The sequence below is a fragment of the Grampus griseus genome, assembly GCF_964374135.1.
Source record: "Grampus griseus genome assembly, chromosome: 8".
In the NCBI taxonomy this organism is placed as follows: Eukaryota; Metazoa; Chordata; class Mammalia; order Artiodactyla; family Delphinidae; genus Grampus; species Grampus griseus.
In genome coordinates, this window is record NC_139002.1 from 57808666 (window position 1) to 57869613 (window position 60948).

Below are 60948 nucleotides of genomic sequence, written 5' to 3' on the forward strand. Positions count from 1 at the left end.
CCCTTAAAGAGTGGGGAGTTCCACTCCACCTCCTTGAGGGCAGCAGTGTGGTTTCCCACTCACATCCTGCACGCAGTCACCAAGCTCAGACCATTTTACCTCCTAGACGTCTCTCGAGCTCCTCCTCTGCTCATCCTCCTCCTAGCTATGGCCTTGCTTGGGCTTTCATCTTTCAGCAAGGTCACCACGACTTCCTCACTGTCCTGCCACCTTGTCTCTACCCTGCCGAGACCTCACTCCACTTGTAATAAGGGCAGGGCAGGCGCGACCAATAGCAGTCCCGCTCAACCATTGGTAGGCATCGCAGTGGGCCCCCACTCTCCCCTTCCTCTGTGTGAAAGGAGCCCAAATTTGTACTGAGGAAGATGGTTTTTTGAGACACTAGTCTGCCATCTTCTCGGTCTGCTGGCTTTCCAATTAAAGTCGTTATTCCTGCCCCAACAACTGGTCTCCCCATTTATTGGCCTGTCATGTGGTGAGCAGAGCGAGCTTGGGCTCCATAACACTGCCCAGAGTTAATGCAAGCCGTTTATCCTGGCACACAGGTGCTCAGTGATCTGCTCCCTCCTGTCTGCTCTCACTTCTCACACTTCACCCGCTCGTCAGAATTCACTACAGCACTTGCAGATGCCCAGCTAACCATTCTCTCCCATTCACCTATGCTGCCACCTCTACCCAGACCCTTCCCACCAAACCCACCACCAACCCTTGCTTGGCCCAGCTAACTCCTACTCATTCTTTTTTTTCTTATGAGATAGTTTACATGCAAGAAAGAGCAGCATTAGAACATTTGTTATTGAAGGACTGCTGCCCCTGTGTGCCCCTCCCTGTTTATTATTCTCTTGCGTTTCTTTATCATTTTACTACTACGCATGTATCTGATGGTGTACTGCTAAATGTTTAACAGGCTCACCAGAAGGAAAAAAATAGCTCTGATTTGTAGCATTTGCCAATTTCTCCCAAGTTGGCACAGCCAGCTCCACATACCACTGCATGTATCCAAAACAACATATTTACCTTTTCATATTTTTAAACTTTATATAAATGGTATCATTTATGCAAACGGTATGTGTTTGTGCATGTGTGTGTGTGTGTGTGTGTGTGTGACTTGTCTTCACAGAGGTTGTATCGCATTCTCTGCTGATCCTGAACATTTGGGCATGTGTGTCAACTCCGCAAGGTAATATCAGACAATTTTCTGATGTGGTGATTCTAATTTACAATGGCAAAATAGCGGTGTGTGAGTTCCTTTTTGATCCACATTCTCACCAATTCTTGTTGTCAAATTTTCAAATGGTTGCCAATATAGGTGTGAAATAGCATCCCACTGTGGATTTTAATTTGCATTTCTTGGTGGAGGTCTTTTCATTTTTATTTGCAATTATTTTTCCTTATTGTGAAACGCCTATTTACATCTTTTGTCCATTTTTCTATTGGGCTATTCTTTTTTTACAAATTGATTTGTGACTCTTTATGTTTCTTTGTTGATAATATAAAATACAAACCCCTTCCATCTTGGAGCTTGTCTTTTTACCATTTTTTTAAATGGGGTCAAATTTATCAATCTGTTCCTTTTTGGTTATCTTTTTGTGTCTAGTTTAAGAAATATTCCCTATACAAGGTCATAAAGACCTTCACCTACATATTCTTCCAAAAGTCCATTTTACTTTAAAACCTTTAATCCACCTAGAACTTATTTTTCTGTTTATGGTGCCAAGTAGGTATTGTTTTTTTCTTTTAGACATCCCACTACCCCAGAACCATTTATTCAACAGTCCATTGTTTCCCCACAAATCTGTAAGACTGCTGTGTTATATACAAATGTTACATATATGCATGGGTTTGTATCTGGATTATTGTTCCACTGGTCGATCCCTGGGCCAGCGCCACACTACAGCCCTTCCTCTCCTCCTCCTTCTTCCTCAGGAGTATCTTCTCTAAGTACTTAGCTTCTTACTCCTCTCAAATGGAAACGTATTCTTAAGAAAGGATCAGATATCAGTCATACAGGGAAAAGAGGGGTGCTACATTTTAAACCTCATCTCTAACTGTGGATGGAAAATCTTGATAGTTCCCTGATGGCACTTCAGATACTAATGACTGAGATATTTAAGAACTTCCCTGGGTCCTCTGAAGCCACACTATCACAGAGGAGGGCCTGCCTTAAAGTAGATCTTTCATATTACTTGAGGCAAAAGATCTATTTTAGGTATATTTAGGTATATCTGGAAGTGGTAAAACACAATTTTGGAGTTGGGCCAAAGGACAGAGAAATCAATTAAAAAGCTAAGAAGTAAAGTGTAGGTTTTGGGTGAGTTGACTGGTCAAAGTGACCCTACCTTTTATTTTTTTATACATCAGGTTATTAGTTATCCATTTTATACACATCAGTGTGTGCATGTCAATCCCAGTCTCCCAATTCATCACACCAACACCAACACCGCCCCGCCACTTTCCCCCCTTGGTGTCCATACGTTTGTTCTCTACATCTGTGTCTCTATTTCTGCCCTGCAAACTGGTTCACCATTTTTCTAGATTACACATATATGCGATATTTGTTTTTCTCTTTCTGACTTACTTCACTCTGTATGACAGTCTCTAGATCCATCCACGTCTCTACAAATGACCCAATTTCGTTCCTTTTTAGGGCTGAGTAATATTCCATTGTATATATGTACCATATCTTCTTTATCCATTCCAGAGTGACCATATCTTGATGTTGCTGTATTCACATGCCATTTGTGCGACCTGAAGCAAGTTTACTTAATGGCCCCAAGTCTAAGTTTCCTTGAATAAATGGGATTAACATGAACTCCACCACAGGGTTGGTGTGAAAATATTAAATAAAACTATACAAAAGCACGCATCACATAGAAGATGCTCCCTCAGCATTGAGGCAGTAGACTCAGAGCCAAATCCTATCTGTTAGCTACTAGTTTTATGACCTTAAAACAGTTATTTCTTAGCTACAATTGCCTAGTTATAAAGTGAAAATATGGAATTACTCTTTATATTTTTTTGCATTTCTGAGCTTTCTTATGTATTTAATTTGCATTTTTATTTAATTACTTAAATTGAATTTTTTCTTGTGTATTGGCCATTTGTTTTACTCTCTCTTTTTTTTTTTTTTTTTAGCCACACAGCTTGCAGGATCTTACTTCCCCAACCGGGGATCGAACCCAGGCCCCCCGCAGTGAAAGTGACGAATCCTAACCACTGGACTGCCAGAGAATTACCTGTTTTACTCTTATTGCCAGAAAAAAGTGTTGTTAAAAATTAAACTCAGAGGGTTGGGGGAAGGCCTTGCTTAGTCTGGGACTGGCTGAGGTGAATGGAGAGGAAGGAGGCGACTCTATCTGAGGGGCACCAGGTGTGCAAAGGCCATAGTAAAAGGGGAGGAGATGGCCTGTGTGGCCTGTGTGGCTGGAAGATTGGTTACTCACAGAGGTATTGAGCAAATAAGTGAATATACTAAGAATTATGAGAGTGAAGCTTCTCATTGTTGGAGAAAGGAGGTAAATATGTAAAAGGTGGAGCTGGATTGGAATTGGTGACATCAGTGTGAATGCATGATTTTTAATATATATATAGAATGATGGATGCAGAAAGAGAGGTGTGTATATGTACTATCTACTGATAGGGCCAAGAAGCAATAATACCCCACTAGTAAAGAGCATATTATTGCCCAGGTTTTGGTTTCTGAATACTATTCTCCACTAAAAGGAACCAGGGCTATTTAGACAAACAACTGATTCCAGGGCTGGGACTGGAAAGTATAAGTTGAGGCTTGAATATCTTGTTGTACCAGAGAATATGGAAGTGCTCAAAGAATGATGGAAACATGTCAAAAGGACACAGGATCCAGCTTGAAGGAGCTCCCATTGACCCAAATGGGACACTCTAAATAGCAAAATAAATAATAGTAATAACGGATTATAATCCATAGAATAAAAGATGAATCCATGAGTAATCTATAATAATATATCTGACGAATGAATGAGTGAATGAATGTATAAATGAGGGAGAAGGGAAAGTTCTTCCTTACAGTAGAATGCTGATTATAAATGTAAAAAGAATAATGGAATTAGAAAATCACCATTTGGCAATTATCATAGGAATAACTGATTCAGACAGAAATTATTAAAGAATGCTAAAACTAGTTCATACAAGATTGATGAGGAATAGGATATTTATATACTCTCAAAGTAGCTCCCCCCAAAATACTTATTAACTTTGCTGTGGAGAAACCTGGTAGATACCATTTTAACTGAGTTAACATTGGCTGACTAAAATAAAAAGGATGGACAAAAACAAGCATTGGCAAGGACATGGAGAAAGCAGAACACTTATACATTGCTGGTGGGAATGTAAAATGGTGCAGCCACTTTGGAAAATAGTTGGCAGTCTCTCAAAACATTAAACATAGAGTTACCATATGACCAAGCAGTTCCACTGTTAAGTATATACCCAATAGAACTAAAAATATATGTTCACAAAAAAACCTGTACACGAATGTTCACAGCAGCAGCATCCATAATAGCTAAAAAGTGAAAACAATCTAAATGTCTATCATCTGATGAATGGATTAAAAAACTGTAGTATATCCATACAATGGTGTATTAGGGTTCTCCAGGGAAACAGAGACAATAAGATGTGTGTGCGTATGTGTGTGTGTGTGTGTGTGTGTTGTGTGTGTGTGTGTGTGTAGAGATTTATTTTAAGGAATTGGCTCATGCAATTATGGAGACTTGAAGAGTCCAAAATCTGCAGGGTAGGCCTGTGGTATAGCAGGAGACCCAGGGAACAGTTGCAGTTTGAGTCCAAAGGCAATCCTTCGGTAGAATTTCTTCTTGCTTGGGGGAGGTCAGTCTTTCTCTATTAAGTCCTTCAACTGATTGGATGAGGTCTTACATTATAGAAGGTAATCTGCTTTACTCAAAGTCCACTGATTTAAATGTCAGTGTCATCCAAAAAACACAGAAACATCCAGAATGTCTGACCAAATATCTGGGCAACATGGCTCAGTCACACTGACAAATAAAATTTTTTTTTAATAAATTTATTTATATTTATTTTTGGCTGCATTGGGTCTTCGTTGCTGCACATGGGCTTTCCCTAGTTTCAGCGAGTGGGGGCTACTCTTGGTTGCGGTGCGCTGGCTTCTCATTGCAGTGTCTTCCCCTGCTGTGGAGCACGGGCTCTAGGCACGCGAGCTTCAGTAGTTGTGGCACACAGGCCCAGTAGTTGTGGCACATGGGCTTAGTTGCTCCACGGCATGTGGGATCCTCCCAGACCAGGGCTCGAACCCGTGTTCCCTGCATTGGCAGGCGGATTCTGAACCACTGAGCCACCAGGGAAGCCCGACAAATAAAATTAACCGTCACAAGTGGGCTATTACTTGACAACAAAAAAGAATGACGTACTGATGCATGCTACAACATGGATGAACCTTGAAAACTTTATGCTAAGTGAAAGAAGCCAGACACAAAAGGCCACATATAATATTCCATTTATATAAAACATCCAGAATAGGCAAATCCACAGACAGAGAGTCATCTGATTAGTGGTTGCCAGGGCTGGGGCATGGGGAGTGACTGTTGAAGTATATGGGGTTTCTTTCTGGGGTGATGAAATGTTCTGGCATTGGTGGTGATGGCTGCACGACCTTGTGAATATACTAAAAACCACCAAATTGCATACTTTAAAAGGGTGAATTTTATGGTTTGTGAATTATATCTCAAAAAACAAAACAAAACAAAACAAAAACAAAACAAAACAAAACAAAAAGTTAACATCACCAGTAATGAGACAAATCGACATTGTGCGGCTCCCAATACCATGCTCTTAGGATGGAGAATCACATCGGGAGTATTCTTGCCCAAATACATAACCTAAATCTAATCATGAGGAAACATCAGACAAACCCAAAGTGGCCTACATTTCAAAAATATCAGGGTTATAAAAGGAAATACTGAGGAAGTACTCCAGACAGAAGGCAAATAAATGCAACGTATGATCCTGCATTAGACCCTGGACCACAAAAGAAAGAGTGATTGTGAAGGACATTGTTGGGACAACCAGCACAACTTGAATGGGGCTGGCAAACTGGATGATAGTATAGTATCAATGCGGGTTTCCTTGTTTTGACAGATGTACTGTGGTTATGCAGGAGTGTCCTTGATTTCAGCAAATGCATACTGAAGTATTTAAAGGTAAGAGGACATAAAATTTGTGTATTACTCACAAGTGATTCAGAAAAACTATATACAGTATAAAAAATATATCTATATATATATAAAGAAAGAGGGAGAGAGAGGATGATAAAGCAAACATAAGAAGTTAACAACTGGGAGATCTGGGTGGGAATATACTGGAATCCTCTGAACTATTCTTACAGCTTTTCTGCAAGTTTGAAATTATTTCAAAATAAAAAGTAAATTAGAAAAATATATAAAATATATCCACAAAGAGACTTGTTCAAGAAAAATAAACCTTTGCTTTGCAACACTATTGTGAGGACTGTGCCTGGCACACAGTATATGCTCAATAGCTGCTGCCACTGCCAACTTCTCAGGACTGAGAAACAGAGGCACTTCTCACAAGAAGTCACAAGGGGGCATCTGAAAGCCAAGAAACAAGGTCTAGCACAGAGCTTCCCTGGGCCTGCAGTGCTGCAGATGGGGGTTGTCAACCCTTCCTTACCCAGAATGCATTCCTCAACCCAAAAGGAAAACAAAGCTTTGCCTGCTGCAAACTGGGGATTATTCCATTCACAGTAGATAAGGCTTTGGGGTACCTGAGAGCTAGCCTCTGCTCCTTCTGTTTGGGTCTGGACTTCAGGACAGCTGTCAAGGGTTACTGCATCTATCACAATCAGGATGTCAACTCTGGAGACCTGTGAAAAGGGGCTTGTAAATATGATGGCAATGGAGAAGAACGAGTCCTGGAATGGGAACTCAGAGACATACTGTGTGAACTTAGCTATATTCTTCCTCATCCTTTTTTGTTAGTCTGACTTCTTAGAGGTTCCACCTGGACCTCCTAGGATTCAATGTTTCTGAGCTCTGGAATATGTCCGTTTGGGTCTACCTGACCCTATCACAAATCACTCCTTGAATGAAACTGCTCTAGTCCCAGAGGTCTTGTGACCACATGGTATAGTGGAAGGAGCATGGGCCTTGGAGACAGACTGAGCAAGGTCCAAATCAAGGCTCTGGTACTTAATTCCTTGAGCCTCAGTTTTTAATTTAGTTGTGGAGAGCGGGGGCTACTCTTCATTGTGGCGCACAGGCTTCTCATTGCAGTGGCTTCTCTTGTTGTGGAGCACGGGCTCTAGGCACGCAGGCTTCAGTAGTTGTGGCACACGGGCTCAGCAGTGTGGCCCACGGGCTCTAGAGTGCAGGCTCAGTAGTTGTGGCGCATAGGCTTCGTTGCTCCGTAGCATGTGGGATCTTCCCAGACCAGGGCTCGAACCCGTGTCCCCTGCATTGGCAGGTGGATTCTTAACCACTGTGCCAACAGGAAAGTCCCTCTTTATCCTTTAGACAGGAATAATACCATTTCCTTTTTAAGAGTGTTATGAGGATTAAATATTTACATACAGTACCTAGAACAGAGTAGATACCCAGTAGATACTCAATGAATTATACTATTTTATTTTCAATTTGGTTTAGGCAAAAGCAACCAGAAAAAAAAATATGGGATTTAAAGTTAAGATAAACTGTGTTCAATTTCCTACTCTCTATGACCCTTGGCAAATCACTAGATCTCGTTGAGTCTCACCACTAGCCTTTTTTTATTTTTTTGGCTGCGCTGTGTGGCTTAGAGGATCTTAGTTCCCTGACCAGGGACTGAACCTGGGCCACAGCACCAAAGGCCCGGAATCCCAACACTAGGCCACCAGGGAACTCCCTACCACCAGCCTTTAAGAACTCTGTAAACCATAATGTTACCCCAGCTAGGAATTACCTTCTTCTTTTAAATAAATCCTGATCTTAGCCTACATGGCCCAGCACAAGGGTTGCTTTTCTCTAATAATGTAATTGATACGGTATTCATACTCTGGAAATGAATGACCATGCCGCACAGCACGCGGGATCTTAATTCCCCAACCAGGGATTGAACCCATGCCCCCTGCAGTGGAAGTGCAGAGTCTTGACCACTGTACCATGAGAGAAGTCCAAACTCTGGAAATTATTAAAAAGAATGAGGGATTGAGCTCTGCCCACCAGAGCAACAACCACTCTACCCACCACCAGTCCCTCCCACCAGGAAACTGGCACAAGCCTCTCAGATAGCCTCATCCACCAGAGGGCAGACAGCAGAAGCAAGAAGAACTACAATCCTGCAGCCTGTGGAACAAAAACCACATTCACAGAAAGACAGACAAGATGAAAAGGCAGAGGGCTATGTACCACATGAAGGAACAAGATAAAACGCCAGAAAAACAACTAAATGAAGTGGAGATAGGCAGCCTTCCAGAAAAAGAATTCAGAATAATGATAGTGAAGATGATCCAGGACCTCGGAAAAAGGATGCAGGCAAAGGTCGAGAAGATGCAAGAAATGTTTAACAAACACCTAGAAGAATTAAAGAACAAACAAACAGAGATGACCAATACAATAACTGAAATGAAAACTACACTAGAAGGAATCAATAGCAGAATAACTGAGGCAGAAGAACAGATAAGTGACCTGGAAGACAGAAGGGTGGAATTCACTGCTGTGGAACAGAATAAAGAAAACAGAATGAAAAGAAACGAAGACAGCCTAAGAGACCTATGGGACAACATTAAACGCAACAACATTCGCATTATAGGGGTCCCAGAAGGAAAAGAGAGAGAGAAAGGACCCGAGAAAATATTTGAAGAGATTATAGTCGAAAACTTCCCTAACATGGGAAAGGAAATAGCCACCCAAGTCCAGGAAGCGCAGCGAGTCCCATACAGCATAAACCCAAGGAAAAACATGCCAAGACTCGTAGTAATCAAACTGGCAAAAATTAAAGACAAAGAAAAATTATTGAAAGCAGCCAGGGAAAAACAACAAATAACATACAAGGGAACTCCCATAAGGTCAACAGCTGAGTCCTCAGCAGAAACTCTACAAGCCAGAAGGGAGTGGAATGATATACTTAAAGTGATGAAAGGGAAGAACCTACAACCACGATTACTCTACCCCACAAGGATCTCATTCAGATTCGATGGAGAAATCAAAAGCTTTACAGACAAGCAAAAGCTAAGAGAATTCAGCACCACCAAACCAGCTCTACAACAAATGCTAAAGGAACTTCTCTAAGTGGGAAACACAAGAGAAGAAAAGGACCCACAAAAACAAACCCAAATCAATTAAGAAAATGGTCATAGGAACATACATATCGATAATTACCTTAAACATGAATGGTTTAAATGCTCCAACCAAAAGACACAGGCTTGCTGAATGGATACAAAAATAAGACTCATATATATGCTGTCTACAAGAGACCCACTTCAGATCTAGGGACACATACAGACTGAAAGTGAGGAGATGGAAAAAGATATTCCACGCAAATGGAAATCAAAAGAAAGCTGGAGTAGCAATACTCACATCAGATAAGATAGACTTTAAAATAAAGAATATTACAAGAGACAAGGAAGGACACTACATAATGATCAAGGGATCAATCCAAAAAGAAGATATAACAATTATAAATATATATGAACCCAACATAGGAGCACCTCAATACATAAGGCAACTGCTAACAGCTATTAAAGAGGAAATTGACAGTAACACAATAATAGTGGGGATTTTAACACCACACTTACACCAACGGACAGATCATCCAAAAAGTAAAGCTTTAAATGACACAATAGACCAGATAGATTTAATTGATATTTATAGGACATTCCATCCAAAAACAGCAGATTACACTTTCTTCTCAAGTGCACACAGAACTTTCTCCAGGATAGATCACATCTTGGGTCACAAATGAAGACTCAGTAAATTTAAGAAAACTGAAATCATATCAAGCATCTTTTCTGACCACAAAGCTATGAGATTAGAAATGAATTACAGGGAAAAAAACGTAAAAAACACAAACACATGGAGGCTAAACAATATGTTACTAAATAACCAAGAGATCACTGAAGAAATCAAAGAGGAAATCAAAAAACACCTAAAGACAAATGACAATGAAACCACGATGATCCAAAGCCTGTGGGATGCAGCAAAAGTAGTTCTAAGAGGGAAGTTTATAGCTATACAAGCCTACCTCAAGAAATAAGAAAAATCTCAAATAAACAATCTAACCTTACACCTAAAGGAACTAGAGAAAGAAGAACAAACAAAACCCAAAGTTAGCACAAGGAAAGAAATCATAAAAATCAGAGCAGAAATAAATGCAACAGAAACAAAGAAAACAATAGCAAAGATCAATAAAGCTAAAAGCTGGTTCTTTGAGAACACAAACAAAATTGATAAACCATTAGCCTGACTCATGAAGAAAAAGAGGGAGAGGACTCCAATCAATAAAATCAGAAATGAAAAAGGAGAAGTTACAACAGACATCACAGAAATACAAAGCATCCTAAGAGACTACTACAACCAACTCTATGCCAATAAAATGGACAACCTGGAAGAAACGGACAAATTCTTAGAAAGGTATAAACTTCCAAGAGTGAACCAGGAAGAAATAGAAAATATGAACAGATCAATCACAAGTAATGAAATTGAAACTGTGATTAGAAATCTTTCAACAAACAAAAGTCCAGGACCAGATGGCTTCACAGGTGAATTCTATCAAACATTTAGAGAAAAGCTAACACCCATCGGTCTCAAACTCTACCAAAAAATTGCAGAGGAAGAAACACTCCCAAACTCATTCTATGAGGCCACCATCACCCTGATACCAAAACCAGACAAAGATAGTAGAAAAAAAGAAAATTACAGACCTATATCACTGATGAATATAGATGCAAAAATCCTCAACAAAATACGAGCAAACAGAATCCAACAACACATTAAAAGGATCATACACCATGATCAAGTGGGGTTTATCCCAGGGATGCAAGGACTCTTCAATATACGAAAATCAATCGTGTGATACACCGTGTTAACAAATCGAAGAATAAAAACCATATGATCATCTCAATAGATGCAGAAAAAGCTTTTGACAAAATTCAACAGCATTTATGATAAAAACTCTCCAGAAAGTGGGCATAGAGGGAAACTACCTCAACATAATAAAGGCCATATATGACAAACCCACAGCAAACATCATTCTCAATGGTCAAAAACTGAAAGCATTTCCTCTAAGATCAGGAATAAGACAAGGGTGTCCACTCTCACCACTATTATTCAACATAGTTTTGGAAGTCCTAGCCATGGCAATCAGAGAAGAAAAAGGAATACAAATTGGAAAAGAAGAAGTAAGACTGTCACCGTTTGCAGATGACATGATACTATACATAGAATCCTAAAGATGCCAACAGAAAACTACTAGAGCTAATCAACAAATTTGGTAAAGTTGCAGGATACAAAATGAATGCACAGAAATCTCTTGCATTCCTATATACTAATGATGAAAACTCTGAAAGAGAAATTAGAGAAACATTCCCATTTACCACTGCAACAAAAAGAATAAAACACCTAGGAATAAACCTACCTAGGGAGACAAAAGACCTGTATGCAGAAAACTATAAGACACTGATGAAAGAAATTAAAGATGACACGAATAGATGGAGAGATATACCATGTTCTTGGATTGGAAGAATCAATATTGTGAAAATGACTATACTACCCAAAGCAAGCTACAAATTCAATGCAATCCCTATCAAATTACCAATGGCATTTTTTAGAGAACCAGAACAAAAAAATCTTAAAATTCGTATGGAGACACAAAAGACCTCGAATAGCCAAAGCAGTCTTGAGGGAAAAAAGCAGAGCTGGAGGAATCGGACTCCCTGACTTCAGACTATACTACAAAGCTACAGTCATCAAGACAATATGGTACTGGCACAAAAACAGAAATATAGATCAATGGAACAAGATAGAAAGCCCAGAGATAAACCCATGCACCTATGGTCAACTAATCTATGACAAAGGAGGCAAGGATATACAATGGAGAAAAGACAGTCTCTTCAATAACTGCTGGGAAAACTGGACAGCTACATGTAAAAGAATGAAATTAGAACACTCCCTAACACCATACACAAAAATAAACTCAAAATGGATTAGAGATCTAAGTATAAGACCGGACACTATAAAACTCTTAGAGGAAAACATAGGAAGAACACTCTTTGACATAAAACCCAGCAAGATCTTTTTTGATCCACCTCCTAGAGTAATGGAAATAAAATCAAAAATAAACAAATGGCACTTAATGAAACTTCAAAGCTTTTGCACAGCAAAGGAAACCATAAACAAGATGAAAAGACAACCCTCAGAATGGGAGAAAATATTTGCAAATGAATCAATGGACAAAGGATTAATCTCCAAAATATATAAACAGCTCATGCAGCTCAATATTAAAAAAACAAACAACCCAATCCAAAAATGGGAAGAAGACCTAAATAGACATTTCTCCAAAGAAGACATACAGATGGCCAAGAAGCACATGAAAAGCTGCTCAACATCACTAATTATTAGAGAAATGCAAATCAAAACTACAATGAGGTATCACCTCACACCAGTTAGAATGGGCATCAGCAGAGAATCTACAAACAACAAATGCTGGAGAGGGTGCAGAGAAAAGGGAACCCTCTTGCACTGTTGGTGGGAATGTTAATTGATACAGCCACTATGGAGAACAGTATGGAGGTTCCTTAACAAACTAAAAATAGAATTACCATATGATCCAGCAATCCCACTACTGGGCATATACCCAGAGAAAACCATAATTCAAAAAGACGCATGCACCCAATGTTCATTGCAGCACTATTTAGAATAGCCAGGTCATGGAAGCAACCTAAATGCCCACTGACAGACGAATGGATAAAGAAGATGTGGTACATATATACAATGGAATATTACTCAGCCATAAAAAGCAACGAAGTCGGGTCATTTGTTGAGACGTGGATGGATCTAGAGACTGCCATACAGAGTGAAGTAAGTCAGAAAGAGAAAAACAAATACCGTATATTAACGCATATATGTGGAACCTAGAAAAATGGTACAGATGAACCGGTTTGCAGGGCAGAAATTGAGACACAGGTAGAGAACAAACATATGGACACCAAGGGGGGAAAGCAGTGGGGGGTGGGCGTGGTGGTCTGCTGAATTGGGCGATTGGGATTGACATGTATTCACTGATGTGTATAAAATTGATGACTAATAAGAACCTGCTGTATAAAAAAATAAATAAAATAAAATTCAAAAAGAAAAAGAATGAGAAAAAAAAAAAAAAAAAAAGAATGAGGAAGGTCTGGACTTCCCTGGTGGTGCAGTGGTTAAGAATCCGCCTGCCAATGCAGGGCACACGGGTTCGAGCCCTGGTCCGGGAAGATCCCACATGCCACGGAGCAACTAAGCCCATGTGCCACAAGTATGGAGCCTGTGCTCTAGAGCCCATGTTCCACAACTACCGAAGCCCACGTGCCTAGAGCCTGTGCTCTGCAATAAGAGAAGCCACTGCAATGAGAAGTACACACACCTCAATGAAGAGTAGCCCCCGCTCGCTACAACTAGAGAGAGCCCATGCACAGCGGCAAGGACTCAGCGCAGCCAAAAATAAATAAAAAAAAAAAATTGAGGAACGTCTAAATGTACTAAGATGGAAAGAACTCAGAGATACTAAGTGAAAATAAACCATGGAATACATACATTATGATTCCATTTTTATGTTTAAGGAAAAAAAAGAGGTGACCATGTTGTATCCTTACTTAAAACCCTTCTGTGGTTCCCCATAGCCAATCAAGTGAAGTTCAAGCTCCTTACCTGGCATTCAAGGCTGTTCACTATTTGGACCCTGTCAACCTCTCCAGTCTCATCTCCTATAGACCAGCCAGGCCATCCCTTGAGCCCTGAGTTCCATCTATGACGAAATTGCCCTTCACCATTTTTTTCTCTAGGTCTCAAGAATCAGAATCACCTGGGAGTCTTGTTAAAATACTGATTGTGGGCCCCATCCATAGAATTTCTGATTTAAGTCTGAAAGGGTCGGGGGGGGGCAGTGGTTTCCAAGAATTTCTATTTCTAACAAGTTCCCAGGTGATCAGATACAGCTGTTATGTGGTCCAAAGGGACCACACTTTGACAGCCGCTGCCTTTACAATTATATGATTCAACTTCATCACCTGTATTAAGGGTGACCAATCATATCAGTTTGCCTGGGACAGAAGGCATGTAGCAGAAAACCCCTCAGTCCGAGGAAAACTGGGAAGGTTGGTTACCCTACCTGTCTAAGAATCTTTCCCAGGTTGCGTATGGGATATTTACTGCTACTGTCAAGTAGTCCTACCCTACAGCCAGGATAACAGGAAGTGCCTAAGAAGGGAATCCCATCACCAGTGACTGACATTTTGCTAGAGCAGGAGTATTTAACAAAGATTCTCAAATTCAGACTCCTCCAAACATATTTTCTTTATTTCCTCCAGAGAATCGGCTTCAGTCCTCCGGTCCTTGTAAACATTTAACACAATCAGTGTGACAAACTATAAGCATCCATATCCTTGTCCTATGTTGCTGGGGTGAGTTTAAGGGAGAAGCTGGGACAAATGCAGCGAACAATTGTGAGCTTCTTACTCACTTCAAAGTGGGTCCTGTCATGGAATGATAGCTCCACATGGGCCAATGCAGCTGACTTTTTGTTTCTTCCAAAGGGTACCCAATACAATAAAGGGCACCCATGGTCCTTCCATGGTCCTTGATGATGTTTCTGCTCACTGCTGGTCAGAGTCAATCTTTTTCATTAACTGGGACTCCTCTTCCCAAGGGGTCAGAGGTCAGAGAGCTGATAGCGTCGCACAAGACCATCTCGACAACACGTGTAGATCTGCTTCTCCCATGTGGCTACCTGAAACACAAGAGTTCATAGCTCAAAGGAAGCCCGGGATTCTTCCATTTCAAAAAAATAGAGCCTTGTCATTGACCCCTACTAGTACAAATGAGTCTGGGAAGCTTTACTGACTCCAAAGACAAGACTTACATCCATGATATATATTAAAAAAAATTAGCTCGCCAGAATCAAGGGGGCTCATGACTACAGAACAGAGAAACTAAGTGGCCAAGTGGAGAACAAACCCACTAGCATTGTGCATGGTTTAGCGCAGACAGGGTGTACTGGGGGAGCAGATGGTCCATAGAAAGGCCTGCGTATCCTTGAACCTCATAAAATTATATGCAAAGGAGTTCTCAAAATGTGCCTTTTTTTTTTCTGAGGAGGATTTCATCAAATTCTCAAAGTAGTCTGAGACTCAAAGAAGGCTAAGCACCACTAATTTAATGGAAATGGCATGATTTCTGGAGTTAGCTTAATCACAGGTTTGCTAATATGTAGCTGCATGACCTAGAGCAACTTTCTCAACCCCTCTGGGCCCATTTCTTCATTTGTAAAACGAAAATGATATGTTAATTCACAAGACAGAACAATATGCAGGAATTTTAAAAAATGAAATGTATCTATTATATATTCATTTGTCTGGAAAGAGTTCCAAAATGTCACGTAAAATAACCCAAGTCATAGAGCAATACATATAGAATGATCCCAATTATGTACAAAGTAAAGACAAAACTATATTATTTACATAAATACACAAAGATGTAAGTGCAAATTCTCCAAAAACAGTCTTAAAAGATACATGTCAAACTATTAATGCTAGTTACTTCAGGAAAGAGTGGAACCAAAAAAGTCTTAAAGCAGACTTTGAAGTCTGTACCAGTCTGTATTGTTTGAATTTTTATAAGTATGCATTAATTATAAAATTTTTTTAAATTATAAGAAAAAATAGGAATAATAATATTATATCTCAAGGGATGATAACAACTATTAAATAAGATATGTAAAAACATCTAGAACAATGTCTGGTCAACAAATATTCTTTCCCCTTTCATTTTTCTCTTTTCACTCTAACCAAATCAGTCTTGAACTTAAATAATAATAATAACAACAATAGTAATAATAGCTAATGTTTACAGAATATTTAAAATATACAAAGAAATTTCATATGCATTATCTCACTGTTATCCTCATTTTACAGACAAATTGACAGACTGAGGAGGTAAAGTGATTTTTTAAGTTTCCAGAGGCAGTAAGTGATGAAGTCACTTCTGACTCAAAATTATTTCTTCCTATCCCACCCCTTAGTATTGTATTACCCCTAATAACCACAAAGTATCTGGATTCAGTCCCCTCAAAAGCTCTAGGTCCCAGGTGAGAATCACCCAGGCCTGGTCTCCTCTCAGGTCTGTACCTTGTACACAGGGTCACAGTCTGCCCCAGTGAGCTCAATGACATAGTCTAAGTCTTGCTGGACAATGAAACAGCTTCCATCACCTAAAAGGCAGAAAGAAAACTTAAGATAACTGAAGAGAAAGCTGCAGGCAAAGTTAAAAAAAAAACAAACCCCTCAACATTTTAGTTTATTTCTGTACATCACTAGCCTAAAGAAGATTGTCCTAAGACACAGAATGGTAGACAGGACTCATTATGTGGGCCAAATATGAGGACCTACAGTGACTGCCTAAAATGCTGACCTTGAGAGGATCTGAAGGCCAAGTGCAAGCTCAGAGTTGTCTTTGATTAGCAATAACTGCTAAGGGCACAGAGCAAGCAACTGTAGGCTTATACATATATTTGCAAACTTAAACTAGACAATGATTTTTAACAGGGAATTTGCCTGTATAAATGTTTTCTTTAAGAAAACTATGCTCCCGGGACTTCCCTGGTGGCTCAGTGGTTAAGAAACCACCTGCCAATGCAAGGGACACGGGTTTGAGCCCTGGTCCGCAAAGATCCCACACGCTGTGGAGCAACTAAGCCCACGCGCCACAACTACTGAGCCTGCGCTCTAGAGCCCACAAGCCACAGATACTGAGTCCGCATGCCATAACTACTGAAGCCTGTGCGCCTAGAGCCCGTGCTTTGCAACGAGAAGCCACTGCAATGAGAAGCCCGTGCACCGCAACAAAGAGTAGGCCCCGCTCGCCACAACTAGAAAAAGCCCACGCATAGCAACAAAGACCCAACACAGCCATACATACATACATACATACATACATAAATAAATAAATATATAAAACAACTATGCTCCCAAATTATTCTTCAATCTATAAACTTGACCACATAAATCAGGCAAAGGAGAAAAGTTATACCAAGAAAATAAAAGTATATCTAATTTTTAAACTTAATTTTCTCAGAAGAGTATGGTCAAATGAAACTTGGAATGATCTATAAACTGCTGAATGGGTGACTTTTTTGTTCCTGTTTTATTTAATATAAAAGTAGCATGTGCTCACTGAAGAAAACTTTAAAAATAAAGAAACAGGGACATCCCTGGTGGTCCAGTGGTTAAGACTCCACACTCCCAATGCAGGGGGCACAGGTTCAATACCTGTTTGGGGAACTAATATCCCATATGCTGAACAGTGCAGCCAAAAAGACAAAAAATTAAAAATAAAAGTAAAGAAACAGAAGCAAAAAAATCATCCATATCTACCACTAAATATAATTACTGTTCACATTTTAATGTATTTTTCCAACCTTTTCTGTGTAAATTTTTATTTTACATAGTTGAGAGCATACTGCATAAAAGAATATCTTTATGCATAAGGTTTTTTTCTATATTAAGATTATGACTTTGTATAGAACCCTGGAAAAGAATCAAAAGATATTAATTAACCATTTGAAACTTTTTGGAAATCTGAAAAACTGCTTTCCAAATTACCTGTTAATCAATTTTAATTTATCTGTTAATCTATACTGCAACCAGCAGCATACAGGAGGAATTTATCATTTCTTGCATTATTATTATTAAAAATAATCTTTTCCAAAAGAGAATTCGTATATATTTTAGAGATACATATAGAAATATTGACAGGGGAGATAAGAAAGTCTGATTACCATAGCTCTTATTCTGCACTCAGGTTTCTATACACAAATCTACTTGATAAGCCCCAGCTCTATTCCCAGTCCCTCTAGGAAGCCATTTCTAACCACCCCATATAGTAAAACCTTCCTCCCATCAACCTCTTGTAACACTTATTATTCCTTTGATACTTCCACATATCTTTCCCTATAGCATAATTCTACTTTTTGTGAGTGTGTGCTTTTTCACTGGATCATAATGAGAAGAAATACTTTTTAGGAGGGCTTATAGGGCAAGGGGTAGTTACAGGAGTAAGAAGAAACTGTCACTTATAGAATGTCTACTTTATGTCGAGTACCTATTTTATCTCTAAGTAAACTGAGACTTAGAAAAGTGAAGTGGTTTACAAAGGTCATAGGACTATTAGATTAAACCATATACAACCGCCGTTTTTATAAATCAAAAATGGCCATATAGGGCTTCCCTGGTGGTGCAGTGGTTGAGAGTCCGCCTGCCAATGCAGGGGACACGGGTTCGTGCCCTGGTCCGGGAGGATCCCACATGCCGCTGAGCGGCTGGGCCCGTAAGCCATGGCCGTTGAGCCTGCGCTCCACAATGGGAGAGGCCACAACAGTGAGAGGCCCACATACCGCAAAAAAAAAAAAAAAGGCCATATATTAGGAATTTCATAGAGGTGAATCTAATAGTAAGTGATGGAGTGAGGATATAAATTCATTGATTAGGTTGTCAGTTTGCAACCAAAATCTATGCTTTTTCTATATCATGCAACTGCCCAATAAAATAAAGGCTAAGTAGGAGATCAGGGCTAGAGCTATGGATTCCAATCATTAACAGCTAACACCATGAGAACAGTTGGTCCTTGAGGAAGCATGGAGAAGAAAAGGTGGAAGGACAAAGGCTGAACTCAGGAAGTATCTCTGGTTTAGGGATGGCAACAATACTAGGAAGGGCAAAAGGATTCAACGTCAACAAAAAATTAAGAGAACCTACAGTAAACCATGAATCATGCTAGGCACAATACCAGGGAAATCAGGGAAAGGAGCAGTAACTGGAGAAAGAGAATGATCAGGAGATTAATTAGTATCACCAAAGTCAAAAGACCTCATAGTTTTAAGAAAGAAATAACATAACAGAATCCATTACCACTAAGAATCATGAAAGATGAAACATATGTACTCACTCATTCAACAAACATTTGCTGAGATTCTTCAGTCCTGTGCAAGAGCTGGGGTTACAGAGACGAAGAAGACATGCCACCTGTCCTCAAGGAAGCTTAGGGACCAGTAGACAAGAGAGGACTGTACACATAAAAGGCCACTGGATCTAGCAAGAGGCTCATGATTGGTGGCCTTCAAGAGGGCAGTTTGAACAGAAGGATGGGGATGGAGGGCACACTGCAGAGATTTCAAGGGAAGAGTGTGGTATGGGAGCAAAAGGAATAAAATAAAATAGGATCATGAGTGCTGGCAGCAGCATCAAGGGAAGCTGTCACAAGCTTATGCCAGCTGTACTCTTTTTAAGGTTTTATATAGAGTACCACTGCATCACTAACTGATGCCCAGACATGTGGGAGAAAGAGATTGAGAGAGAGGGAGCGCAGACAGCTAGAAAACTTAGGTGTACAGATTCCTGATTACTCTTTTTTTTTAACATCTTTATTTGAGTATAATTGCTTTACAATGGTGTGTTAGTTTCTGCTTTATAACAAAGTGAATCAGTTATACATATACATATGTTCCCATATCTCTTCCTGATTACTCTTTGCTATGGTCTGGACATCAAAGGGCTAGGGAAATAAGGCACCAGTTTTGACAGGGATGAAGGGGACCTATATCAGAGAGATGACTATGGAAATCTGGATACTGTCGGTTGCCTATTGTTGTTTTCAATGTCTGTGAGTCTGTTTCTGTTTTGTATATAGATTCATTTGTATTATTTTTTAGATTTCACATGAGTGATGTCATATATTTGTCTTTCTCTGACTTACTTCACTTAGTATAATATTCTCTAGGTCCATCCATGTTGCTGCAAATGGCAATATTTCATTCTTCTTAATGACTGAGCAATATTCCATTGTACATATATACACACCACATCTTCTTAAGCCAATCGTCTGTTGATGGGCACTTGGGTTGTTTCTACGTCTTGGCTATTGTAAATAGTGCTGCTATGAACACTGGGGTGCATGTATCTTTCTGAACTAGAGTTTTTGTCTTGTCTAGATACATGCCCAGGAGTGGGATTGCTGGATAATACAGCAACTCTATTTTGTTTTTTTTTTTCGGTACGCGGGCCTCCCACTGTTGTGGCCTCTCCCGTTGCGGAGCACAGGCTCTGGATGCGCAGGCTCAGCGGCCACGGCTCACGGGCCTATCCGCTCCGCGGCATGTGGGATCTTCCCAGACCGGGGCACGAACCCGTGTCCCCCGCATCGGCAGGCGGACTCTCAACCACTGCGCCACCAGGGAAGCCCTATTTTCAGTTTTTTAAGGAACCTCCATACTGTTCTCCATAGTGGCTGTACCAATTTACATTCCCACCAACAGTGTAGGAGGGTTCCCTTTTCTCCACACCCTCTCCAGCATTTATTATTTGTAGACTTTCTGATGATGGCCGTTCTGACTGGTGTGAGGTGATACCTCACTGTGGGTTTGATCTGTATCTCTGATAATTAGTGATGCGGAGCATCTTTCCATGTGCCTGTAGGCCATCTGTAGGTCTTCTTTGGAGAAATGTCTATTTAGGTCTTCTGGGCACGTCATATATTATATAATTCTGGCCAATGACACAGGAGAGTAAGTCTGCTGGGCTGCTCCTGAGGAAATGTTCCTCATTCTTAAAAAGGGTAACAATTTGTATGTTATGGGAAGATAAGACTTGCAGCAGCTATCCTGCGCTGTAACCTGAGGGAAAAAGTCAGCATGCTAGGGAGGAGAGTGCCAAAAGATGAAGCAAAGCTGGGTTCTTGATATTATTTCTTTTTCCTTTGTTAAAGCTTTTATTCATTTTTTTTAATTTAGAATATTTTTAGAATCATTTTACATTTACAGAAAAGTTACAAAGATAGTTCAAAAAGTTCTCATATGCCCCTCGGCCAGTTTTAATTTATAATTTTTTGGATTTCACCAGTCTTTAACGTCCTGGATGCAATCCAGGATACCATACTGAGTTAACTTTTCTTAGTCTCTCTGTTGACTTTGTTTTCAAATCACTAAATTAATCTAATGTGGAGCCATCATAAACCCGAATGTCTTCTTAAGTGAAGTAGTACATTTTCCTAATTACTGAAGCCATTTTAGTTGGGTGTTCTGTTACTAACAGCCAAAAACATCCTAACTGATACACCAAAATACTCACATAAGGTGGTCCCTTCAGGCCTATAGACCAGTCCTCCTCACCTACACATTCCTATGAGGATTCAGTGTCCCTTAATGGACACCTTCTTCCACGTATTTTCCCCAACCCCACTCCCAAACTCCATTCTAAATATTTTGTACTGGCTACACCAAGGTACTAATTTTACCCAGACTATGCATGTAAAACATCAAACACAGTACCTACTGCATGCTAGGCACCTAATAAATGATAGATCCCTCCTTTCTGCCCCGCTTCACTTATTTATGACTTTGCACACACTATAGCCTTGGCCTTCAATGTGCATCTTTACATCTCCAGTTGGTAAAATATTTATTGGATTACACATCACCCAGTCCATGAAGACATCCCAGCAGCATTCCTACCACTCGAGTTAGCTGTTCCCCATGTTCCCATATAGTCTTCTGCTGCAGTACTTATCAAATGGTATTCAATCACATGTCCACATGTCTGTCTGTCTGTCTTACTAACTGTGAGCTCCTTTAGAGCAGAGACTGTAACTGATTCGTTATTGAATTCTCAATGATTTGCAATAAGGGCCAGTACGTTTACTCTGACAATGTTTATTGAGCACCGACTACATAGTGGGCACTGAACTAAATGCTGGGGATAACACGATGAATAAAGCGCAGTCATTACTCTCAAGGAGCTCAAATTGGAGGGGGCAGAGACAATTACAAGTAGGGTATTAAACACTATGTAAAAAGTACAGTACGCCAAAGAATCGTGTAGGACTATGAGCCTAGCCCTGCCACAGACCAGGAACTTAAACCAATGTTTAGTTGAACTATATAAAATCACCTCCCTCAATTGGCCCCTGGACCCACCTTGACTAGCAATGAATCCGTCTCTGAAACTCAGCAGGGACATAACTGGTGCTCCTGATCTGTGGATGACTTGTACTGGAGCCCTAGGATTCAGAATAAATGGGGCAATTTTACAATTTTTTTCCTTCAGAAGCAATGTTTGACTATATTCAACATACAGCACTAACTGCATAACAGCACAAAGGACAAATGTGGACAGAAATTAAACATTCATATGGTTTCTTTCCTGGCAAAATCCTTGAATGGTAGATCAAGGTAGTCTGTTCAAAACCACCTTGGAGTGAATCTAAACATGTTATTGAGCTGAATTAACTAAGTTACCACCGATATTTCCAGTTTTTAGGGGACACCTGACAAGGGTTTAAGATAACAATGTTAACAATATGTTAATCGTTTTACTTATAGACAGAATTAAGACAATTGTGAAATATTAAAATTGTCAGGACTCTGTAAAATGAAAAAGGAAGGTGAGAATCAATTACATATATGTGACTTTATAACAATAATCAGGTTCCCTATCTCCATGGAGGCAAAAACAAGTACAAAACTAAAATAACTTAAATTATGGAAGAAAAGGTATAAGCTAGTCATTCTTCAGCTGAAATTTTTTCACTGCTCTTGGAATAAAGTCCAAACTCCTTGGGAAGGTATGTAAGTCCTTTCTAAGCAAATTCCTGTTTTCCTGTCTGGCATCACTTCTCATCATTGCTCCATCGGCAGGGTACATACTTGTCATATTAAACTACACAGAGGTCCCTTAAAGTGCCATACTTTTACATGCCTTCATGCTTCTCTATATGCTATTCTACCTAAGGCAGGTCCTTCTCTTCTTTACTTGGTAACTTTCTACTAGACCAGATCCAATTAAAGCCTCATTTCCTTGGAGAAGCAGTCTCACCTTCTTCCCTCTCCTTCTCGATGTTTCCTCAAATTCTTGTGTATAGCCTTGTCAGACCACTGATCACACTGCGTCATAACAGTCTTTTACTTGTTCATCTTTACTATTAGACTCCAAATGCCTCAAAGGCACAGTTTTTACTTTTTACTCCTGTTTTTCACTGCCCTGCACAAAGCCCAATGCCTACAGAAGCCATTCAATAAATATCAGTTGAACAAAGGAAGGAAACAGAAGGAGGAAGGGACAGAATTGTAGAAACTGTTAAATCCTGGGACAAATAGGTTGTGGATTCCCTTTGGATATCTTTAAGACCAGGATAAAGCCTATTTTAGATAGGTTATGATCACAGCCAAATAAAGAATCAGAGCTGGCTTACCTGAACTAAAAATGATCAATCTTAGGCCAACCTAGATCTAATACCATGAAGAAAATTACTAAGCTCCTTAAAATGAAAAGTTTTACACAATTATTGTAAGTGAAATGTTAGTTCATTATTTAAGCTTAATTTCCAAAGCAATCATGACAATCATAACAGTATGAATCAAATTACCTTTTAATGTGATTCCAGGAATAATAAGAACAATCAGACAATTCACACTGGCAAACCTTTATAAACGGAAAAACATACTCTTGATTCAATAGCCATCTGTATGCCAGACTAAATCACTGTGAAAGCCAATAAAAATTTCCACTCTGCAGAAGACCTGCATCATGCAAACAAATGGTGACTCACCTTGGACTCCTCACATCCAGCTGATAAATGTTTCCATCCTGTGTCCCAGCCAACAGCAAGAAGCCAGAAAGAAAACTACAGCAGTTGAAGGCATCTGAGCCAATAAAGAGGAACACCTGGAACAAGTAGGAGACAAAGATGCAGGTTTCATACGATTTCCCCTTAACACATCGACTCATGGGATCCTTGAAACCAAAAAGTCTCCTTTACCCTCTTTTCAGCACAACCCTCCATTTGACAAACACTTGCAATTCACACATTTAAGTTTTGCTTCAAGGCACTTGTGACAACCTTTTGAAGGGAAAGAAACAAAGTGGCAATTTAAAGAATCACAAGTCACCCAGGTACCTGAAAAAAAAAAAAATCCAAACTATTAGACTTTTATTTATTCCTTAGTGTTAGTTCAAACAGTAAAGTTTGAAAGTTCTAAAAAAAGAAAACAAAACAAACAAAAACCCCTGATTTCCCTTTGGAAGTAAAAGCCAGCATGGAAATTCAGAGTATAAAGGCAATATGATCAAAAATAGTGATGTTCCCAGAACAAACTTTGAAAATGGAAACATCACCAGCACACTGAAGTCATGAGATGAAATGAAAATACAAAGCCTGTGGCCAAACCAAATCATTCAAGCTGTCTGGGTGATGATGACAGGAGCTGGAAAGAAATTTAGAAAATCTCAAGAAACTCAGAGTTTAATTAAGAGCAGAGTCTGCTTGGCAAAACCTCAGCAAATGAAGGAAGAAAATTCAATTCTTCTACGAAAGATATTCTGGTCATTAATTATCTAGAGCCCTGAATGCATGAGTCCTTTACTCAGAAAATCTTCACATTACCTTAGAGGAAGAAGGGAATCTACAGAACCTTATCATTTTACATACAGCACACTAAGGCCCAGAGGGAAAGTGACCTGATAAAGGTCACAAAGCAGTAGGACATTTAATCTCATCACATAACCCTACGTGGTAAATCCTACTATGACAAGTTTAGTGATGAGGAAACTGAGGCTCAGAGAGGTTAAGTAACCTGTCCAATGTCACAGCCATTAGGAAGAACCAGGATTTAAATGTTGCCCTTATTCCATATCCCATGCTCTTAATCACTATACTGTACTGCCTCTCACTCATGCAGCTTCTTCAAAAGGTGAACATACAGAGAAATCAGAAATGTTTTCAAAACAGCTTTCCAAGAATCAGAGTGACCCAGGTTGCCCCAGAGTTCAAAGGTCTTAGAGGAACCACTTACCGGCTGCCTGCTCTGCAGTCCCAAGCACTGAAGTTTCTTATCTTCTCGGGCCAAAAGCAGCATTTTCGACTCTGTTCCAACCTCCCGTTCGCCTGCATGACAGATGAGCTATGTCAATAATGGGCTAGGCTGATCAGCTGGCAGTACCCAGAAAGCACAACTATTGATGGCTGTTTACTGAGTTATTCTGTTAGTGATTCACTTATTAATATTAAAAAAACATTTATTATGTTCTATATCTTGACTGTGGTATTATTTATATGACTGTACATATTTGTCAAAACTCACAGAACTGTGCAATTAAAAAGGATGACTTTTACTACATGTAAAATATCTCTCAATAAACCCAACTTTAAAATATTATTATTAAGTCATCTGTAATATGGAAAGATACCATACTTGGAGCAGGAGTACAAGGCTGAACAAAGTAGACAGTCTCTGCCCTCAAGGCTCTTATGGTCTGAAGGAAATGAGATCTATCCATTCACTAAACAAATATTTACTGAGGGACAAGGTACTTACTCTCAAGGAGTAGTAGATTCTAGATTCTAGTAGAAATAGGAAATAGTAAAATAAGCAAATAAACAAGTAGGATATCTTCAGACAGTGATGAGTTCCACAAAGGAAATAAAACAGGAAAATATGACCAAAAGGGAGTAGATGGTGGGAAAATGAGTGGGGGAAGGTAACTTTAAACTTCAATTTTATTTATTTTTAAATTTATTTTTTATTTTATTTTTGGCTGCGTTGGGTCTTCGTTGCTGCACATGGGCTTTCTCTAGCTGTGGTGAGCGGGGGCTACTCTTCGTTGCAGCGCATGGGCTTCTCATTGTTGTGGCTTCTCTTGTTGCAAAGCACGGGCTCTAGACGGGCAGGCTTCAGTAGTTGTGGCACGCAGCCTCAGTAGTTGTGGCTCACGGGCTTAGTTGCTCCGCAGCATGTGGGATCTTTCCGGACCAGGGCTCAAACCTGTGTCCCCTGCACTGGCAGGCGGATTCTTAACCATTGCACCACCAGGGAAGCCCTAAACTTCAATTTTAAATAGGTTTCATGGAGGTTATTTTTCAACTGAGACATGAATGGTAAACAGAAGCCAGCCATGTGAAAAGTTTTGGGAGGTACATTCTAGGCTAAGGGAAGAACAAGGCAAAAGCCGGGAGGCTGGCAGTCTGTTGTGCTCCAAGAACAGAGACCTATGGCTGGGACACAATGGAACTGGCAGAGGGTGGTGTGACTTGAGGCTGGAGAGGACTGCAGGGGTTAGAAAGTGTAAGCATTTGTAATAAGCCATGGTAAGGGGTTAGGATTTTAATACATAGTTGTCCCTCGGTATTTACAGAAGGTTGCTTCCAGGACCCGCCGCAGACACCAAGATTCGCAGATGCTCAAGTCCCCAGAGTTGGCCCTCCATATCGAAAGGTGCCACATCCGCAGATTCAACCAACTGTGGATTGTGTTCTGAATGAGGAACCCATGGATATGGAGGGCCAAACATATGTATAAAAGGAGGCCACTATGGACTTCCCTGGCAGTCCAGTGGTTAAGACTCCATGCTTCCATGGCAGGGGATGCAGGTTCAATCTCTGGTTGGGGAATTAAGATCCCACATGGCCAAAAAAACCCAACCAAACAAAAAAATACAAAAAGGAGGCTGCTAGAGGAGAGTAGAGACAAAGGAGAGTGATATGACTTATGTTTTTTATTTATTTACTTTTTTTAAATTTTAATTTATTTTGGCTGCACTGGATCATTGTGGCGGCAAGTGGACTCTTAGTTGCGGCATGCAGGCTCTTAGTTGTGGCATGCGTGTGGAATCTAGTTCCCTGACCAGGGATCAAACCCAGGCCCCCTGCATTGGGAGCACGGACTCTTACCCACTGGACCACCAGGGAAGTCCCTTGATTTATGTTTTTTAAATGATCATGATGGTTCCTCTGAGGAGAATAGATTATAGAATAGTGCAGGCAACAGATGATGGTAGAATGGATGAGGATGCTGGCAGGAGGAAGGGAGAGCTGGAGGAAGAACGTGAGGTGGAAAAATGAGCAACATTCTGAAGGTAGAGATGACAGACTTTGCTGATGCGGGACATGAGGAACGGTGGGGGTGGATCTTGAATGAATCTCAGGCTTTGGGCTTGAGCAAGAAGATGGTGGTGCCATTTACTGAGATGGGGAAAAACAGATTTGGAGTGGGAGGAAATCAAACACTCCATGTTATAAGTTCAAGATGTCTATTAGACATCTAAATAGAGTCTGAAATGCAAGTGAAAGATCTATGCTTTAGATGTACTTTTGGAAATCACCAGCTTAAATACAACATTTAAAGTCATGGAACTGATGAGATCACCTAAGAGAGAAATTGTAGAGCTGAGAGCCCTCCAATATTTAAAGATAGAATAAAGGAGACATGTAAAAGGAGATTGGGACTTCCCTGGTGGTCCAGTGGCTAAGGCTCCACGCTCCCAGTGCAGGGGGCCCGGGCTCAAAACCTGGTCAGGGAACTAGATCCCACATGCTGCAACTAAAAAAGATCCCACGTGCCGCAACTAAGACCCAACGCAGCCAAATAAATAAATAAATGGTTTTTTTTTAAAAGGAGACTAAGAAGCAGCAGCCAATGAGATAGAGAGAAAAGCAGTGTAGTGTGGTATTACAGAAGCCAAGAAAGAAAAGTGTCCTGAAGAGAAGAGTTTACTGTGTTGTATCCTGTTGAGAATTTGGAAGGATAAGCACAGAGAAGTAACACTGGATTATGCAACATGGAGTCACTGGTGACCTCGACAAGAGCTGCTGCTCGTTAAGTAGCTGGGGCACAAACCATCCTAGGCTGGGTTGAACAGTAAGTGGGAAGTGAGGAAATAGAGGAAACAAGAATATTTTCATTTAAATTACTTTAAACCAACAAATTTTAAAAAACTCAACCTTATTTTAAGTAGTATCTGTGAAATCTTAGGTTTGAAGTGAGATATGTGTGCATTAATATGTAACTATTAAAAATGTGTACTGCCTGAAATGATCTTGTTTACCACTCACTGCACATGTGTCACACTTTGGGAAATACTCTTCCTATTAATCGATTAATTCCCAAAGAGGGGCCAGGCAACATGTGGTAGTCACAACCATTTTAATTCTTGGACCACAGTGTATCTATATGGGAAGTTTAAGAGAGTGAGGAGAATACCTGCAGTGTGTCCACAGTGAGGGGCAAAATTCACCCAAATGAGCTGAAAACATATATCCACACAAAAACCTACACAGGGATATTTATAGCAGCTTTATTTATAATTGTCCAAACTTGGAAACAACCAAGATGTCCTCCAGTAGATGAATAAAACAATGGAATATTGTTCAGTGTTTAAAACAATGAGGTATCAAGGACTTCCTTGGTGGCACAGTGGATAAGAATCCACCTGCCAATGCAGGGGACATGGGTTCGAGCCCTGGTCCGGGAAGATCCCACATGCTGTGGAGCAACTAAGCCCGTGCACCACAACTACTGAGCTCGCACGCCACAACTACTGAAGCCTGCGCACCTAGAGCCCGTGCTCTGCAACAAGAGAAGCCACCGCAATGAGAAGGCCATGCACCGCAATGAGAAGGCCATGCACCGCAACGAAGAGTAGCCCCCACTCGCCACAACTAGAGAAAGCCCCCCTGAAAAACATTTAAAAATAAATAAATAAATAAATGGAAAAAAAGAAATGAGGTATCAATGCATGAAAAGACATGCAGGAACCTTAAATGCATATTACTAAGTGAAAGAAGCCAATCTGAAAAGGCTACATAGTTTATGATTTCAACTGCAACATTCTAGAAAAGGCAAAGCCATGAAGACAGTAAAAATATCAGTTGCGAAAGGTTATAGGGGATGAAAGGACGAATTGGTGCAGCAAAAGAGATTTTTCAGGCAGTGAAAAATCTGCATGATACTAGAATGATAAATACATGTCATTATACATTTGTCCAAACCCACAGAATATACAACATCAAGAGTGAATCCTAATTTAAACCTTGAACTTTGAGTGATAATGATGTGTCAGTTTAGGTCTATCAATTGTAACAAAAGTACCACTCTGGTGGGGGATGGTGATAACAGGGGAGGGTGTGCAGGTATGTGGGCAAAGGGTATACAAGAACTCTATCTGCTCAATTTCATGTGGACCAAACTGCTCTAAAAAATAAAGCCTCTTAAAAAAAAAATACAAGAAGCAGAGATGATGGTAGAAAAATAGTCCTATGGAAACAGAGAAGCAAGTATGTTATAATCATAGGAAAATAAGAAAAGAATGCAAGCTGCCTTATTAGGACCTTTATCATTCTGACTCAACCAGAGCTTTCACTCTACTCACCTATTTCCCCCTACTATGCTTACGCCAACTTCTGGCCCAAAGAAGCATATCTCTACCCAACAGTCAATTTTACCTCCACACTATTTTAATGTGAACTGCCCCTACCTCTATCCCTGCCCTAGTTCCCATTCTCCCATCCTTCCCATTCTTGTCTGTTCAACTTGAATCTATCCTTCAAGGTTCAACTTCTTTTGTGACATCTCTCATCTATACTAACCTAAAACACTCTCTTCTTCCAAAAAAACATTATATTTGCATTAAGTGAATCACTAAGTTACTTCAGCCAAAATTTTATCGTTCTGTTTTACAGGCATTAGTCTCATCTGCTAAATTAAACTGTACTTACTCAAATGCAATAACTGTGACATATACTTCCTTTGTAGATTCCAAAGCAACAGAAACATAGTAGATATGCAACAAATATTAATCTTATGGTAAAAATGGAAATACCAGCTACAGAGCAGGAGAGAACAAGGAAGAAAAGGAGAAACTAAGGCAAACACTGAAGGAATATAAGGAAACAAAATAAATTCATATACTGTTATCAACTCACTGGGCATCTGCTCAGGGGAGCCGAGGTTTATAGAGTTGTCAGCAGTACCCACAGCTACTCCGTTGATGGAAGACCCACAGTCTGCAATGACTCCCAAGCAGGCTGAGCGCCCACAGTCCCAAAGTCGTGCTGTCCCATCTCGAGAACCAGATACCACATTCTTCCCCCGATCAACAATGGCTGTATCCAGGATACCTGACAAGAGAAAAAAAAAAAGACCCTAAAATGGAGTAGGTAGTAAAAGAACTACAAGGGCAGAGAAGACATATCTGTATAAATGACTCTATTCCTTCACAAACAAGTACTGGATATGTACTACAGGCTGGTGCCAGAAAAACAGAAATAAACAGAACAGGGTCCCTGTTTCCCAATGACTAGCTGCAAGAGACAGACATGGAAAAGAAGCTTTGGATTTAATTTTTAGTGGCATGTGGTTTTCTAGAGCAGTGGTTTTCAAGTTATTATTTTGGCTTTAGAACCTGTTGTTTTTTAATTTATTTATTTTTTAAAAAAATCGTTACTGGAGTATAATTGCTTTACAATGGTGTGTTAGTTTCTGCTGTATAACAAAGTGAGTCAGCTATACGTATACATACATATATCCCCATATCCCCTCCCACTTGCGTCTCCCTCCCATCATCCCTATCCCACCCCTCTAGGTGGTCACAAAACACCGAGCTGATCTCCCTATGCTATGTGGCTGCTTTCCACTAGTTATCTATTTTACATTTGGTAGTGTATATATGTCCATGCCACTCTCTCACTTCATCCTGGCTTACCCTTCCCCCTCCCCATGTCCTCAAGTCCATTCTCCACGTCTACATCTTTATTCCTGTCCTGTGCCTAGGTTCTTCAGAATCATGTTTTGTTTTTTTAGATTCCATATGTTACCATACGCTATTTGTTTTTCTCTTTCTGATTTACTTCACTCTGTATGACAGACTCTAGGTCCATCCACCTCATTACAAATAAGTCAATTTCACTTCTTTTTTATGGCTGAGTAATATTCCATTGTATATATGTGCCACATCTTCTTTATCCATTCATCTGTCAATGGACACTTAGGTTGCTTCCATGTCCTGACTATTGCAAATAGTGCTGCAATGAACACTGTGGTACATGACTCTTTTTTTTTTTTTTTTTTAAATTTATGGCTGCATTGGGTCTTCATTGCTGCGTGAGGGCTTTTCTCTAGTTGCTGTGCGCTAGGGCTTTTCTCTAGTTGCAGCGAGCAGGGGCTACTCTTTGTTGTGGTACATGGGCTTCTCATTGCGGTGGCTTCTCTTGTTGCAGAGCACAGGCTCTAGGCACATGGACTTCAGTAGTTGTAGCATGCAGACTCATTAGTTTGGCTCCCAGACTCTAGAGCACAGGCTCAGTAGTTGTGGTGCATGGGCTTAGTTGCTCTGCAGCATGTGGGATCTTCCCAGACCAGGGCTTGAACCCGTGTCCCCTGAATTGGCAGGCAGATTCTTAACCACTGCGCCACCAGGGAAGCCCAACATGACTCTTCGTGAATTATCAGTTTCTCAGGGTACATGCCCAGTAGTGGGATTGCTGGGTCGTATAAAAACTGTTTTTTAAACAAAAATTAAGTAGACATCCTAGACAGTTCAGTGTGCAAATCACTGTCTTAAAAGATCCTGCTGCTTCCATTGGGAACTAATCATAAAAAAGGAGTGACTCCTCATCTGGCCAAGATGGAGTAGTCCCATTGCTCCCAGGTCCTCTCCTTACAACTAAAAAAACCTGGACATAAGACAACAAACAAGCACAAGAAGGTTGAAAGATGTAAAGAAGAAAGCAGTCCACCTAGGGACCTCAAGACTTGAAGAACAACAGGGCAATGAATTTCCTGGATTTCCTTACTGCCTCCCATATATCCTAGACAGGACACCGCAGAAGCCTCTAACATAGAACTAATTTTTTAAAAAAGGCACAAATTAAAAACAAAAAACAACAACCAAACAACTCCAAGAAAAGTCTGTTGCCTCTAGGCAGAAGACTTAGAAAAGGGTGGCCTAACAGTACAGAAAAGCTTTTTGGCAATATCCATCTTACTCAAACAGCAACAGAAAAACTGCTACCTCCCCTCTCCCAAAGAGTCAGTGGGGCTGAACAGGGAGTGATTTCTACCTCAACCCCCATGGAAGCAGGAGACAGCTCTCCAATTCCCCCCACCCAGCGACACTGACCAGGCCCAGCAGGGTACTGTCAGCGGGGAGCTGGGCCTCTACTCTCACCCAGCACCAATGGGGGAAAGAGGTAAAACATAAGGGACAGGGAAGTAGCACTCCACTTTCCCCAACCCATCCCCTAGTGTCAGTCAGCAGGAAACAGAGCTTACAAGCCCACTTTGGAGGAAAAGAAGTAGTGCAAGTTGAGGTGATGCAAGATGGTGCCCCACTTCTACCAGGAAGGCGTCAGCAAGGTCAAGGGGAAGCTGAGCTTCTACCTCACCTGTTTGCAGACAGGTAGCGTGAGCCAGTGCTCCACTTTTGCCAGAGCAGTGTTAGAGGAGCCCAGCAGGAAGCTGAGTATACACATCTCCTGGGCCCCTGTACCATACCTCGACAGGGGACCACCTGCTTAAAAAGATCAAGTAAGATGCAGAGTGTTATAATATCCAAAATGTCCACAGATTTTATGACTTTTGAAGCCCTTTGTCACCCCTTATCTGACTATTTTCTATGATCCCTGGCTTCAGGAGCACCCAGTGTAAAAAGGTAGAGACAGTCAAGGACATAAAGAGTTTCAGGGGCATACATGTGACAACATAGGACTGTAGAGTAGAAAGAGAGTCTGGCCCTATGGTGATACAGGCAGGGCTAGTACTTGCTTTATTAAAACCCATTTAATTATCCTATTATAGGTGCCCAATAAACACTTGCAGGCTGAGTAATAAGAGTACCTGATCAAAGGTTACTTAGTAAACCAGTGCCCTGGCTTGCTCCCATTCTGCTCAAGATGAGATGACTTCAGATATATAAACCTTGACAAAAACTCTACAAAAACTCAGTATAAGGTACAAGTGATGGATGAGCCATGCAGTTAACCACATGCCTCAACTCTCAGTGGAAATTTCACTTTGAAAGCCTTTTTCAGAAAAAAGATGAATTCATAAAAATGCCACAAATTTAAAAAGTAGCCAATTTAGGGCCTGTTTGATAAAATATGATTTTCTCAGGTGGGACCTAATTCACAGGGTAAGTTTCCCAATATATCCAATTTAAAATAAAAACTAAATACAATTTATATAGCTGGTTACAGTGGTTGGAAAAATAAAATGTAATCCTTGTACTTATATATCTACTGGATAAAGGCCATACAGATAAGTTTTTATTTATTTATTTTTGGTTATATGTTGGTTTTTTTAATTCATTTTTATTGGAATGTGGTTGCTTTACAATGTTGTGTTAGCCTAGATAAGCTTTTAAAAGTAGGCTTTCCCTCAGAAGCAGATCTAAGGAGGCAACATATCTTGTTGCTATTTTATGTTTCTTATTTACAACATATTTTGTAATCATAAAGTACCCTGAGTTTAGAAAATTCACCTTTCCACTCTATCTCCATAACACACTCAGCATTCTAGCTAGAAAAGGATCTTAGATCTTTCAAGAATCTTAAGGAATCACCAATAGGAACATAAGGAAGGGGCTTCAACTCTTACTAAGCCATCAAAGATCTGTTTATGTCTTTATTGGGAAGTTCCAACCACTATTTAAAAATGCTGAGTTCCATGGAAGTGATGCAAACTTAAAAAAAAAAAAAAGGTTCTGAAAAATATGTATCCAAGACAGGATGCTACAGCTGTGGCTAGGGAGCTATGAATGGTATTAACTGTGTACAAATTTCAACTAATACTCAGTAAAGAGCTGTCATCTAGGAAGTTTTCCTTTTTTATGAAAGTAGAGTGGAAAACTATCACTCCCTCTCTAATAAAATGTCACAACATAGTGGCATCTAGTGTGGGTCTCTTTACTCTTAGGTGACAAGAATAAAAGAAAGAGGAGCCTTACAGGAGCAGGAATCTGTGAGGAATTACCTTAAGAAGAAGCTATAAAGGAGCAGGAATGCCTTTGTAAGAGAAGTAGCCATAGCTAAGACCTAGCAGAGCTGCAAAGGCTTTAGATACCAAATCAAACAGACAGAAATCCTCAACATATAAACCGAGATGAAAAAAAATCTGCATTCAAGAAAAGATTCAGCTGATTTACAGATAAACATCATAGCCAAAGTCTGGGAAATAATAATAATGTTAGATGAAACTATGACTGAAATAAGTATTAGTAAGAAACAGCAAATTTCATATTTCTAGGCAGGTTTTTTAACAAGTTTACTCTATTCAGATCTCAGAAAATAATGAGCCTTGAAGCACCTATTACTTGGAGGCAGCATATCCTATTTCAGAGAAAGTATATAAGAGTTTGAAAAGAATGCAACCTGGTTTCTCAAATGTAAGCATCTTTCCTACCTTGGTGAGCAAAAAACCTCAACCAATCAACTGAAATGGTGTTTCATTTGGTCTCAATGTTTTCACAGATTATGAAAGACCTGGTGCTTATTACAAAGAATTAAGATTATGAATATATATCTCCAAATCCACCAACCTTGATTAAATGGCCTGGTCAATTAAAAATTTTCAAACTGATTAAAGTACACTTTAGAGCTACTTAGTAAACTCATATATTACAAACAGAACACTGCTTTTAGTTTATCTTTTCATTAGACAGATTTACAAAAATCTTATCTCTGCTTAAGAACACACTAATCCTTTAAATAAGTATAAAATATATATCTAGAAGTATTAGAAAAGACCAATTACATATCAACTAAGATCAAAAATGTCTACTGTATTAGAAATAACAATTTCTGCTTTTCACATTTGACAAGTATGTTAAAACATCACAAGGTTCAACTTCCCTGGCAGGGTTTAAAGTATAGTGTCATATTTTTTATGAACAATAATAGCATTCAGTGTGCACTTATTACATACCAGGGATTATACTAAATCTTTCATATGTATCATTTCATTTAATACTATTATCCCCATTTTACATATGAGGAAATTAAGGCTCAGAAAAGTTAAGCAACTTTCCAAGGCTTCCCAGACTTTAAATGGGAGAATTAAGATTTAAACCAAGATTTGTATGTCTCCAAATCCTATGTTTTGCCACTCTACTGTACTGGCTCCCTTACTATCATGTTTCCATATACTAGAAGCAGTAAGCAAGCCAGGGACTTAATTAAGCTAACGAAAGGTTATTCTTTATAACAGATCTTTATACAGAGCTATTCTATTAGTGTCCAGATGATTCTTTGCAATAAGCATCAGGTAATGTTCAATCCAGACTTCCTTTTATGTCTTGCTTGCCAAGACTTACCTAGGCAATAAAAGACCATGTCCACTTCAACACTATCTTCTGCTTCTCTTATTTAGTCACCACTTGTGAAAACACTAAAGATCACAAATGCAAATAATAATTCTTTATTGTTTTTTATGTGGTTCATGACATTTATTAAAATGCTTCAAAATCTCAGAACTAAAGAGATTGTTAAAAAGGAGCCACACAAAGCAACTTGGAAGTCAACTAGGTAAAGACAGTGACCCATATATGCCGCTGTTATTGGAGATTAATCTTGATTTTGGCTCCATACTTCTGAAGAATGGGCAACCCCAAACCCGGGGCTCCTTTATAGAATTAACTAGAGAGAAGCATTTAAGACCTGACAGACATTAACCTGGATCTGACTTCATGCAATTTCCCCTAAAGCTTATCATTTCTGTTCAATCTAATTTATAAAAAAAACAACAAACCCTCTCAAGGAAAAAAAAGTAAGGGTGTTATACTCTGGAGAAGCGCCTACCCCCACCCCAGAACTTTCTCACAAGGCCAAAAGAATGGAACAACTATATGAATAAAAGCTTAAATCAGATCAACAAACACTCTAGAGTTCAACCTAAGCTAAGTGACACACATGGATTCTTACGGAGAACTGAAGAACACTGGGAGACTTAGGATTCATGTGGAGGGCACAGTCAATAACTATAGTAATCCAAAGGTATTCTGAAGTTAAGTGTGCACAGATGTTAAATATGCATCTTCTTAAGTTCAATATGCAGAGCTATGCCTTGTTCACTGGAAAGGTCCCCCATGCCTTGCATCTTCAAGGTGGCCAGATCTAAGGTGAATCCCTCAGTGTTCTTCTAGACTCCTTTGGCTCCTGGATTCCCCAACAGTGCAGGCTGCTTTGACTCCTCAGACCTGTCAGTTCTTTGGACTGAACGTGAAGAAGGCTCTATATATCCCTTCTACTCCCTTTCAATGCATCCATGTACTTAAGTTTCAGAAGAAAACCCATTTATTTGCTAAGGTTAACATGTGTGTTTGCTAGATGATCTGTATGTAATCTGACAAACCATTATAAAGAAATACTAAAACTTAAAAAAATCAACTCTACACACAAGCTATTTATAATATAGTCAGGTAGACAAGGCAAAAACACTGGGTTAAATACCATAAGTATAGGGCAAATACATAATAAATTCCCAAATGAGTGGTGTAGATGATGTGTATCATGGTCCCAAAGGAGTGATCAAGGTAAGAAATAACATCCTTATTTGAGGATGTTATTACATTTTCAAAAATATCCAAACTTGGGGCTTCCCTGGTGGCGCAGTGGTTGAGAGTCCGCCTGCCGGGGAGACGGGTTCGTGCCCAGGTCCAGGAGGATCCCACATGCCGTGGAGCGGCTGGGCCCGTGAGCCATGGCTGCTGAGCCTGCGCATCTGGAGCCTGTGCTCCGCAACGGGAGAGGCCACAACAGTGAGAGGCCCGCGTACCCGAAAAAAAAAAAAAAAATCCAAACTTGTAAAAATAAGAATGACATATTTACCATTTTTTTAAAACATTCCAAATTAAGGATAAAACATCTCTAAATTAACTTTTTTCCCAACAAACCAACCAATCAGTTACAGAGGGAAGATGTTCTCACTCTGTCTCTACAATCCAATATCAACAGGTTATGTGGTTAATCCATTTTAAAAAACTGAACTGTGATTTAAATCCACAGGAATCGACCATTAATACCAAGGTCTATCTGATGTCTGGTGATGCAGCTGTTTGCAACACAGCTTTTACTGTCACCTCAGCCAAAGGACTAATGTGAAATAGTGGGCACACCTCTCTCTCTTTTTTCCCAGCACACAAGTAGATGATCTCTTATGGAGCCTTTTTTCCCCTTATCAACTGTGGAAAACAATGATCTATGTAAGTTAGTGAATTCTAGATAGCAATAATAAGACTGAGTAGGAAAGGAATTTCTAATCCTTGGGGAAATACCAGTTCATTTAAATGGCCAGTTGGATGAATTACTTGTGTTTTTGTGGATAACTAGATTCTGTTTCTATCTTTTTGGTGATTCATTTCTGGGGATCATTACAGAAACCTTTAGGAGAAATCCCTCTTCATACCTCCTTTGTGACCTTTGAAGGTCACCACACAGTTAGCATCTTCAGCTGACCAGATCTTCAGCTGGGCATCCATTCCCCCACTCAGAACCACAAGGCCTGATGGGAAAAACCTGCAACAATTCACATCAAATACATGTCCTTCCAATACTCTCTGGAAAAACAAAAGAAAATTCCATGCTAGTTCTCTTGTCCGTCCCTTCATGTTCTCTTACCTCCCATATCCTTAGTTCCGTAAATGATATATCTACATGCTGCATTTTAAAACAAAAGAGGTCCAAAGAATCTCTTTAGTTCATCTGTATAGGTAATGTTCTTAGAGCTGTTGGCTCCCTTTCCTGGGCTTTGGCTGCAAATGTTGTGAATTTGAATTCCATAGCTCTCATAGCCACCCCTAAGTCTAGTTCTACATATAAGGAGCTGAGGAGGCTTGAGGGCTCTTTTACTTGTCTTTTCTTAAAATCCTCTGTACAGGTTGGGGGGCTCAGCCATACAGTCAGTGTAACAGCCTAGCTACTCTGTCTTAGAAATGGGTCACTGAAGGCAGTTCATACCATCCACTCACAGACATTCACTAGCCTGGCTCTTCCACTGTTCCAGCCCCAATTTGTTCTGGCAAATCACCAAACTTGAGCATGGTTCTCAGATTAACAAATGGAAGAACAAAGATCAATTGAAGTGCAGTGTTCCTACATTTTCAGAATGGGCCACTCTTCTTTCCATGGCCCAGTCTAAGGTTTCTCAGACCACCCTAAAAGTGTACCCAAAGCCTTTACTCTGAGCTCTCCATTGGAAGCCTGCCAGATCTTCATGCTCCCATCGGTACTAGAAGACACACCAAGGCCTCCTCCACTGGAAATGTCCAGGCATGTTATCTGTTTAAACGACAAAACAACCAGTGTTACAAATAACGAAATGCTCTTCTTCCCTTGAAATATGTTACAAAACCTCTCTCATTTCACACTCTCTAAGACTTCTTCAAGCCTGTGCTTCCCAACACAAAGGACATGTGTTTCATATGAAGGCTGAGTTATCATCACCGATCTCCCAACAAGGCTGGAGCCAAAACCCTTTATTTCTCGAAACAAAAAACTATTCTTGTAGTCATCTATAATCTCCTGCTTCAGCTATAAAGTTACTTATTCCCATATCATTTCCATAGTTTCTATCTTTTGCTATTTCATTTTAAAATTAAGATACCTCTCCTAATTCTTAGGAACCCACTTACACAAAAAGACAGATTTCCAAGATGCACCAGGATTCAAGGAAAAGTAAAGATGCTTCCAATTTACTACTTTACATTCCCTCTGTAAAATCGTAACTGCCTGTGTGTGTATTTCAGAATAAGTAATAGAAAAATTCTCAAATTCACTTATGCAATTTCAATATTAGGAATCACTTCATGAATAAGCCATGATCAGAATGTCAAGTCGCTTTCATAAATCAATACATGCATACATAATATCCCCTTTTTATTAAAAAACACCCAGTTACAAATATTCCAGAAATGTAAGACTGAGATATATAATCACAGTCATATTCCCAGCAACTATGATTCCAATATGACCTAAATTATTTTTAAAAAGTAGGAACTTTCAACAACAACAAAAAATAGGAACTTTGCCTTTAATTATTCAACCTTCCACTTTACATCTCTATGCCAATTAAGCCATAATGAATAGGTCTGGCAAAAACTAAAGGGATATATGGGTCAACTCTAACACTTTCTAAGACTTTTTCTTCTTTATTTTGGTTCCTCAATAAAAGGACCATTAACTTAATTGCAGTTCTTTTAACTTTAAGGATTATGACAACAATTAACATTTATATCATGTTTTATCATTTATAAAACATTTTTAAATACACTGGATCATTTGATCCTCATAATAATCCCATTCTGCTCCTAGCTTCTCATCGGTGGATACTGCTTTCACATTCTAGTGTAGGAGACATTTCTCAGATGTATCTTTCTTCTCCAACACCACTGCTACCACCCTAATCCTGGGCCTTAAATCTGACTACCAGTACTGTCAAGTTCAACTCTATTCTGGCTCCCCAACTACATGATGAGCTTTATAAGTGTCAGAACGATGTCCAGCACTTTCTCACACAAATCACAGGCTATGTACACAGTAACTATTTAACAAATACCTAACAACAGTTTGGGAAGAGGGATGAAGCAGCTCATCAACACTAGATAAGAAAGTAAAGCCATCTGACCTATATCAATGAGACCAGCTACTGTCCCCATTCAAGGGCCCCAGAAACAAAACATATTTAAACACTTTCCTACTCACTCTGAAATCAATTTAATCCCTAAAGCAATACAGCCCAACCTCTTTCCTGACTCAGGCACCATCTATCCAACTGCCTGCCAGGCATCTATCTTTGGCTTTATAGTGGACACCTGAAACTTAACATGTCCAAAATAGAACGCTTATTTCCCCTGCTCCCTACCAATGCAACTACTTGTCCCCCAAGTAAATGACACCAGAATTTACCCAATTCTCAGGCCAAAATTTTTGGAATTATCCCAACTCCTCATTTACTCACATCTTATATCCAAGTCATTGGCAAATCCTGTCTGGACCCACACCCTAGAATACAGGCTCTATACCACAGTTCTATCCATTACTATATAGCCCCAGTGCCCAGAAGAGTATCTGGAATATAGTAGGTGATTAATAAATGGGTGAATCACCTAATAATGAGCTCAAATAAGAGAAAGGGAGAATAAGAAATAGAATAAATGAACTATTAATGATTTTTTAAAAAATGACCCACTCCTCAAAAGGTAAATGGTTTTCCCAACTCCCCAAGGAGTTCACCACTTCCTCCCCCAGTGGTCTTCAGCTTCTATGTTTATATTGGGTTGGCCAAAAAGTTCGTTTGGATTTTTCTATAACATCTTACGGCAAAACCCAAATGAACTTTTTGGCCAACTCAATATATCATAGTGGTTTTCAACCAGGGGCAATTTGTTTCTGGGGGGACATTTGGTGATGTCTGTAAACATTTTTAGTTGTCACAACTGGGGGCGGTGTCCAATGAACAACTTGTAGCTAGAGGCCAGGGATGCAGCTAAACATCCTACAGTGCATAGAACAGTCCCCTACAAAAAAGAATTATCTAGCTTAAAATGTCAATACTGCCAAGGTTGAGAAACTCTGATATATGATTTGGTACCCTCTCAGTTAATATACTCTTCCTGGAAAGGATAGGGATATTGTGTTATTTATCTCAGTTACATATCTTTGGGGCCCTAGTTCCTAGACCTAAAAAGTAATTAAGTCTGAACTATCTATTCTTCCAAAGTGATAGAACACTGAAAAGTAGATTATACATCATACCAGTTGTCTCCTTCCTCCAGATTTTTATTAAAGAGAAAGAGGAAAGAGAACTAACATTTATTGAATAGCTAGCTATTATGTGCCAGACATGTAACAGACACTACTCTCATATAATCCACTCAAAAATCTTTAAGTATTGGTGAGAAATCTGAGGTTTAAGAGGTAGTTTAATTTCCCCAAGGTGAAAGAGCAGAGCCAGGATACAAACCTAGGTCAGAGCCTAAGGCTAAAGATCTAGTCCTTAGTTACAGCAAAAGAACAGACAGATCAATGGAGCATTCCTAAATATTGGATAAAGATGACAATTCAGAGACCTTCAAAATGGTGGAGGAGTAAGATGTGGAGATGACCATCCTCCCCACAAATACATCAGAAATACATCTACATGTGGAACAACTCCTACAGAACACCTACTGAACGCTGGCAGAAGATCTCAGACTTCCCAAAAGATATATATATTTTTTTCCTTTCTCTCTTTTTGTGAGTGTGTATGTGTATGCTTCTTTGTGTGATTTTGTCTGTATAGCTTTGCTTTTACCATTTGTCCTAGGGTTCTGTCTGTCTGGTTTTTTTTGTTTGTTTTTTATTTTTTAGTATAGTTTTTAGTGCTTGTTATCATTGGTGGATTTGTTTTTCGGTTTGCTTGCTCTATTCTTTCTTTCTTTTTTCCCCTTTTTTTATTACTTTTTAATCTTTTTATTTTTAATATTTTTTTATGTTTTATTTTAATAACTTTATTTTATTTTTTCTTTCTTTCTTTCTTTTTTTCCTTCCTTTTCTTCTAAGCCATGTGGCTGACAGGGTTTTGGTGCTCCGGCCGGGTGTCAGGCCTGTACCTCTGAGGTGGGAGAGCCGAGTTCAGGACATTGGTCAACCAGAGACCTCCCAGCTCCACATAATATCAAATGGCGAAAGCTCTCCCAGAGACCTCCATCTCAACGCTAAGACCCAGCTCCACTCAACGAACAGCAAGCTACAGTGCTGGACACCCTATGCCAAAAAACTAGCAAGACAGTAACACAACCCCACCCATTAGCAGAGAGGCTGCCTATAATCAGAATAAGGCCACAGGCACCCTAAAACATACCACCGGATACGGTCTTGCCCACCAGAAAGACAAGATCTAGCCTCTTCCACCAGAACACAGGCACCAGTCCCCTCCACCAGGAAGCCTACACAATCCACTGAACCAACCTTAGCCACTGGGGGCAGACACCAAAATCAACGGAAGCTATGAACCTGCAGCCTGTGAAAAGGAGACCCCAAACACAGTAAGTTAAGCAAAATGAGAAGACAGAGGAACGCACAGCAGATGAAGGAGCAAGGTAAAAATCCACCAGACCAAACAAATGAAAAGGAAATAGGCAGTCTACCTGAAAAAGAATTCAGAGTAATGATAGTAAAGATGATCCAAAATCTTGGAAATAGAATGGAGAAAATACAAGAAATGTTTAACAAGGACCTAGAAGAACTACAGAGCAAACAAACAATGATGAACAACACAATAAATGAAACAAAAAATTCTCTAGAAGGGGGCTTCCCTGGTGGCGCAGTGGTTAAGAATCTGCCTGCCAATGCAGGGGACATCGGTTCGAGCCCTGGTCCGGAGAAGATCCCACATGCCATGGAGCTACCAAGTCCATGTGCCATAACTACTGAGTCTGTGCTCTATAGCTCACGAATCACAACTACTGAAGCCTGCAAGCCACAACTACTGAAGCCCACACACCTAGAGCCCGTGCTCTGCAACAAGAGAAGCCACCACAATGAGAAGTCAGTGCATCACAATGAAGAGTAGCCCCCACTTGACACAACTAGAGAAAGCCGCGAGCAGCAACAAAGAGCCAACACAGTCAAAAAATAAAAATAAGTAAAATAAATAAATTAAAAAAAAATTCTCTAGAAGGAATCAACAGCAGAATAACTGAAGCAGAAGAATGGATAAGTGACCTGGAAGATAAAATAGTGGAAATAACTACTGCAGAGCAAAATAAAGAAAAATGAAAAGAATTGAGGACAGTCTGAGAGACCTCTGGGACAACATTAAACGCACCAACATTCGAATTACAGGGGTCTCAGAAGAAGAAGAGAAAAAGAAAGGGACTGAGAAAATATTTGAAGAGATTATAGTTGAAAACTTCCCTAATGTGGGAAAGGAAATAGTCAATCAGGTCCAGGAAGTGCAGAGAGTCCCATACAGGATAAATCCAAGGAGAAACATGCCAAGACACATATTAACTAAACTATCAAAAATTAAATACAAAGAAAAAATATTAAAAGGAGCAAGGGAAAAACAACAAATAACATACAAGGGAATACCCATAAGGTGAACAGCTGATCTTTCAGCAGAAACTCTGCAAGCCAGAAGGGAGTGGCAGGACATATTTAAAGTGATGAAAGGGAAAGACCTACAACCAAGATTACTCTACCCAGCAAGGATCTCATTCAGATTCGACAGAGAAATTAAAACCTTTAGAGACAAGCAAAGGCTAAGAGAATTCAGCACCACCAAACCAGCTTTACAACAAATGCTAAAGGAACTTCTCTAGGCAGGAAACACAAGAGAAGGAAAAGACCTACAATAACAAACCCAAAACAATTAAGAAAATAGTAATAGGAACATACATATTGATATCTACCTTAAATGTAAATGGATTAAATGCTCCAACCAAAAGACAGACTGGCTGAATAGATACAAAAACAAGACCTGTATACATGCTGTCTACAAGAGACCCACTTCAGACCTAGGGACACATACAGCCTGAAAGTGAGGGGATGGAAAAAGATATCCCATGCAAATGGAAATCAGAAGAAAGCTGGAGTAGCAATTCTCATATCAGACAAAATGACGTTAAAGACTATTACAAGAGACAAAGAAGGACACTACATAATGATGAAGGGATCAATCCAAGAAGAAGATATAACAATTGTAAATATTTATGCACCCAACATAGGAGCACCTCAATACATAAGGCAAATGCTAACAGCCATAAAAGGGGAAATCGACAGTAACACAATCGTAGTATGGGACTTTAACATCCCACTTTCACCAATGGACAGATCATCCAAAATGAAAATAAATAAGGAAACACAAGCTTTAAATGATACATTAAACAAGATGGACTTAATTGATATTTATAGGACATTCTATCCAAAAACAACAGAATGCACATTTTTCTCAAGTGCTCATGGAACATTCTCCAGGATAGATCATATCTTAGGTCACAAATCAAGCCTTGGTAAATTTAAGAAAATTGAAATCATATCAAGTATCTTTTCTGACTGCAACGCTATGAGACTAGATATCAATTACAGGAAAAAAATCTGTAAAAAATACAAACACATGGAGGCTAAACAATACACTACTTAATAACCAAGAGATCACTGAAGAAATCAAAGAGGAAATCAAAAAATATCTAGAGACAAATGACAATGAAAACATGACGACCCAAAACCTATGGGATGCAGCAAAAGCAGTTCTTAAGACGGAATTTTATAGCAATACAATCCTGCCTCAAGAAACAAGAAACATCTCAAATAAACAGCCTAACCTTACACCTAAAGCAATTAGAGAAAGAAGAATAAAAAAACCCCAAAGTTAGCAGAAGAAATCATAAAGATCAGATCAGAAACAAATGAAAAAGAAATGAAGGAAACAATAGCAAAGATCAATAAAACTAAAAGCTGGTTCTTTGAGAAGACAAACAAAATTCATAAACCATTAGCCAGACTCATCAAGAAAAAAAGGGGAAGACTCAAATCAATACAATTAGAAATGAAAAAAGGAGAAGAGAAGTAACAACTGACACTGCAGAAGTACAAAGGATCATGAGAGACTACTACAAGCAACTATGCCAAAAAAATGGACAACCTGGAAGAAATGGACAAATTCTTAGAAAAGCACAACCTTCTGAGACTGAACCAGGAAGAAAGAGAAAATATAAACAGACCAATCACAAGCACTGAAATTGAGACTGTGATTAAAAATCTTCCTACAGGGCTTCCTTCGTGGCGCAGTGGTTGAGAGTCCTCCTGCCGATGCAGGGGACACGGGTTCGTGCCCCGGTCCAGGAAGATCGCACATGCCGCGGAGCGGCTGGGCCCGTGAGCCATGGCCGCTGAGCCTGCACGTCCGGAGCCTGTGCTCCGCAATGGGAGAGGCCACAACAGTGAGAGGCCCACGTACAGCAAAAAAAAAAAAAAAGAATTAAAAAGTAACTTATAAAACAACAGGTACTGTAAAAACCTGTTGTGGTAAAATATTTATAAAGAAAAAAGACTGGATCAAGTAAAATAATGATATGTAAAGCTTACCATGTGCTGGCACATAGCAGGTGATCAATAAATGTCAGCTATTACTACTATGATTATTATTTTTTAACTTTTTAAAATCGAGATACATTAATATACAATATTATATAAGTTACAGGTGTACAAAATAGTGATTCACAATTTTTTAAAGGTTATATTCCATTTATAGTTATTATAAAATATTGGCTATATTACCTGTGTTGTACAATATATCCTTGTACCTTATTTATTTTATACATAACAGCTTGTACCTCTTAATCCCCTACCCCTATTTTGCCCCTCCTTATTTCCCCCCCCCACACTGGTAACCACTACTTTATTCTCTATATCTGTGAGTCTGTTTTTGTTATGTTCACTAGTTTGTTTTATTTTTCAGAGTCCACATATAAGTGACATCATACAGTATCTGTCTTTCTCTGACTTATTTCACTTAGCATAATGCCTTCCAAGTCCACCTATGTTGCTGCAAATGGCAAGATTACTATGATTATTATTAAGTGCTACATAACAAAAGCTTACAATAGTTATCTTTAGATTATAGAAATAAGTGATTTTCACTTTTACATTTCCTAAATTTTCATCACTAAATATATATTTGTTTTGCAATAAGGATAAAAACAGCTATTTTTGAAAATGTACCAAACACTAAGAAGAAGTAGGCTTTAATACAATCAGTTTATTCACCTATTTCTCATTTCTGCTTCTAAAAAGCTTATGGTAGTAGAAAGGGCTTTATCACAAAGACCTTTGAAAATTATCCCTCAATATGCTGTACTTGGAATTTTGAGAAAATGCCTCTTCCATTAGGCAAAGGGACAGAAATATGAGCAGTGGCAAATTACTCAAACATCAACTACTATCATCATTATCCAAAAGCTGGTAAGTAGCTCTGGTAAAACATATATAAGGAAATTTCATACAATTCCTTTATTTGAGATTACCAGTGAGTGGATTTGTATATTTATTCTAAGTGGACCCAAGTACCAGTTTTGCCAAACCTATCACACTTTATCAGCTGTGTCATCTTATAATGCAAAGTAAATGAAAAACACATTAATTATGAATATGTTTATAGCACTAGACAAGCATGAAAAATTAACATGTTATTATATTTTCTCCTCATTTTATCAGAATACTTACACTCTTTGTATGAATTCTGGAAAAAGTAGTATATGGTGCCAAAAACTTCGAAGATGCATTTTCCTTTGGACATGAAATATGAATGCTTTTCTAAACAGAGAAGGAAAAATGAAATCCATCAGTAAAGCTACTCCAAAGGAATTAAAGCTTCTTAAAGAAAACATTAGGACAAAAGAACACTCTTACCTTCTAAGTGTACCCTAATCCTCCTTCCCCAACCCAAGACACTATCACTCCCCTACAGATCAGCAGTCCTTTTACTGCAGAGGGCTACAATGTAATTTGGTACTGCTGAGCCATTATGCTTTTATGTTGAAGAAAACTGTTCCATAGAAGACAAACCAACAATAAGATACAAATGACAAACACGAGAACATTAATTTTCATAAGAAAATCTAATACCAGTACTCTCAGTCAGCAGTGTGGCAAGGAACAGTACCAAGAGTTGTGAAAAAAACAGCACCAGCTCCCGGGCCTAGGGCTGAAAAGACTAGTCTAAAAGTAAACTTGCTGCCTATAAAAGAACTTTCAGAAAAAATGTTAGACTACTGACATGTATAGTTACCAGAGTAAGAAAGTAGGTAAAGTAAATTACAGTATACTCACACAATGTGTAGGCCCTGGTCAGGCTTGTGGTGCTCATTCCCAACTAGGACTTAAACTGACTATACATGTTCATAGACTGGTCATCACCAAATGGCTGTCTTATGATTTCCCACATGTTTTGACTAGTCATTATCACATATATTTCAGCTACTATAGCAAGATAACACTAGTGACGTAGTAGTAAATTACACCTAGAACCAGATGTTAGATTCAAGTGACATGACTTGCTGAAGGCAGACTGCAACCATTTAGGGTAAGTATGTTGGTGTTTCAAGGCAGAGGTATAAAAGGCTTGGTAAACATCGCCTCAAGGATTCTTGCAGTACAAAAATCCCTTACTCTAATTTGCAGAATACTAACACCATCCCCTAAGTGTATATCTCCTACACAGAGCTGAGGAGCTGCTCTCACCAGATGGCCCCTAACCTGTTATCTCTTCTGCAGTAGTACTTGAAAGTTTCTGGAAATTCTGCTGGACAATGAAAATGCCTTCAATAATCAAGATTTTCTGAACCTCTTTAATGAGGCTAATCTATGTACAACAAGCACAGTCCTCATAGTTCATTAGAAAGAACAGTTTCAAAGTTATTCTCATCACTGAAAATCAATATATTCTTATTACAGGTCTTCTCCTTTAAAAAGAGAATTAGATTATCTATACAAACAGTACTTTCTTAGCCAGTGTATCTATGCCTGGCTGCCTGCAGGCCTTTCATTAAATGAGTTTTTGTTTCTAACCACATGACAAAGCCCATACAGCTGCAAGAGAGCTGACCCGGATTTGGAATTGTCTCCTGTACCCGAAACTAAAGTGTCAGCTAAACTTTCCTGGCTAAATATTCATACCAAGCAAGGATATGAGGAGCTCTGAAAGCTTAGTGTTCGAGCCTCTGTAAGAACTGTGTTTGCTCTCAGAAGACTATTTCTTTGGGGCTAATTATGTAAAAGATTTCAAGAATCAGTGGTTTTCTCCTGCTTATCGATCCTGCAAATCACCCTTTAACCGTAAACAGACTATGAAGGAAGATAAAAGTTGTTACATCCCAGCAGTAGAGAATCATGCTGTTAATGAAAAGATATTAAAGAAAAGCTACAGGAGATATCAAAACAGACAAAATTCAGTGTCAGGGGGAAGTGTGAATATTCCACATTAAGATAAAATTAAAAGTCAAACTTTTTATCTTTCCAAGTTAGGTTTTTAAGCATAATGACAGATCTGTATAATAGAACACTGTAGCAACATCAAACAGCAAAGTGACTCATGGCAGTTAGGAAACAAATGAACGTTCAACCATAAGCATTTACTGTCTGACTTAGCAAGTACACTGCAGAAATTAGTAATGATATTGGAAAAGGTAAGGTTTGTATCACAGCCTGAGTACAAAGGGAAGAAAGGAAGTCAGTGCCCAGGCTGTGGATGGATACTGGCAAACACCTGGAAAAAATGTAGGCTTGCAAGGTGGTGTCATACTTGAAGTTAATAGAACTGGGTTTTAATTCTGACATAGTCTAACTAGCTTTGATTATTAGGGGTTAATTAACCTCTTTGAATCTGTTTGCTTATCTGCAAAATGTAAATTTAAAATGCCAATCCCACAGGATTGTTATGATAAACAATAACTCACTTTTAATATCTTAGTTTCTTTCATATGCAATTTCACTCCCCACTAATCAGCCTATGAGGTAGAATACTGTCTCTGTTTTATAGATGAGGAAACTGAGGCTCAGGTAACTAAGTTATTTGTCCAAAACCATATTGCTAGTAAGTGTCACAGTAACTAAGACTTGGACTCAGACCTTCTGGTACTTTCTACAATACTGTTCATGAAAAACAAATATAAAATATATAATAACATGTAGCTTATTATTTTGCACAGAGGGTAATGAATGAACATCTGCTAAAGATATGTAAAAAACAAAGTATTCTCTACTCTTGTCAGTACACCTGAAATATTTTACAACTAAAAAAGCTTAATTATACACACACCAAAAAAGGCCGTTTCACCCTTTGGGAATCATCTCACCAGAGCACACTGACTGCTGCCATCAGAAAGAGGAAGGAGGGCTTCCCTGGTGGCGCAGTGGTTAAGAATCCACCTGCCAGTGCAGGGGACATGGGTGCAAGCCCTGGTCCAGGAAGATCCCACATGCCACGGAGCAACTAAGCCCATGTGCCACAACTACTGAGCCTGCGTTCTAGAGCCCACGAGCCACAACTACTGAAGCCTGCATGCCTAGAGCCCTGTGCTCCGCAACAAGAGAGGCCACCACTATGAGAAGCCTGCGCACTGCAACAGAGAGTAGCCCCCGCTCTCTGCAACTAGAGAAAGCCCGCGCGCAGCAACGAAGACCCAACACAGCCAAAAATAAATTAAAATAAAATAAATAATTAATTTTAAAAAAAAAAGAAAGAGGAAGGAAAGTCAGATCATGAGTTCTGCAACTTACATGGCCACCTACTCACCTCAAAGACCAATGAGAAAAACAATTAAGTACTACTAATACAGGTCTTCACCAAGGTGTGCCCAGACACATTATAAAACTACGCTGTACAATATGGTGGGTACTAGCCACATAAAGCTACTGAGCACTTAAAATGTGGCTAATGCAAATGAGTAAATGAATTTTTAATTTTATTTAAAGTTTAGTTTAAAAACATACTTGATTCAGTTACTGGAAAACTTTTTAAGTACATTTGGAACTACTTAGATATGTGAATCTGTTTTCAACTGTAAATTTTTTAAAACCTAAATACATATCAAGTATTTCCAATAAAAATTTAGAGTCTGGGAGTTCCCTCATGGCACAGTGGTTAAGAATCCGCCTGCCAATGCAGGGGACATGGGTTCAAGCCCTGGTCTGGGAAGATCCAACATGCTGCGGAGCAACTCAGCCCATGCACCACAACTACTGGGTCTGTGCTCTAGAGCCCAAGAGCCACACCTACTGAGCCCGCGTGCCACAACTACTGAAGCCCGCGCACCTAGAGCCCGTGCTCTGCAACAAGAGAAGCCACCGCAATGAGAAACCCGCACACCACAACGAAGAGTAGACCCTGCTCGCCGCAACCAGAGAAAGTCTGTGCATGACAACGAAGACCCAACACAGCCAAAAATAAATAAATAAATTTTATATTAAAAAAAATTAGAGTCTGAATTGAGATGTGCTCTAAGTGTAAAATATACAGAGGATCTCAAAGACTTAATAAAAAAAACTATCTCTAATAATTTTTTATATTAATTACAGGTTAAAATAATACTTTAGATATACTGGGTTAAATAAAATACATTATTAAAATTAATTTCACCTGTTTCTTTTTACCTTTTTTAGGTGGCTACTAGAAAATTTTAAATTACACATGTGGATACACACTACTATATATAAAATAGATAAACAAGGACCTACTATATAGCACACGGAACTATATTCAATATCTTGTAATAACTTATAATGGAAAGGAATATGAAAAAGAAAATAAATATGTACATACATAACTGAATCACTTTGCTGTACACCTGAAACACTGTAAATCAACTATACTTCAATAAAAAAAATTACATATGTGGCTCACATTCATCTATTGGACAGCACTGGTATAAGGGAAGTAAGAGGAAGTTTGCATCTAAAAGCATATGTATATATAAAAGAAAAAGAAAACTCTTGACATTCAAAGGCAGTAAAAGCTATGATTATTATACAAATGAAATGGAGACGACACTGATACGCAGATAACAGTATAAATCTTTAAAGTACGTATATAGGTACTACCATAGTTTTGGACACAGTGCTACCTAGAAGACATAAAAACCTACCTTGTTTATTTCGTTCACAATAAATCCTTCCGAAGCTGTAACCTCTGGGATGCCATCAAGGCCAATTCCTTGACAAGTCAGGCTGCCATACAAAGTTGGTTTCCCTATATAGCACAAAAAAGCATGTCTCAAAAAAATAAGAAGAATTAAACATTTTTCTCCTTGAAGACCCAATTCAGGCATCTGTATAAATGCGAGGAAATTGGCTCATGAAAGAAAAGCAGGCACTTGTGTTAAAAGTGAGGTGAAGTAGAAAGATCACTAGTAGTCTAGGCAAACCTAATTTGGAAGAAATATATTCAAGGGCTAAAAGCCAGGAACAAAGATTTTGAGATATAATATAGTATTTGTAGAGAAAACTACTAGAGTAATCTCAACCTCAGTTTTACTGGCTGTGAAATGGAATTCTACCAGGACGAAAGGTGAAGATGAACATGAACATATGCATTTATCCACAGTATATACACATAATACAGAGTAAAGAGTTAAGCTTCAATAACTGGAAAATTTGCTTAAGTAGGACACTGCTTTTGCAGTGATATGGGCTAAATAAGATATTATCCTACACATAAACATATGTAGATTGTAGAATGGAGTTAAAAACATTCTATTCTTCTTCTGCACTTTATACATACACTTCTGCAACAGCCCATAACACGCTGTTTACATTTCTGGCCTCCCCACCAGACTGTGAAGTCCTTGAGCTCAGAAACTAGCAAGGTGCTACAAATTATTCAGTTAAGTAACTTGCACCAAACTGAAATTCTAGGAGTAAGAGGGAAGTAAAAACCATCATGGATTCATGCAGAGTAGGAGAGCTTCTTAGAGAGGGTGGGACTTAAGTAGGATTTTGAAAAAAGATAGGACTAGGCCAAAGATAAGGGAAAGGAAGCCCCAAGTCAGGGAGGGGTGTGTCAAGAATAAGAAAAAGTCACAAAGAACAAGGGGGAAGGAGGCATCAATTAATATACCAGTTTGGTAGTTGAAAGATACTAATGGAGTAACTCACCATCTAGGGTAGAAGTATGGACTAGAGAAGATCTAGTGAAGTAGGTTTTGCAGAGAAATGGCATGAAATTCTAGTTCAGAAAGATGCCACAAAAATAGGATTGAGTGAACTCTGCTTTTTGTCACATTTCATGATTCCCTCCTGACTTCACCAACCATCCTATGAAGTTTAGCCCTTTTGGTACATTATTTCAACCAATCCCCTGTCATCACCCTCAATGACCTCTCTACATTTGTAAAGTCTCTGAAATGATCTCAGTCTCAGTATTTTGTCTATATAACAAAAATGTGAATGATCCAAATACTCACCTTCCACATTTCTACATGTAGGCTGCTGAGTGCAGATACAGAAAAGGACACAACTGTGCAGACTGGCACCACTACAATTTACCAGTTTCCAAACCCTGCACAGTTTTGCAGTCCTTTTGCCCCTTTTGTTCCCCAGAGCAGCCAATTCTTATAACACCTAGCCTGTCATCAAAACCTTCTTCCTTCATAACAGCCAAAAATTGGAAACAATTCAAATGTCCATCAACTGATGAATGGACAAAAAATGTGATATATCCTTATAACAGAACATTACTTGGCCGCAAAAACAAATGAATGCTACAAAATGGGTGAACCTTGAAAATGTTATGTTAAATGAAAGACATAAAAGGCCACATATTATGATTCTATTTATATGAAGTGTCCAGAACAGGCAAATCCATAGAGACAGAAAGTCAATTAGTGGTTGCTAGGAGCTAGGAGGAGGGCAAAATGTGGAGTGACTGCTAAAGAGCACAGGGTTTCTTTTGGGGGTGATGAAAACATATGGAATTAATGGTGAAGACATACAACTCTATGAATATATTAAAATCCATGGCATCGTACACTTTAAAAAGACAAACCTTATCATATGTGAATTATATTTCAATACAGCTATTATCTAAAAAAAATTAGAATGCTAATAGTACCTACCTGATACGGTTGTGAGGAACAGAAATAATGCATGTAAAGCATCTAGAACATAGATAGCGCATATTTTATTTCGAAGAAAAAGCTGACCCTACCTCCAACATCACAAAGAAAACTGAGGCTATAAGATACTCTCACATTTCCATATTCATGTATTTGCATTTATCTACATCTACACTTACCCTCACCTTCTTTCAGGCTTTTAGACTTAATTCAATCTCCTCTCTCCTCTAAGACAATGGTTTTTCCATTAGTCCTTCTCTTCTCTACCTACAACCTATATTTTAATTGCTCTCCAATTAGTTCCCATCTTTAAAAATAAAACAAAAACGCTTGATTTGTAAACCTTCTAGCTACCCTGTCTTCTTCGATGCAGCATCAATTTCCTCAAAAGAAAATTCTGTTTAAAACCCTAGTTCTCACAGAAATAAAATATCTTATTATAAAAAGATATCAAAGGTCTCTGAAATGACAAATAATCAGTAAAACAAAGGAAAATTTATAAACCTTGGGAATGATAAATGGCAGGGTGAGGTGACCAGGTGTTTTACTCTGATGCCTAGAATGGTGGTAACTTAAGAACTGAGAAAATCAAGGAGAACCTGTTTGACAACAGAAGTGCTCAGCTTCAGGTTTTGGATTTGATAAACTCAAGATGACAGTGAGAGCTTTAAGCAGAAATGCATAGCAGACAACTACTCGATGTCTGCTTGAAACTGAAGAGAGGTCAGAACTAGAGCTATAGATCTAGGAATCATAATCAGGAAGGTCACAACTGAAGCTATAGAACTGCTTAGAATACAATAATATATGGCTAAGAGACTGATTAAGAAGCATCAGCAATGTCTCCATGAATAAGTCTGTGGCTTCCAAATGGAAAACCAATCTGAAGGTCTTCCCCTAGAATGGAGTTGCAGAATCATTACAGCAGAGTGGTCAAGAACATTTGAAGACTCTTAGCACTATGCAAGAACTTTGGGCTAGGAGAAAGGAAGCTCTCTCCTAGGGGTAGTAAATCCTTTTTCTCTAAAGAGAAGGCATATAGATTTAAGAACATTACCTGGGGGGTGACAGCTCAGCCAGGCCTCCCCTTCGTCCTTCCTATGAAGAGAGACAAAAACCTAATTAGGCTCACTCAGTGTCAAAAAAGGATGGTACTGATGCAAGGGAGAAAGATCATATAATTTCTAGTTTGGTCACAGCACTTAGACATGATCTAGTCTAACATCTCATCCAGGCACAGACAAATTTTATTTGTTGAAGAAATATTTGTGGATTAAGTGTTTAATGAATAGATCTGCTGGTTAAATGAAGCTCAAGTATTTCATCAAACATTTCATGAAGGGGCTTCCCTGGTGGCACAGTGGTTGAGAGTCCGCCTACCGATGCAGGGGACACGGGTTCATGCCCCAGTCTGGGAAGATCCCACATGCCGCGGAGCGGCTGGGCCGGGCCCGTGAGCCATGGCCGCTGAGCCTGCGCGTCGGGAGCCTGTGCTCCGCAACGGGAGAGGCCACAACAGTGAGAGGCCTGCGTACCGCAAAAAAAAAAAAACAAAACACACATTTCAAGAAATACTTATTAGTTGCACAATCTTGGTCAAAGTTACTTCTTGATTCTGGTCTTGCATTCTCTCAAAGGCACTTGGTGTGGCCCTCAATAAATGTCACTGGTCTTCCTTTTACACATTGTGTTGTAGTAAGCAATGTGTATTTTATTTCAGCCCACTTAGAAAAGTGTAAGTTTCTTAAATGCAGGAGACTATGTTTTATTCATCGTCACCACTGTTTCAATTTTAAAAACGTATTAATATAATAGTTGCCATTCATGGCACTGCTGTACTCATTCTAGTGCCTAGCATAATAACTTGAACAGTATATGATTAATATATGTTAAATAAATGAATGGTTTGCTGTGCATTCCAATTAAGCTGTTTCCTTTTGGAGGGCAGGAACCACCCCTTAACTTTAGAGTACACATCTGAACTCCGCCGAGCATCTATCTAGGTCAGAGACTGGACATGGTAGGCGTTACACTGTTTCCTGAAAAGAACTGTACAATATGACTAATATACCACTAGGGGTCGAGGAGCATACAAAGACTCCATCACACAGTCAAAGACAATGTGGTGGTGGAGAGTACTGGGACTTTTGCAAATAACTGAGGACCAATAAATATTTGCTAAATGACCATGACTACTTGGCCAAAAGTCTTCCTGCCTCCCACTTTTTCTGTCTTTCTCCAACTCATTGATCCTATTCTGTCTCTGAAATCACACGGCGCATGTTTCCTCGGCCTCAGCCCAGCTCTTGCGAGAACGAAAAACAATGACCATGTGGGTTTCAGACTTCATTTTCTAGACCCAGGGTTCCCTCAACAATTGATGAGGTAACCCCTACGGATATCTTGGATCGGGCATGGCTCTCCTTAACGTAAAGACAACATCCGCTACCCGCCTCTTCCGTCCCGGTTCTGGACCTGGATTCACCTGAGAGCCTGGGCCCAGTCGCTCTGAATCCTCAAAGGAACCGCCATCTTGATCCCGCCTCCACCAGCCCGCGTCTTCCGCTCTTTCACGGAAGTGGGTCCGCGCTTAGGCGCTGCGTCGAGAACGAAGGGCCGGATCTACACCGAGAGGCCACCAATGAAAATGCGCAGTGGATCCTCTTCCCCTCCCCGCCCCTTTGTGCGCCCGCGCTTCCTACAGGAGGCTGGTTCCTGACAGGAGTGTCGGAAGAGTTCCAAGTGCCTGCAAAACCGACGCAGCTGTGCAGGAGCGCGCGTTCGGGTCCTCTTGTCCGCGTGTTCGGTGAGCACTGTGTGCCGCGATCTTGCGCCGTGAAGCCTAGCTGGCACAACTGGGGATGTGCCAAGCGGCCGCGCACGCGCATGCGTCCTCTTCTGAAGGTGGGAGAGGAGCCAGAGGAGCCATAGGTGACTTAGCCACCTGGGTTTCTCTGCTTTCCCGTCCTTTCCGTGCCTTCCTCTGCCCGGCCGGTTTCCGCGAACCAGCTACCGACCATTTATCCTGTCTTGATCTCTGAGCGAGGGTCTTCCTTTTTTTATTCTAGGGAAGACTGAAGCTAGGTTGTAGTGGGGAAAGAATACGGCAGTATTTACTTGAGTCCTGCTGTAGCCCATGCACTCACTTGTGACTTATTAGGATATTAATCCTTACAGTAATTCTAAGAGTTAAATATTACCTTAAGAAGGAAACTAAAAAAGATTGCACGCTAAGGTGTGTGCATAGTAAAGTGAGTAAAGTATTTGAACCCAGATTTCTTGGCTTAGGATCCAAGGCACTGTTCTTTCCACCGCACTGTTCCAAGAGGTTTGCCCTTGTCTTTATTTATTTATTTATTAGATTTTTTTTTTTGATGTGGACCATTTTTAAAGTCTTTATTGAATTTGTTACAGTATTGTTTCTGTTTTCTGTTTTAGTTTTTTGGCCACTAGGCATGTGGGATCTTAGCTCCCGGACCAGGGATCGAACCCACACCCCCTGCATTGGTAGGCAAAGTCTTAACCACTGGACCGCCAGGGAAGTCCCTCCCCTTGTCTTTAAAGAGCTCACAGTGTATTTAGGAAGAGAAAAACATAGGAGCTATTACTTATCCAACTCTTTGGACGTGCCAGGCTCCTTACATGCATTATCTTATTTAGTCTTCAACAATCCTGTGAGGTAGATTTGATCTCTATTTTTCAAGAGAGATTATGAAGTGCTTTGCTCAAAGTCACCCAGTGAGTCAGTGACAAAGTTAAGTTTCCAATCCAAGTCTATTTTCAAAGCCCAGTTTCCCCCTCCTCCCTTAGGTTATACTGCCTCTAAAGCAAATGAGTTTTGTGTAGGTCTATAGAGTTCTTAAATCCTTCTTGTGACTTCCCCATTACCCTCTGGATGCCTTAATATGAGGCCTTCCTATGATCAGATACTTTCTCAACTCATCAATTTCATTAATTTTCCTTCTCATACTCTGTTCTCCAGTCATGTAGAACTTTCAGTTCCTCTCATGTCAAATTCTGTCTCAAACCCCCACCTTGCTGTTCCATTGATCAGGAATATTCTTTACATCTCTGGCTTACTCCTTTTCATCCTTCAAGCCTCAGTTTAGAAATCACTTTCTCCAAGAAGCCTTCCCTGCCTGTTCCTGCCCTTGTCTGGATTAGGTATTCCTCCACTGTGTTCCCAATCTTAGCTGTCTGTACACACTGTACACAAGTAAACAGCCTATTTACTTATCTAAATTGTAAACTCTGTGAAGGCAGAAAATGTGTCTGTCTAGGTCACTCCTGTATCTTCAAATCTAGCATAGTGCTTGGTACATGATAGGTACTCAGTGATCATTTGTTGAATGAATCAGAGACCCAGGAAAAGCATTAAGTAGTTTTAGCTCATTTACAGTCTGTCATGGTAAAATTTGTACAAAGGCTGAGGTCATTTATCTTCAAACCTTTCTTAAGTTCCTTCTGTATGCTACCTTGTGCTGGGTGTTCTGAAGCAGATGATTGTAGGAAGGCAGTCTGGGCAGATACACCTCATGTTAAATACTCTCACACCTCACAGACTCATTTCTTGCCCTGGACCCTGTATGCTCTATGTTACAGCCACACAACTCTCTCCATTCTCTCATATGTCAAACTCTACACATATCTGGATACTCTCCCAAGTGGTAAACTTTGTTCTTCTCCAGCCATAGAATAAGGCTAATTGGAGAAAAGAACATAGCTTCTCCAGAAAGGAAACATTTCACTTAATTCAGATTCCATTTGTAGAATCCATTCGAGCTTATTAGTGCTGTGCTAAGCATTCTCATATACTTTATCTCATTCTGTTCAGTTCAGACCATTTTGCAGGCCTGTTCTCTGCCAGGCCTAGTGCTCGGGGTACCAAGGTGAATCAGGCCCAGTATCTGTCCTCAAATAGCTTACAACCTTCAAGGGGAGACATATGCTTCAATAGGCTATAACAGTGCAGTGGTCAATGTTATTTATAACAGAGGAACAGTGTCATATATAATCATGTCTCTACTCTAACCTTGCCTCCTTGATGTTCTAGAGACTCCTAAAGATGTCAGCTCAAGGCCATACCTGGTCCCGACAGGTGAAGAAAGAAGATGAAGAAGAAGACCCACTGGACCAGCTGATCTCCCGCTCTGGCTGTGCTGCTTCCCACTATGCAGTGCAGGAGTGCATGGCCCAGCACCAGGACTGGCGACAGTGCCAGCCACAGGTGCAGGCCTTTAGGGACTGCATGAGTGAACAGCAGGCAAGGCGACGGGAGGAGCTGCAGAGGAAGAAAGAGCAAAGCAGTGCCCACCGCTGAGAGCCCACACCACCTGTCCCCAGAGGATGGCCCTGCAGAAACTAGCACCCAGAGAGATCATGGGAGAAAGAAATCCTTCCACAGTGGAAGTGTGGGCCGAGAAGTGTAAGACTTGGGGATAGTATTTGGGCCTGGGGTTGAGAGCCAGGCAGCCATGGGTTTGGACATGACTGCCATAAAGAGCAGTCATATTGTCATGTTGAGATCCCACACATCCTCACCCATCTTATGTCACCGATATTAAATATTGACCAGTATTTGCCATGTAAAACAAAGAAATGGGTTAAGGGATGCTCTCTACGCTACATCTTGGGTCAGTGCGCCAAGTACTGCGCTAATTACATGGACATTTAATTTTAAAGTAAATTTACAATCTAAAGGTAAATTGGTTACCTAGTCAGTTCTTCATTTATTCAGGCATTGGTTCAAAAATATCAAGTTTTTCTGAGACCTTCTCATATGCCAGGCACTGTGTAGGAAATTGATATGATGAAAATATGATCTCTGCCTTTATGTTGCTTTAGTCTGGTTTAAGAGAAACAAAACAACACTAGAACAACTAATTAATTCCTGACAATGATGTAAATGACTTTCTCTTTCATCAATTGTTCTGGATGTTTCAGTCAGTCTAATGGAAGGAAGAAGGCAAATGGGAAAACAAATACTGAGTGCCTCTCATATGCCAGACTCTGTTGCATTAACAGGTAAAGAGTCTGACCTCAACATGTTCCCAAACAAAAAAACACACAATGTTGGCTTGACATTTCAAAAGTACATTTAACATACAGATTTTCAGCTTTTGAAAAGTGGAGAAGCTGTCAACATGGAGCTTATATTCTTACTTAACAATTTGCTGGAGCTGAATTAACAATTTCTCTTTTAGGTGGATGTGTTTTCCAGTTCACAACAGTTGCCACCACTTTTCATTTTTCTTCCATGGAACTGCGTTACCCAGTCTATTTCTGTCTGACATTTGGGAGTGGGAAGGGAGTTGGGTGGGTGACCCCTGCTATAGAACTGGAATGCAAAGGGGCATATGCTCTCATCATCATCAGTAACATTTCTTAAGCATATATATATATATATATATATATATATATATATATATATATATTAGAAGCACAAGTCTGAAATATAGTAGGCCTTAAAACTACTTTGAGCCTTTGTGTTGGTATTCGAGAAGGAGAGAAAGAGAGAAGGGGAGAAGATATGAGGAATGTGAGTTCAAAGAACAATAAAATCCAATTTCAGCCTTCAGGCAGAAGAGGATGATTGTGTGTGTGTGTGTATATATATATATATAAAAGGATGAGTGAATCTCTGTTGGGCCATGTGTACCCAATGCTGTGGGTCATCAGAGGTAGCAGTGTGGACTGCAGCTGTCAGCAAGAATCTCAAAGAGAAGGGAGGTAGTTGAGTTGACACCATTAAAGATGAAGTAGGCACTACATATTTGTAACATATATAGCAGAAAGGATTACCATCTGCAACAAATAAAAAGTCCCTAGAGGGATTTCTCTGGTGGTCCAGTGGTTAAGACACTGCTTCCATTGCAGGGGGCACGGGTTTGATCCCTGGTCGGGGAACTAAGATCCTGCATGCCGCATGGTGCGGCAAAACAAACAAACAAACAAAAAAACTAGAAATCAGTAAGAAAAAGCAAATAGCCCAACTGAAAAGTGAGCAAAGTTAAATATGCCCCCAAAACATAGGAAAATGTAAATATATTCTACATCACTTATAATCAGAGAAATACAGATCTTAAAAACAAAAGTAGGGCTTCCCTGGTGGCGCAGTGGTTGAGAGTCCGCCTGCCGATGCAGGGGACGCGGGTTCATGCCCCGGTCCGGGAAGATCCCACATGCCGCGGAGCAGCTGGGCCTGTGAGCCATGGCCGCTGAGCCTGCGCGTCTGGAGCCTGTGCTCTGCAATAGGAGAGGCTACAACAGTGAGAGGCCCGAGTACCGCAAAAAAAAACCAAACCAAAACAAAACAAAACAGAAGTACTATTAGATGATCCTGTTGACAAAAATTAAAAGTATTTATAATGACCAGTGTTGGTGGGGATGGAGAGAAACAGACACATTCACACTATTGAAGGGATCATAAATTAGTAAAGCTTTTCAGGGCAATTTGGTGAGATCTACAAATGTTTTAAATATTTAAACAGCAATTCCTCTTTTAGGAATCCGCTTAAACATCTATTATGTTCATTGCAGCATTGTTTATAATAGTGAATAAGTGGTCATAGTGTGAAGTTCCATCAGTGAGGACTGTATTCTTATATATTCAAATATGTTACAACAGAAATGTACCTATATATTAATTTGTATAATTAAAATAGAAATAATAGGTCATGGGGGGCAGGGTATTCTAGCAAAGGGAAAGGGTGGAAGGACCTCAGCAGGAGGAATGGCTTTCAAACCAGCTAAGTGGAGGGAGCAGGATTGGAAGGACTCCAGTTGACAGGAAGCTAACACTGGGACGGTCACAAAATGTGTTTGGGCAAAGAGGGCTCTATTGCCACCCAAGACTGTTTCCTCAAGTATCAATAAATGGGGATAATTCCTATTTAATAGGCACACTAAAAGAATTAAATGAGAGGTAATATATAAATACCTGGTAATAAAAGTTGTATTTATTGAACTACTGTAACTAATATGTATGAAGCATTTAACTCAGGCTATCTGGTTCCAGAGTCTGTGCTCTCAATCCCTATGATATGCTGCTTTCAAATTCCACTATGCCACTTATTAGCCATGTGGTTTTGGGCAAACTACTTAACATCTCAGGATCTGTTTTTTCTTCTGTAAAAATGCAGTTATAATACCTTCCTCAAAGGCATCAAAGCTAATAAGTGTAGATCTTCCTCACAGGGTTGCCGAAAGAATGAGTCAATATTGGTAAAGAGCTTAGAAATAGCATCTGGCACATTAGTAAGCATTCACTAAATGTTAGCTATTATTATTAT

At 39.7% G+C, this 60948-nt stretch overlaps 2 protein-coding genes across 2 annotated transcripts; one reads left to right on the top strand and one right to left on the bottom strand.

Annotated features, from left to right (window-relative positions):
• Positions 1 to 14542: 14542 nt before the first annotated feature.
• PAAF1 (proteasomal ATPase associated factor 1) lies at positions 14543 to 55333 on the bottom strand. The gene is made up of 12 exons (XM_082659202.1): positions 55143 to 55333; positions 53715 to 53755; positions 50690 to 50793; positions 46272 to 46361; positions 38247 to 38345; positions 37474 to 37624; positions 30000 to 30194; positions 25096 to 25187; positions 23853 to 23968; positions 22222 to 22304; positions 16385 to 16467; positions 14543 to 14988 (listed from the first exon to the last, which is right to left on the bottom strand). Exons 1-12 carry the CDS (start codon positions 55187 to 55189, stop codon positions 14911 to 14913), a joined length of 1179 nt encoding a protein of 392 aa, XP_082515328.1. The 5' UTR covers positions 55190 to 55333; the 3' UTR covers positions 14543 to 14910.
• On the top strand, positions 55332 to 59175 carry COA4 (cytochrome c oxidase assembly factor 4 homolog). The gene is made up of 2 exons (XM_082659204.1): positions 55332 to 55463; positions 57711 to 59175. The coding sequence occupies exon 2, from the start codon at positions 57723 to 57725 to the stop codon at positions 57975 to 57977; it is 255 nt and encodes an 84-aa protein (XP_082515330.1). The 5' UTR covers positions 55332 to 55463; positions 57711 to 57722; the 3' UTR covers positions 57978 to 59175.
• Positions 59176 to 60948: the final 1773 nt, after the last annotated feature.

Excerpts from the sequence above, each read along its gene's own strand:
- COA4 (XM_082659204.1), top strand. The coding sequence starts at position 57,723 with ATGTCAGCTCAAGGCCATACCTGGTCCCGACAGGTGAAGAAAGAAGAT.
- PAAF1 (XM_082659202.1), bottom strand. The coding sequence starts at position 55,189 with ATGGCGGTTCCTTTGAGGATTCAGAGCGACTGGGCCCAGGCTCTCAG. Across the intron at positions 50,794-53,714 it reads GCTGAGCTGTCACCCCCCAG|GGAAACCAACTTTGTATGGC; the intron begins GTAATGTTCTTA and ends TGTGCTATATAG. Across the intron at positions 46,362-50,689 it reads TTGTGAACGAAATAAACAAG|AAAAGCATTCATATTTCATG; the intron begins GTAGGTTTTTAT and ends TTCTCTGTTTAG.